The sequence below is a fragment of the Callorhinchus milii genome, unplaced genomic scaffold (genome assembly GCF_018977255.1).
Source record: "Callorhinchus milii isolate IMCB2004 unplaced genomic scaffold, IMCB_Cmil_1.0 Scaffold1, whole genome shotgun sequence".
In the NCBI taxonomy this organism is placed as follows: domain Eukaryota; kingdom Metazoa; phylum Chordata; class Chondrichthyes; order Chimaeriformes; family Callorhinchidae; genus Callorhinchus; species Callorhinchus milii.
This window is the reverse complement of record NW_024704742.1, coordinates 129583523-129655312: the sequence shown is the minus strand read 5'-3', so window position 1 is coordinate 129655312 and position 71790 is coordinate 129583523. Positions and strand designations below refer to the sequence as shown.

The following is a 71790-nucleotide window of genomic DNA, read 5'->3' as shown; positions in this document are numbered from 1 at the left end:
AAGTAACCACTCAAACAAATCAGATTACTTCTACATTCAAGATTTCCCTCTTCCATCCTATTAATAGATTTCTCAGGCCCAATTGTTCCATATCTGGTAAATGATCTCATTAAAACATTAACCTTCTCCTCTTTCTTTTTCAGAACCTGATCGACCTGCTTTGCAATTCCAGCCTTTTCTATTTTATTTAGTTCAGATTTCCGATGTGTGAAGGTTTCCTTTTTATTTCCACCGCTTGAAATTGAAGTGAGTTTAGATTGACATTTGATTTCGGAATGACCCGAATAAAAATAAAGGGAATGCAGAAGAGGACATAGTGGACTATCAAGTTAATTTTTTTAATATTAAAAAAAGAAGGCGTTAGCAAACGGGACCTCGGTTTAATATCTCATCCGAAGGACGGCGCTTCTGACAATGTCCCCCAGGACTGAACTGGAGTGTCAGCCTAGACTATGAGCTCAATGTCCTGATGTGGGGCTTGAACCCATTATTCAATTGTCAGCTGACTTTCCCGTAAGAACATTTATTTTGATCAATCTTATGAAATAAGCATCAATCAATCTATCTAAACCACTTAGTTAAGATGAGCAATGGTTTACTATTGAACATGCGGCATTGTTTTATTCTAGTCACCTCAAGTAGTTGAGTTAGAAATCTCTAAGCATGCTCTCTCTTCCCAGAGGTTTCAAATCAAGATGAGCTCAGTGAAGCTTGGCGTGTAGGAAATTTAGAGAAAAAGGGGGGAAAAAACCTCAAAAAAAGGTTTAGCTGAGTATAGCTTATTCTGAATTCTCTACAATTCTCTGCTTGCTATTTTCAGTGTCACTCAGTTTTATTTGCAGTGACCATACTTCCCAGATTTCACTGCAATCAAGAATAAAGGATCTGTGATGAATTAGCAAATGGAGGGAAGTCATTGGCTTAATTGTGTAGGTTGATGCTACAGTGCAGTGCTGGGGGAGTTCTGTATTGGCAAAGGTGCCGTCCTTCAGATTAAATATTAAACCAAGGCCCCTTTGGCTGAGATGTTAAATCGAGGCCCTACCTGCCGGTTCAGGTGGGTTAAAAGTCTCACCTCCCCCTGCCCCTTCTTGGTGTCTGACCTCAGACTGAATCCCTCCGAGATGTAAAAAGCTTGATATAAAATGCAGGTTGTTGTTGTTGAGTTCAGCAAATAGGTAGTCATATGTACCTTTCAATGTAGTTTTTTGTGTCATGGGGTTTGGTGTTGTCACAAGCTTTGTAAACTTGACCTGAGTTTAGCTTTGTCTTCAGTTGTTTTCAATCAGTCAGATCATTAACCATCTCTCAGCTTCTTAATCCTTATCTAAACACAGTCAACATCCACAAAGCAAGCACACCACAGTTAGTTGAGTTTTATTATCTAACCTGTAAAATGAGAATTCCTACTGAACATAAGAGGAACTATTTCCAGCACAAGGATAGTGCACCAATTCTTTATATAGAATCATAGAATCGTACAGCACAAAAAGAGGCCATTCGGCCCATCGAGTTTGTGCCAGCTCTTTGAAAAGAGCAATGTAATGTCAATCCCACTCCCCAACCCTTTCCCCATAACCCGGCAAACCCGTCCTCCTCAAATACCCGTCCACTGCGTTTTTAAAAGTTGTTATCGAATCGGCCTCCACCACCCTTTCAGGCAATGCGTTCCAGATTCGAACAACTTGCTGTATGAAAAAAATTCTTCTCACCTCCCCTCTGTTTCTTTTAGAGACTATTTTAAATCTGTGACCTCGAGTCACCGACACACCCACCAGTGGAAACAGTTTTTCCCTTTCTAACCTATCAAATCCCTTCATGATTTTGAAGATCTCTATTAGGTCTCCTCATAACCTTCTCTGCTCCAATGAGAATAATCCTAACCTCCCTAGCCTTTCCTCATAATCAAGGTCCCTCATTCCTGGTACCATCCTCGTAAATAATAATAATAATAATAATCCTTGCATTTGATATAGCACTTTTCACGTCGGGAGGACGTCCCAAAGCGCTTCACAGAACACACTGTAAAGTGAATTGACTGTATATTTGTGGGCGAACGCGGCAGACAATTGCGCACAGCAATGTCCCACAAACAGTCGTAGATTGAAAATGACCAATTTATTATTGTTTTTGGTTTTGGAGGGATTATTATTAGGCGTGTGGAGTAAGGAAACTTACTGCCTGGAATTGAACTCAGGTCTCTCGCTTGCAAAGCGAGTGCTCTAACCACTGAGCTACAGGACTCTAAATCTCCTCTGCATCCTTTCCAATGCCTTAACATCCTTCCTATAGTGTGGTGCCCAGAACTGGGCGCAGTATTCTACCTGAGGCCTAACCAGTGTTTTATACAGGTTAATCATAACCTCCTGACTTTTGTACTCTATGCCCCATTTATGAAGCTTAGAATCCCATTTGCCCTTTTTACAGCCTTATCTACCTGTCCTGCCACCTTCAAGGATTCATTTACCTGCACCCCCAGGTACTCTGTTCTTTAACCCCCCTTAAGATTGTATTACCCGCCTATATTGCCTCCCCTCATTTTTTCTACCAAAATGCATTACCTCGCATTTCTCCACATTGAAATTCATCTGCTATGTGTCTGACCATTTTACCATTCTGTCTATGTATTCCTGCAGATGGCCACCGTATCTAACTTTGTGTCGACCGCAAACGTGGAAATCAAATGATGAATAAATCTGGGGGCTGAGTTTTGCAGTAATTTTTAATGGAAGGAAATACTATTAAGAGATCCAGTTCCTGATTCCAATTTGCAAAAAGATAAACTAAATGATAATAATACTAATACTTGAATTTGATATAACATCTTATCACATCTTCGAGACGTCTCAAAGTTCTTCACAGAATATACTGTAAAGTGAATTGACTATATTTTGTGGACTAAATGTGGCAACATATCCTGAGAAGCATTTTGAGATGTCTCAACGACGTGATAAGGCACTATATCAAATGCAAAAAATATTATTATCATTGTATATAAATGCAAGTTTTTTTTGAGCCCTTTTCTGGCATCTTTTGAAGGGCTCTAAATATGACTGGTTCATTCTGAAGGGCATGTGTTCAGGACAGTCTGATTTTGCTTCAAAGCAAAGATGGAGAAATCAAACCATAGTGTTAAGAGTTAGGAGAAAGGGATCAAGGAGCTGTGGAATGTTTGCTCTAGCAGAGTGACGCTGACACAGAAGAGAAACAAATGAAAATCAAAGCTTACGTTTGCTGAAGGACACACATTGCACAGATGTAGCCTTGACGCAATGCGACTTTCAAGAGATACTCGGCAAATAATTACCTCTGAAACTGGAGGGTATCTGCCCAGGTCAAACAAAGCTGTTCACATTCAAACCCCAAACAAGCTTTCACTGTTATCTTTTCACCCACTGCTTATGTATTTAGCCTTTCACATGGCACCAAACTGTCTTTCAACAAGTGTGTGGGACAGGGTGGAATCTGGGTGAATCAGTAGCAGGGAAAGGCCCATGAGCTTAAAGGAATGCAATTTTTTTTATGCTTGAATAAATGATAATTATTCCAAACTACCTCAGAGAAAAACATTGGCTGCCGCGTTTTGCCCACAAAATACACAATCAATTCACTTTACAATATATTCCGTGAAGCGCTTCAAGAAATCTCAACAACGTGATAAGGCGCTACACAACAATAATAATAATCCTTGCCTTTGATATAGCGCCTTATAACGTCTCTGAGACATCTCAAACCGCTTCACAGAATATACTATAAAGTGAATTGACTGTATGTTTTATGGGCAAAACATGGCAGCCAATTGCACACAGCATTGTCCCACAAACACTTGTGGATTGAGATAACAATTTATTATTTTATTTTTTGAAGGAATTATTACCCCCAGAAAAGCGATTTGCCAATTGACTAACAACTGGGTTCCTATTTACTGCTAAGTAAACAGTCGTGTGGAGTAAGGAAACTTGCCCAGAGTTTCACCCTGCCAGGAATCGAACACAGGTCTCTCGCTTGCAAGGCAAGTGCTCTATCCACTGAACTAGAGGATTCATATAGTGCCTTATCAGATCTTTGAGACGTCTCAAAGCGCTTCACAGAATATATTGTAAGTGAATTGACTGTGTATTTTGTGGTTGAAAATATATCAAATACAAGGATTATTATTACTGTAATTATATGTTAGGAAACCCCAGATGTCTGAAAAAACATACAATTCTTAACATGAACCATGAGTTGACTTAATTTAGTTCTGGAGTATCCTAAATTCTGACAAATCACAGGTTGATGAACTAACTTAAACTTGTCAATAATTGGGGTTAGATGGAGATGAAGGGATGTATGAAGGCAGTCTGTCTGCCTTGAGGAGAGTGGTTTAATTGGTTTGTTCAGATGAACATTATATTCGAATGTAAGGTGCAAATCCTTCAATTCCTTAAGCTTCTCATCGGATGCTGTGAATCTTTTATAGAGAAGACCAGGGTCTCTTTAAGGAGGATAAAGACAGTGGGGTGTAAGTTGTCTTCTCCAAAGGGACAATTTGTAGCTCAAACCTGCTTGAAAGAGGACGTTTCCTGCTGCTTCCTCATAATCAGTGAGGGAGGAATTAGAACAAGAGAAGAGTCCTGTCAGAACAAGGCTCCGGGTGTCTTGAGAGGCACTCGAGTGTATCAGTGAAAACACAAGCCTTTTGAAAGCAGGAGTTTGATCCAGTCTCCAGTGAGTAAAGGCTTTAAAATGTTACAGGGAGGAGAACAGCAGTGGAGAGTCCAGAGATTTGTTATGGGTTTCACAAGTGAAGGTTTAACATGGTTCAGCTTTGTAAGTTGATCAGACCTGTTGTCTTCCTTGATTGCATTCAGTAGGCAGATTGGAGACAAGCTGCAATGCAGGGTTTGGGTTAACAAGACAGTTTAAAAACGCTTTTTATCAGCAGTGGCAAGTGCTTGTCAATTTACATAATTCACTGGAGAAATCACTGCATCACATTTGCAACAAAACCACTATTATGAAAACGGTGCAATGTCTCTGCATGTTCTCTCTCCCTGAAGCAGTGATCTACCCTTTAATAAAATAATAATATAACCATGCTTGGATTTAATACAGCAAATTAATATCAATTTAATATCAAGGCATAGAAATATCTCAAAGCGTTTTTAAGGATTTTACTGTAAAGAGTAGTGATTGAATATTGTTGAGGATTCAACAGCCAATTTACACACAGCAATTCAATACAGTACAAATTTATATTTATATGCCTTTCACATTGGGAGGATATCCCAAAGTGTTCAATAATACTGGCTGGGTACCCGAGCTGGGGGTGTTTGCTGAGTGGAGTAGAACGGGGAGGGGAAAGATGATCGATAGCTGAGTCAAAGAGGTCCGTCTGCAAACGGAGCTTGATGAGGTGAGTGATTGAGTGTGAACGAGGTAAGACAGGGAGTCCACCAAATAGCCATGAAGTTAATGACCAATTTTATCTTGGGTATTGATGGCCAAGATCCCGGGAAAAACTCATTTTCGAACAGGGATGGTTAAGATCCACTTTGATGGGCGGACAAAGAGGAATAGATCTGAAAGGTCAGAGTAAGAGATGCGATGTTTCTTAACAGTAAAGGCTAAGTGTAGAAAGAGTGTAATGAACTTAAACACAGCATTCTTAACAATATAATAATAATCTTTGCATTTAATATAGCGCCTTATCACATCATCGAGACGTCTCAAAGCGCTTCACAAAATATATGTGTAAAGTGAATTGACTGTATATTTTGTGGGCAAAAGGTGACAACCAATTGCGATCAGCAGTGTCCACGAACAGTCTTGGATTGAGTGACCAAATATGTTTTTTTGGGGATTATTATCCCCGGAAAAGCGATCTGCCAAATCGAATAACAACCGGGTTCCTACTTACTGCTAGGTAAACAGAGGCTTGTGGAGTAATGAAACTTGCCTAAGGTTTTGCCCCGCTCAGGAATCAAACCCAGGTCCTCTCGATTTTATACCAAAAGTTCTGACCAACCGGGCTTTTGCTCCTTTCAGATAAACAACAACAACAAGATTTCATTTATAGAGCGCCTTTCACTTCGGAAGGACGTCCCAAGGTGCTGGACAGTTGGGTCAGGACCTGAGCAGGGGGGAAATGGTCAGGGTGAGGGGAGGGAAGGGAGGGAGCGAGGAGGGGGTAGAGAGTCGAGAGGGGAGCTGAAGGCACGGTCGAAGAGAAAGATAAAAATCAGGTAAAAAATAATTAGGGGTTGCCGAGGGTCTCATTAGCTTGATGAGATCACATTAAGAACCAACATTCTTCAACACTCAGGAGATAAGATTCAGATCAAACTTAAACGAATCCTTCGTGCAAAATTGGTGGAAAGAATATGGCACCAAGGGAGGTCCATGTCCTTATCTGGAGAAACAGCTTGAAGCAAGATAGGGCTGGAGCCACTAACAAATACACCACGAACAAACCCACACAATTCTCATCTGACATAACCTTTTGACTTAAACTATATTTTTATGTTCTCGGAGTTATTTTTGCCTCACCGCCAATGGAACGGAAGTTTCCTTTGCACCTGTAAGATTGTTCGTTTTTATTTCCGAAGCTGTTTGAGTCACTGGCTCAAGTCAGCAAGTCACCACGAAATTGATAAATTCCTCACTGTAATAAAACAGAACTCCGTGTCTCCTGCTTCTCTGCCAGGAGTCTCCAAGTCTGGCTCCTTTGTTATTTCTGTTTGTGTTGCCACAGTCTCCTCCCCTTTCATACTCCCATGTGATGTGCTGTAACCTAGAGCATTGCGCTTCGACCAAGATATCTGTTAGTTCATGCGTTCACCTACAAAATAGACACTTTGCAGTAAAATCCTGTACGTCGCTTTGAGACGGTCTCCCGACATGAAAGGTGCTATATCGAATGTAAAGTATAGTGATCTTGTGTTATGTAACCAAACACAACAGCCAATTTGCGCACAGCAATGTTTTGCAAACAACCATGAAGTGAATGTTCAATTTTATCTGAGGGATTGTTGGCCAAGACACTGGGAGAAACTGCCTTCTTTTTTTAAATTATGCCTTGGGATCTTTAACGTCCGCCTGAACAGGAAGCTGGGACCTCAGTGAAATGTCTCGTTTGAAGGACGGCACCTTTGACAATGCAGCGCTGTATTGGTGTAACAGCCAGGAAAGTTCAAAGTCCCAACATGAGCCTCGCCCTTTAATCTTCCAGCAGGGAAGTTAGCTAGATAGCTAACAGGAAAGGAGAGAAAGGGGAGAAATTTCGCCAAGCTCTAGATTGACTCTATTTATGCAGCTTTTCAGAGTATCCAGAATTTGTCTAATTCTTAAGTACAGCCTTAATTTATAAGGAAGTTTTGTGTGAATTATTTTAAGAACGACATAAGACTGAGTTGAAAGAACAAATTCAACAATTTTCCAAATTTTGGACGCTCATAAATGTTACATAAATCAAATGTAGCTGACTTTTCTCCTAATGCAGGGCACTTTTAACTCAGTCCAATTTTAGCATCAACTGCTGCCCCCCAAGGCTACAAGCTGTTGGTTTATGAGGCTAAGACCTGCCTCGATTGGTACATTTACCCAATAAACCAGTGGGGAATCTGTTCTCATAGCTCCAGGCAGGCCTTCCTCATAACATAACTCCCTCTGAGAGCTTAGCACACAAGGCTTTGTGTGTTAGCTGAGCACAGTTGGTAGCATTTTTGCCTCTGACTCAGAAAATTGTGGGTTCATACCTTATGTCGGGATTTGGAACCATCACAGCCCTCCACGGTCTTGCTCCCTTCTACCTCTCCGACCTCCTAACCCCATATCAGCCTCTCTGCTCCCTCCGCTCGGTGGACACTGGCCTGCTTCAGGGCCCCACACTTCCCGCCCCATCATTGGTGGTCGGACATTCAGCATCTCTGTCCCCACACTCTGGAACTCTATCCCGCAAGCCCTCTGCTTCACCCCTCTCTTGCCTTCGGCCACCCTCCCACCCCCACCACCCCCTGCCCTCCACCCCTTCTGACCTCAACTCCCAGCTCAGGCCAAAAAACCCTAATTGTCCAGGACCCTGGGACGTCTATCGGACGTGAAGGGCTTTATACAAGTGTAATTTGTTGTTGTTGTCGTCATAGTTGTTGGAACACATTAAGTCTAAGCTGACACTTCAATGCTGCGTTGGGAGTGTATTGCATTATTGGAGGTGCTGTCCTTCAGATGAGATGCTAACTGAGATTCCGTCTGCTTGTTCAGGTAGATGTTAAAGATCTCATGGCACTATTTAAAAAGAGAAGAGAGTTTCTCCCAGGGTCCTGGTCAACAATCACCCAAATAAAATTGGTCATTCACTTTATGGCAATTTGGGGAATATTGTTGTGCACAAGTTGGCTGCTATATTCACCCTCAAACTACAGTATATGCTGTGAAACACTTTGGGACATCCTCACGACATGAAAGGCACTATAATATACCAAATGCAAAGATTATTAGTATTTAACACCAATGCAAATTTATTACTGTTTAAAGTTTCCCTGCTTAGCATAGTGAGGAGTGCAACACATTCAACAACGCCAGTAACAAGTAGCGGAAATCAGTCCCAAGGTGGTTTGGTGGATTCTCACGTTTCAATACTATTAACCTCTTTCTGTGGAGGTCTTGACCTGCTTTACATGGGAGCTCAGTATTTCTGCATCTGATGTTCCTTTAACTCAAACCTCCTGGTCTGGGGGTTGGGGTGAGAGGATGGAAGGTGCCAATCTAAGTGTGAGAAACATTTATCATTTACTTCAGAACTCCTTGGGGAGTCAGTTCCTCATCTTCCAGAGGCAACTTCACAGAAACACAAATGGCTGATGTGTGGCACCCACTCACCAAATTCAGCTTCCTAACACTTTCCTGTCCATAAAGTAGCTCTGTCACTGAATTATCTTTGTTTGAGAGACTCGCCCACTGCGCTGTGGTACATTCAGTGGTCGTTTAAAAATATCCCAGAGGAAAGGCTCTTGTGGTGTTTGTCAAGTGCTTGTTAATCCCTTGTTGATTTTGCAGTATTTGGATTTTCTGCCTTCCTACTGATGAAGGAGACTCTGAGAGAAGAGTTACTTGTTTACTTCACACTGCTTTACTGCCTGTCACAATCAGAATCAAATCACAACGTAAGCCTTTAGGGAGAGAGTAAATCCCACTCCACTCTACACACCAGCTCCAGAACACCGAAATGTCAATACCTTCCAGTGTTTCCTGTTCACATGTAAGGAGTCACCAAGGGTTATCTTTGCATTCTTAACTAACGTTATGGTAATAATAATAATAATAATCCTTGCATTTGATATAGCATCTTATCACATTGTTGAGATGTCTCCAAGTGCTTCACAAATATATTGTAAAGTGGATTGACTGTGTACCTATATATTTCATGGGCGAAACACACAGCCAATTTCGCACTGCAGTGTCCCACATCCAATCGTGGATTGATTGACCAAATTTTTTTTTGAGGTATTATTATCCCTGGAAAGCAATCTGCCAGTTGACTAACAACCGTGTTCCTACTTACTGCTAGGTAAACAGAGACCTGTGCAGTAAGGAAACTTGCTCCGCCCGAGAATTGAATCTGGGTCCCCTTGCTTGCAAGGTGAATGCTCTGACAACTACGCTACGGGACTTTTGATGAAGTGCGTTTATAATTGGAAAACCCATCTTACACAAGGTCTATCAAAAGTTCCCTCCACCAAATTCAAACTAGGATTCCCCCGGAGATTCTCTTCCCTCCCCAGCAATGAGATTGTGATCATTTGTCCCCCACGTAACTCAAGCTCTGATCCTTCCCACCCACCTCCTTCATCTCAAATCACAATCTCCTCCACCCCATTCTGGAACTTGATCTTCGCCCTCCTTCCCCACCCCCCCCGCCACTCCCTGGAATTGAAATCACGATATTCTCTATAACTCAATCACTTAACGGCGGTTTGTGGGTCATTGCTATCTGCAAATTGGCTGCTGCATTTGCCAACTCAATGCACAGTCACTACATTCTAGAGCAGGGGTCTCCAACCAGTCTATCACTGCTCGGGGGCATCTCGCACATGCTCAACAAAACAAGATAAAGGAGCAATATTTGCCGCAGTTTTAACATTAAAGTTTGCATTTTTATTTCCAGATGCATGAAATACTTTGGGCCTCAGGTTTCATTTACAACTGGACAAAATAAGCATACAGTTCTATGGCTCCTTCCTCTTATCTTTTTGATCATGTGTAACAGCACCACCCAGTGGCGATTGCCCGGTTGGAGACCCTTCCTCCACAGTAAATCCTGTGAAGTGTTTTGAAGGTGCAATAAGGCGCATTATCAAATGCCAGTATTATTTTTCTACTTAACCGAACCTCAGATACTTAAATTATTATATTAAACAATACAAGTTACAATTATATAGTCAGGAGGATGTCTCAAAGCACTGAACTGTTGCAATCGCAACCCATGATCTTCACCCTCCTTGGAGGAATTTAAATGTGAGGGCAAGGATCTTGAACTTGATGCACTGAGGGATAGGGAACCAGTGGAGCCAAGCAACGATGGGGGTGATAGGCTCAAGGAGCCTGATATGGGAGAGGATAGTTTGCCACCTGTGTAGGGAAGTTGGCTAATTTAGCCTGAACATAACAACAACTTGCATTTATATAGCGCCCTTCATGTGGGATAGGGTCCTGGAGTGCTTAACAGTGGCGAAGTCTGACCTTGACCTAGGGGGAGAGGGACGGGGGAGGTGACTGTGAGCACGATCAAAAAGAAAGGTATTTATATGGGATTTGAAAGTGGAGCGAGAAGGGCGAAAGCAGAGGAATTGGGGGAGAGAGTTCCAGAGCTTTAGGGTGTAGTGACTGAAAGCACGGCCGCCGATGGTGGAGCTGAGGGGGCGAGTGATGAACAGGAAGCTGGAGCCGGTTGAGCGGAAGCAGGGGATGGTGGAGTGGGGGTTGAACAAGTTGGAAAGGTAGGGAAGTGCAAGGGCATGAAGGAGGTGCAAGGACATGAAAAAGATGTGGCCAACTGTCGCGGCAGCCGGTGGGGGAGGAGAGGAGTGAAAGGTAATGACAGAGCGTACAATAAGGTGAGGAAAAGCTGAGCCGAGTGAGAGTATGGATGTGGGTTCTGAACCACAAATCGAAACAGAACAAAACACCGAGATCCCGCAATGGCTCCACAGGGTGGAGTTTGCAACCCGGAAGGTTGATGCTGTCAGCTCCTCAGGTGGGTGAGAAGTGTTGTCAACATTCAAATGAAAAAAAATTGCATAAAACACACCTCGTGTGGACAAAACAGTCAGTTGAACAAACACATTTTAGTTGTTCTGCAGCCAAATCCTGAGTGAAGGAATGTTGTTTTAATGTAATACAGGTGATGCAGATGATGTGGTTGGAAAACCACCCTATGGTTTCCAGTGGAGATGCGTGTTATATACAATGCAATTTACATTCCTATAGTGTCTTTGATGTCAGGAGGATGTCTCAACATGCTTGATACTGCTGAATGCTCATTCTTGTGTATTGCCCCTTCAAGCTCTCTTCCTGCATTTATTTGCTAATCATGTTTATTTCGCCTCCAGCTGGTAGCAAACATGAATTCCAAAACAGGAGCTACCACCTTCAAATAAGGAGTGTCACTTGGATAACAAATCAGAGGTAAAATTGAAGGATTAGTGCCAATAACAACAATAACAACTTGCATTTATATAGCGTCCCAGAGCGCTTGACGATGGCAGAGCACGGAGCCGAGCGGGGGAAGGTGACCGCTGGCAAGGTCGAAGTGTGAAATTGAGTTCAAGCATTTGTCAGAAACCACAACAAGGATATCATTAAAACTTTTTATTAGCAATTATAAAACAAACATAGCATAAGCATTACACCCGACGCATTATCGTTACTTAAATGATATACTTAAATGATATCACTTAAATGTGCTTAAATGATTACTAAAGCACTATCTTAACGAGATACACTCAATACTAAAATTCTAAACATAAAGGAAAAACACTATGTGATATATGAGATGTGCCTAAATCATATCTAACTGTTTTGTATGTATGTTGGGTCCGTGTTTTAGTAAGTAGGAGAGATACTACCGAGCAGGCAGAAAGGTTCGAGGTGACGAGGTTCTCAGGCTGGCACAGGAGGTAACCACCGTCTCTGGCTTGCTTCTGGCTACAAACATCTCTGGATCGTCTTGGTATGTTGTCTCTTTGGGGTCCGCTCCGGCGAGAGCTGGACTTATCTCTTTGCAGTCTACTCCATAAAGGTTCATCCCCTTCCTCTCCTCAAAGGCTCGTAACTACTCTTTTTTCGCCAGCCATCTATGTTCTAACTCCTCTCTTCTCATGACTTCTTTCCCTATCCTTGGACTTTTCCCAGGCATTCTTTCCCTATCTTCAAGTTGTTTCTCTTTGTACCAGCTAATGGTATCTTCTGCAAAAGAACAATACTCCTCATATTCCATCTTATCCAGCCCGACCAGACCGCCTGACTCCAGATCCCTGAAGTTTCAGTAATTCATTGTCCTTCTTTCTGACTCTGTCCATGTCACCTACTGACTTTAAGCTTTCTCTCATTTTTTAATTGCTGATTTTGTATACCTGCTCACACAGATGGCCTCCCATCCATTCTCCTGGTCCTATTATCCCAGGTTCCTATCTCTCCTGCTCATAGGTCATATTCCAGTGTGTGTTGGTGCCTCATGGCAGTTTTTATTTTTTGATTCATTCTACTTAATTCATCTATTCACCACATGATCAATACTAATGATTCTTATTTTATAATTTCAACTATTTACAGAAGAGGAACCATGAAGGCGCGATCTAAAGATGGGGAAGGTAGGGACAAGGCGAAGGGACAGAGGAAGTGCTCCGGAGTTTCGGGACGTAGTGGCTGCAAGCCCAACGGCCACTGATGGTGGAATGGAGGACATGAGGGACATGCAGAAGTCTGGAGCCAGTCGAGTGGAAGCAGTGGGTAGTAGGTTGGGGAGTAAGCAGGTCGGAGAGGTAGGGAGGTGTCAGGGCGTGAAGGGATTTGAAAACAATTGTGAAGATCTTGAAATTCATCCATTCGGCGATAGGGAGCCAATGGAGCCTGACTAGCACTGGTGTGATGGAGGTACGTAGTTTAAAATGGGTGAGTATGCGGGTGACGGAGTTTTGGATCAGGTGGATTTTGTGCATTGTGGAGCTGGGGAGACCGTTGAGGAGGGCATTTAACTAGTTGAGGCGGGGGGTGAGCTCAAAGTCCTGATGTGGGGCTTGAACCCACAGCTTCTGACTCAAGCGAGAGTTCTACCAACTGAGCCAAGATAACTAACGCTGTATGTCTGTCTCCCAGCTAACACTGTTGTCTCAGTTGAGACAGGAATCAGTCCTGGGACCTTCTTGATCTGTATGACTCAGTTATACACTGGGTAGTGGCTTTGCTAACTGAGCCATCAGAAGATCTTTTCATTTGTTTGAAAAGCTTCAATTGTTTGCAATGTTTGTACAATAAATATTCTTGTACAATAGATATGCATACTATTGCTAATTTTGTTTGAACGCTACAAACAATCTCAAGCCCTGTATCCATTACAACACCATACATACACCACCCACTGGGGGGCAGGGGATTTTTCCCACTTATCTCTTATTAACCCTACAAGCCAAAGTCCTAAATGGTTTGTCCAGAGAAGGACCACCCTTCCCAAGTTGGACAAACCAAGCTGGTTTTCGAGACAGTGCTTTCAATGGCAATCGATGTGGTGTCAATCCTGTTAAAATCCAGCAGTGCCCCACCGCTTGCTCTTGCCAGCCTGTGTCTAATCGTCTCCAGAATTAAGTAAGCAGGGTGCGTCCCTCCAGGGAGAGTGAGCATTTCCATTCCGGACACAGGTGTCTCCACACGTGGACTCTCAGTCACTTCTGTGCTGTGTAATTCTACGATCCACGCCACGTTTGTGTTCACAAATACAAGGTTTCAGCCTGGCTCAGTTGGTAGCTCTTTCAAGCGGTGTGGGACCCGGGCCAGGGTGAAGGGCGCCATATAAATGTACGTTGTTGTTGAAGTTGAATCAGACGACCGTGGGTTTAAGCCTCGCGTCGCGACTCGGGACTGACGCTCTAGGCTGACACTCCAGTTATCAGTTCGCTACCCGGCTCCTGCTCCAGCGCAGCCGGATACGTGTGTCTTTACCGGTGCAAGAAGTCAACGCAAAGACTTTTTTTATCATTTTGCCATTGCTTACACGACTGACGGTCAATCATGTCCCTGCCCTGTTGGAAACCACGTGGTGGCCGAGCGCATGCGCAATTTGTGGCGTTCAGCCGCTGATGTCCATTGCGCATGCGGCCTATCCCTACCCTCACCGCCCCCCCCCCCACTCACTCACTCACCCGCCCGCCCTGCAGCGTTCAGGCACTGCGCGTGCGCTACACATTCGCCTCCACGTCTCTCCGTTACACCTACGATACTGCGCGCGGGGCCGTCTGCGCAGGCGCTTTCCACCCACATCACCACTCCCCCCCCCTACCCTCCCCTCCCCTCGCGCGTGCGCACCCCGGGGGCAATGCGCTCGCGCGGCTGCAGGCGCAGAAGCGTTTGAAAAGAAACGGGCGAGCGCTCGAGCGGGGCTTTCAGAGCCTCCTGGACGGCGTCGGGGCGGCAGCGCACGGGAGGGTTGCGCTCACTCACTCACGTTAGTCAGTCAGTCAAAGGGGAAATGGGGGAGCGGAAAGCCCCGCACGCCGGGCTCATGGAAAAATATTCCGGGGTGTCCGCGGGGGAGGGAGTGCCGGAGTACGGCTGGAGGATCTGTCTGGGGCACCTGTTCACCGAGAAGAGGAAACCTTTCGAGGCGAGAGACGTGTCTCTGTCGCATATGATCGACCACTTGGGCCTGGGAATAAGGTGCCTGACTGAAAGCTCTCTCTCTCTCATCTCTCTCTATCATTCTCTATCTCCCTCTCTCACTCTCTGTATCTCCCATTCTCTATCTCTCTCTCTCATTCTCTATCTCTCTCATTCTCTATCTCTCTCTCATTCTCTATCTCTCTCTCATTCTCTATCTCCCTCTCTCATTCTCTGTATCTCTCATTCTCTGTATCTCTCATTCTCTGTATCTCTCATTCTCTATCTCTCTCTCATTCTCTATCTCTCTCTCTCATTCTCTATCTCTCTCATTCTCTGTATCTCTCTCTCTCACTCTCTATCTCTCTCTCTCTCATTCTCTCTCTCTCTCATTCTCTCTCTCTGTCGCCTCGCTCCTCCTCAGCTTTGCATTCGCCCTATGCTTTAGGGAAAAGAGGTGTCACTTTCTTTTGCAGAGCCGCTCAGTCTCTCTCCCTCCCTCCCTCCGCTGCAGTCTGCACCATGTCGGCTCTTTGCAGCCAGATTTCTTCCAATGATCAGCTGTGCAAACATGATCCCTCGTCTCCAGCAACTCACTCTTTCCCCCCACCCCAGGCACCGAGTTGCAAACTAAAATGCAGAAGGCACCCAGCAGGTTAAACTACAGCAGATTGCAGACAGGTGTGATGCATTTGAAGACAAATAATACTAATGTTCAGTTCATTTTGATGTTGTGCCTGATCACGCTACTTGAACTTCATGCAGCACTTCCCACGATTTGCTACTGTTCACTGTAGTGACTGTAGGTGGAATGTGCACTGTTCCACAATCGGCCACGAAGTGGATGACCTGTTACAGTATACACCAATCATCCTTACATTTGATATAATACCTTGTCATGGCAGGAGGATGTCTCAAAGTGCTTCAAAGGATATACTGTAATTAAGATGTAGTGACTGTATTTTTCGTGCGTAAACAAAGCAGACAATTTGTGCACTGCCGTGTCCCATGAAACAAATGACCAATTTTATTTGGGGGATGTTAGACATGACACTTAGAGACTGCCTTCTCTTTTTGAATAGTGCCACAGCATCTTGTGACTGAACTGGCAGACAGGGATTCGGTTAACGTATCTAAAGGAAAGCAGCTAGGACAATGCAGCGCACCTCAACAAAAACAAAATTACATTTGTATAGCACCTTTCACGTTGTGAGGACGTCCCAAAGCGCTGGACAATCAGACTTTCGGATCTCCAGCACTGCATTGGAATATCAGCTCCAAGTCCTGTTGTGGAGCTTGTGCCTGACTTGGTGGTGAGAGTGCTATCAACAGACTGACATCTGGGGGAATTGTTAGCCTGATACAGGGAGAAATTCGCTTCTGTACGATAGTTCATTGGATAGTTTGCAGGATTGTCCCTGGTTATTATTTCTCTTAAGTGTCTGGGGTCAACCTGGCCAATAATCTCCCATATAAAATTAGTCATTAATTTCATACCTGTTTTGGAGACATCGATGAGTCCAAATTGGTAGCTGCTTTTGCTGACAAAATACAGTCACAACACATTACAATCCGTGAAGTGCTCTGAGTTGATCTGATGTGAAAGGATGCTATCAAATGCAAGGGTTATTGTTATTTTAAACCACTTGTGCTCCTGCTGCCTCTGACTAATTAGGCACTGGGGACTTTTAAGTTGATTTTATTCCAGGCAATATAATAATAATAATCCTTGCATTTGATATAGCGCCTTATCACGTCTTCGAGAAGTCTCAAAGCGCTTCACAGAATATACTGTAAAGTGAATTGACTGTATATTTTGTGGGTGAATTGCGGCAGCCAATTGTGCACAGCAGTGTCCCACAAACAGTCTTGGATTGAAGTGACCAATTTATTATTATTTTTTGATGGAATTATTATCCCTGGAAAAGCAATCCACCAATTGACTATCAGCCAGGTTCTTACTTACTGCTAGGTAAACAGACATGTGGAGTAAGGAAACTTGCCCAACATTTTGCCCTGCAAATCCAAGCAATGTCTCTCGCTTGCGAGGTAAGTGTTTTAACCACTGAGCTATAGCTCCAGTGAGCTAAGCAACTAATCAATCAGAGCAGCCAATATATTACACAACAGATTACATTCATATTGTGCTTTCCACGTCTAGAGGAAGTCCAAAACACTTTATATGTTTGACTTTGAGCCCAGACTGGGGGAGTGGCCTTGCTCCTCCTAACACCCTACCAATCTAGCCACTCCCTCCGTTCGGTGACGTCCTCCTGACGTGAAAGGCGCTCTATAAATGGAATCTTGTTGTTGTTGTTGTTGTTGGTGAGCTCCGGCCTGCTTCACGTCCCCTGCCTTGGCTGCCCCACCATTGGCAGGCAGGCCTTCAGCTCCTCTGCCCCTACCCTCTGGAACTCCCAACCCACAGTCCCTCCGCCTCGCCCCATCCCTTGCCTGCTTCAAGACCATTCTCAAGACCCTCCTCTTCGACCGTGCCTTCAGTCACCCTCCTACCCCTACTGTCCACCCCTCCTGATCCCAACCACCAGCTTGGGTGCGGATCTCTTGACTATCCAGCGCTTTGGGACGTCCTCCTGATGTTACAGGCAAATGTAATTTGTTGTTGAATGCACTGAAAATGATTATGCCTGAGTCAGTTATTTCCTCCTTGAATTCAGTGATTTGCTGTTATCAGTGTAAATTTGCTACATACATTGGTAACATCATACTCCAGCTTTCAACCTTTCCTTCACCAAGTTTAGTGACATTCTCAAAAAAAGGGGCTTGACTGAATATTGTATTGATTGTTCCATTTTAAAGGCTGGACCTGAATTTTCAGAAACCGATGCATGCTCTTGCCATCTGCTGACTACTGTATCTTCAATCAGGTTTACAACTGAATAATGAAGTTGTGCTGATAACATTCTATTGTGTGCAGCCAGGAGACGTGAAACTCAGAACTACAGTATTGAACATTACAGCACAGAAGGCCATTTGGCCTATTGTGCCTGTGCTATCTTTGAAAGCAATCCATTCAGTTCCATTTTCCAGTTTTTTTTCTCTCTCCCCATTCCCTGTGACCTCCTCTCTTACTGAAGATTCTATTCTCGATTTTCATAGGATTGTACTGGACCAGACCTTGTGGCTCCGTTCTTAGTCCCTTATCTATTGGTATTCTTGGCATTCTTCTTATCTCAATAAAATCCTTCCTTGCTGCAACTGCCTACAATAAGCTATTTTTTTGCTGTAATACCAAATTTTACTTCACAGCTCTGAAATCTACAAAGACACTATAAAAGACTTGAAAACTGCTTCTATATCTGGGACTGCATGCTCTCCTCTTTGTGTTGAAACGTTATCTTCTGCTCCAACCCTCCCCGTTTTCCCAACCTCAAGACTAGACATCCTTACTTCCCTCATCCTTGTCCTCTTAATCTGCAGGTTGATTCTTTGATTTGTGTTGCCAATTTATTTCTCCTTTCAATCTTGGTGGTCTGATTTTTTTATATATCTGACTAATTGGTAGGAATGACACTTAAAACCAGGATGTATCTGTTTGGGGCATACAATTGCAGGCCGGTTTGCACTACAGCTTGCCAATCAAACAATTGGCTTTGGTGATAAATCATTTGACCTCTGTTATGTGTAGGAGGGAAGAAAAGGGAGGATGATTGAGTGGTTGCCTCTAATAGGAAGTAATAAATGAATTCCATTTTAAATAAGACCCTTTTTTAGTTTTAATTCTGTTTTTTTGTACAGGTATTTAAAATGGTGGTACAGAAAAACACGAATAGAGAAGAAGGCACCTTTTATCGACTCCTTTAATTCTATTCCATTGAGACAGATTTATGGTAAGTGCAAACTGGTTTAAGGCTTTCTTTCCAACTGATTGATAAAAGATTTTAGTTCAGGTCTGTTCTATTAAATCTGCCCGAAGGCTTTCTATTCTGATTCCAGTACATTTATACTGTGCAACTTAGATTCTCGTATCGTCAACGACATATGTTTGGAAGCAGTTTGTGAATGGTCTGATTAAATTTTGAGAAAATAAAAATCTAAACTTTCCCTCCTGTAATAAAATAAATGACAATTCTAGATGTAATACACAGTGTAATGTATTTAAACTGCATTTAGAGCAATAGTATATTTGCGAGGAGGTGTTGTGCAGAAATAACCAGACCTTGACTCTGTCTCTCACAGGAGCTCCACTAGGTGGATTTGGAGGAGGCACCATTACAAGAGGGTGGCGAGGAGAATTCTGCAGATGGCAGCTGAGTCCGGGAATGTACACATATAACACGGTGTATGAGAACCAGGTAGGTTTCCTTTTACTCTATTCAATTAAGATCATGAGTGAAGTTTAAAGGGTCACCATTAGCTGGTAAATTTTATAATACTGAGCCTGTAGATGGGATTTTTTTTGTGTACCGTAACTACTGAGTATCAGGAATTAGTGGCCGATGTAACAAATGTAAATTTGTACAATTGAAACACCATTTCAGTATTGGTTTCAATGCATTCCCCCACAAATGTACGGTCAATTCACTTTACAGCATATTTTGTGAAGCGCTTTGAGACAGAAAACGTGAAAAGCTTTCTATCAAATGCAAGGATTATTATTATTTCCCATTGGCGTTATTGCCTGCCCCTTTTATTTTTGCTCTGTCTCTGCTGCCTTTTCACTAGTCTAAGCTATGTGTGCATGCAAGTAGGCAGGATGTATTTCTGAGTTTAGGAACTGGATCTCATTCATCTTATCTCGCTTCCTCCCTTACATCCTTCAAGACTGGTCTCAAGGCCGTTCTCTTTGACCGTGCCTTTGGTCTCCCTCCCACCTCTTTGCCTTCCCTCACCCCTCCACCACCTCCCCCATGCTCGGGCCCCAGCATCTGACTGTTCAGCGCTTTGGGACGTCCTCCTTACGTTAAAGGCACTCTATAAATTTAATTTTGTTGTTGTTGTTGGACATCAGTTTATTGGATCATAGCAGATCTTTCAATCCCTTTCTCTGCTTTTTAACCATATCACTTAATACCCTTACTTCCAAGTACCAGCTCCTTTTTGAACCTCCCTTTTAAGGTGGACATTAAAGATTCCATGGTCCTATTCAAAGTGAAGGGTGGGACTAAAGCAACAGAATTTCTTCTAATACGTGTTCAATAATCATCCAGATTAATCATTCTTCACTTCATGGCTTGTGGAACCTTTCTTTGTTAAGCGCTCTAAGATGCTACCCTGGAGGGTGCTATGAAAATGCAAGTTGTTGTTGTGTTGTGCAAAGTATCTGCTCTGTTGTGCAAAGTAAGCACTCTGAGATGCCGTCTGGCATGAAGGGAGCTATATAAATGCAAGTTGTTTGGTGGTGGTGGTTTGTCTACAAAAAAATTACTGCAGAATTATTGTAAAATGCTTTGAGATGTTTCAATGCATAAAGGCTATAAAAATGAAAGTTTTGTTGCAGTCCCTTTTAAAAGTTGGGAGGATCTTTTTGACATAAGGTATATTCTCCATCCGTTTGAGCTGACCCTCTTGCATGCGATGGAGAGGTATCAAATCAGTATGCTCTCAATCTGTGGCTGTTAACCCAAATCCTCTTTCCCAAGCGATCCTGAGTGATTCCGTACAATTTGCGAACTGCTCTGAAGGTACGAGTGCAGGGTTAAAATCTGACAGGGTTAAAATCTGACAGGGTTAAAATACTTAGTGCCCCCAAAGAGCGATTCCACCATGAGGGCCCTTGAGACATCCTGGCTGCAACATCTGGCTTGAACAAAATATTTGAGGTATTTGAAGGGAGCTATTTTGTCTGTCTAAATCTGTCTGATAGCTGTTTAAAATTTGGCATTCCTCAAATTGTCCAATTGTTGTTCCCTCAGATTATCTGCCAAATTGCTGGGAATATCACTAATTAATTCAGCTGGGAGACAACAATCAAATGCTGTTTCATGCAGTTTATACAATGAATAGCAGAGCCATATAGATTGGCATTCTCAGAACAAAATTCAATAATGTGGAAAATAGGTTTGAAAGAGCAAAATTTTCTTGTTCCCAATGACTTTGATGGTTGTACTGTGCTCTTGAGCCAATCGAGGAAATCCGCTCAGCTGCCACTACTCTCCCGACTTCCACCCCCCCCCACACTCCGACCACTACCCATCCCTCCTTTCACACCTTTGAACCTGTCACCCCCTCTATCATCACCACCATTTCACTTTACAGTGTGTTCTGTGAAGCGCTTTGGGACGTTCTCCCAACGTGAAAAGCGCTATATCAAATGCAAGGATTATTATTATTATTATATCCTCCATGAAGCCCACCACCTGCTCCCTGGATCCCATCCCCACCCCTCTCCTTAAATCCCAGCTTCACCTCCTTGCCCCACTACTTGCCGACATCATCAACCTTTCTCTATCACCTGGCACTGTTCCTAACCCCCTCAAAACAGCCACTATCACCCCCACCTTGAAGAAATCTTCCCTGACCCAACACAGCTATTCAGCTACCGGCCCATCTCGAACCTCCCTTTTCTGTCCAAGGTCCTTGAGAGAGCCATTGCCTCCCAGCTTCGCTCTTTCCTCTCCTCCGACTCCCCCCATGAGCCCCTCCAATCGGGCAGCACGGAAACTGCTCTGGTCAAGGTCACTAATGACATCCTGACCATGTGTGACCAGGGCTCCTCTGCCTCCTCGTCCTCCTTGACCTCTCCGCCGCTTTTGACACTGTGGATCATTCAATCCTCCTCCACCTCCTCTCCTCTCACCTCAACCTCCAAGGTTCTGTCCTTGACTGGTTGGTTCAGGTCCTACCTTTCACATCATCTTCACTTTGTCTCAGCCAATGGCTTCTCCTCCAGCCCCTGCACCGGCTCATGCGGCGTTCCTCAGGCTCTGTCCTCGGTCCCCTCCTCTTCACCCTCTACTTGCTCCCCCTTGGTGACATTATCCGCAGACATGTGGTAAATTTCTACATGTATGCGCATGACACCCAACTCTATCTCTCTGCCTCCACCTGCAACTCCAGGACTTTGCCTCGCTTCCTCCCTTGCCTCCTTCAAGGCCGGTCTCAAGACCCTCCTCTTCGGTCGTCCTCCCACCTCTATTTGTCTTCCCTCACCCCTACCCCACCCCTCCCCCATGCTCAGGTCCTGACCCCTGACTGTCCAGCGCCTTGGGACGTCCTCCCGATGTGAAAGGTGCTCTATAAATGTCGTTTTTGAGACTAGAATATTGCTTTGGTTTGGAGGTAGTTTTGTGAGACTGGTAATGAACAGTTTATGATAATGAATCTGGTAACTTGTGACAGTGATTGTTCTACTGCGGACCTGCAGGGGATTATTACATTGTGTGTTTTGGTTTGTAAAAATTCAGTGACCCAGAGATCAGTGTAGCTCATTACTAATCCACTTAAATCTGAGTTAACTTTTGCTGTTTGAGCCTTTTCACTCTATACTAATCTGACCTCTGAGATAGTTGCTCCTTTTTCTGAAGCTGCCTCTGGAAGCCTGCATAATCTGGCAGACATCAGAGCCTGGATGAGTGAAACTTCCTGCAGCTGAATATGGACAAGATGGGAGCCATACTTGGCTCGTTTTCACAACGTTTTCACTCCTGCGGATCTGAACTCTTCAACCTCCCTGGGCTCTCCCTCACACTCACTGAACCAGTGTACAATCTAGGAATCCGGTTCGACCCCCAGCCCTCCTTCCTCCACCATATCCAGTCCCTGACCAGGACTGCCTTCTTCCACCTCCGCCACATTGCCCACCTCCGACTGTACCTTACCTCAAATGAAGCCAAAATTCTCGTTAATGCATTTGTCACCTCCCGCCTGGATTACTCAAACGCACTCCTCGACAATCTCCCCAGCTCCACTATTCAAACGTTCCAGCTGATTCAGAAACCTGCCACCCACATATTTACCTGGACCAAACTCCGTACCCATATTTCATCAGTTCTGGCCAGACTCCACTGGCTCCCCATCTCCAAATATATTAACTTCAAGATCCTCACATTCATGTTCAAATCCCTTAACTCTCTGGCACCTCCCTACCTGTCCGACCTCCTCACTCCCCAATCCACCACTCCGCACCTTCGCTTGATTAGCACCGGCCTCCTGCTCGCACCCTCTGCCCCACCATTGGAGGTTTCAGCCACTACCCCCCGAAACTCTGGAACACTCCTTCAATCCCTCGGCCTTGCCCCCCTCTCCCCTTTTTCAAGTCCCGCCTGAAAACCTTCGTCTTCGACTGTGCTTACAGCCACCTCCCCCCACGCCCCGGCTCGGAGTCAGGCGGCCAGTGTTAAGAGCTCTGAGACATTACCCTGCATGGAGGGTGCTACGTAAGTGCACGTTGTTGTGACAATTCAAATGCTGGTTAGCAAAATGGTGGTTTACCTCAGCCTGGCTCAATCTTGCCTCTGAATCGGAAGACAGAATATTCATGCAGGATCAATTTTACACAGTGCAGCATAACTGGTTTACATTTTTCCCACCCAGTCTTGTTTTTCTGCATACTGAAGTGTCATATTCTGTTGACCTGATTTGTGACTGGTGTTTAACCCCACTTCAGGAATTTGAGCTCAGTCTAGTCTGACAATCCAATACAGTGCTAGGGGGGATCACTGCAATGTCTGAGATACTGTGCTTTAGATGAGAAGTGGAACAGCTATCTGCTAAGTTCACAAGTACATAATGCTGTAGAAAGATTCTTAGTTGCTTTAATTCAACAGCACTTCCAATACACATACTGCAAACTTACTTCAAACATCCGAGGAAGCTAGACCTTCAAATGAGGGAGAGGGGAATAGAAGAAATGGGAGGGAGTAAGGAATGGGTGAAGACTTGTGTTGTGTTTAAATCCCGGCATGGCCGAGTGGCCTGTTTCTGTGCTGTAGATTCTTTGTAAACCTTCACCACCTTAGTCAGGCTTATATAAATTGTGAAGTGTTTTGATGACATGATAAAAGTGTAATATCAAATGCAACAATTATTTAAATGAATTGGGATTAGCATTTTGATGCACTGAATACATTGCTTTCAGTTAATATTAATGTTATTTCAATTTTTGGCTACTATCCTGGGAGGTGTGCCCTTTTTAGAATAGTGTTGTGGGATCTTTATAAGGTGATTTTTTGGTCAGCTGTAAGTGGTAATGCATGCATTCAAACCAACTGAGGTTCAAGTATGCGTGGCACCTGTGCATCTAAATGGCGGTAAATGTATTGGTATGCTGCAGTCACCGACAAGTGTCACTCCACTTTACAGTATAACCTGTAAATTGCTTTGAGATGTCCTGATGTGAAAGATGTGATACCCAATGTTAAGTATTATTATAATAACTGCTTTTTAATGTTGAGGTTGGCTAGAAGGCTTCCTCTGTATTTGCTGTGTAGAAGAAGGTAGGGTCAATGAAGAGCAACTATGGTCAAGAAACCAGAAAGCAGAGCACTTTAATACTCGAGTGATTGGTGCTGTTTTCACCTACTAATGCCCTTTTCTACCTTTATTGGTAGCAACAGGGAGATAAATGAGGGTGGCTTGTCTGATAGGTTTTAAGCCATTTCTTTCCCCAAGGCAAGGCTGAGATTGGAAATGGGAATAGCTGATCTTTGCTCCATTGCTTTGCAACAACCTCAAGATCACTTTTTTTTAATAATGTAGCACTGTCAGTGATTTTAAACTCTATGTTTACATGATGTACATAATATGATGGATGGTGACATTTGACCTGTGTTTTACAGTTTACTGTCTGCATAAGAAAAAATGGACAGACTATGTATCAACAAGTACTTTCCGCTGAGAGGCCTAACAAGCTTCAGAGTTGGAATTGGGGCTACTGTGGAGAGTATGCCTTTTACCATGCCCTGTATCCACGTGCCTGGACAGTTTACACCCTTCCTGGACAGAACGTGACTCTGACATGTAGGCAGATCAGTCCAATTCTTCCACATGACTATAAGGTTAGTACAGTACTGCATTGTCTGTGTACAAAAGATACAATTAAGATGTCAGTGTTAATGATTCTTCCACACAACTTTTTTTTCACAAAAGGGCTGGCTTTCCTGAATGTTTTTCTCCCAAATTTGCGTTGAAACAAATTCACCAAAATGGATTCACACACCAAGAAGTGTTAAATGGGGCATTGTGGATTACAATGGGTGTGAATTGAAATTTATGTATTTACTCAGCGTTTTATGCTTGGCTGAGTACATGCTCCTCTCATGTTTTCCGCAATACATCTCTAGTTTTTATTCTGAAGCGTACTGTAGTTTATTGGTTACTTTTTAATTAGCAGAACGTTTTTTTCAAAGAAAAGCTAAGCTATTTCAATATTGTGCTTCCCATTTATCAAATAAAATTGTTCTCAGAACGGAAAGTTAGGGAAAACACCATAAGTTTTAGGTTTTCACTGAGCAGGCTAACAAAATTAGAATGAGTTTTAACATTTGCCTTACAGGACACCAGTCTGCCAGTTGGAGTTTTTGTGTGGGATATTGACAACCAAAATGATGAAGACCTGGAGGTTTCAATAATGTTTACTCTGAGGAATGGTACTGGAACCAAGGATGACCAGCTAGGGGGACATTGGAATGAACCTTATGATTTGGTAAAAGAGGGAGAGTGCGTATCAGGGGTGCTATTACATCACTGCACCCCTGTAAATCCATATACAATGGCCATTTCAGTAAGACAACAGGTGAGTGAAGTACGCAATGTTGCTCTTCTACAGTGCAACTTTATATTCAGCCCAGATACATTATACAGATTGTAGGTTTTCATCTAAATGGACATTTTCAGCACAGGAGCCATTTTGGTCCATCAAGTCTTCAATGCTGTTACCTGTTTTTCTTAGTCTCTTGTTGTTGATCTTATTTTACAACTTGTTCATATCCCTTATGAATACAATTTTACTGGTTGGGTGCTTTCGCTGTTCCCTTTTGAATTACTCTATTAATCTAGACTTAATAGCCATTTGTGATAATTCATTCCACACTCTAACTAGCCTCTGAGTGAAGAAATTCTTAACCTCCCTTTAAATCAAACAATCCTCAGGCAGGAGGATTTTTAACTTCCATTTCTTGGCCACTAAACATAGTCTTGCTGTTTATTGTATCATGATCATGACCATCTGTTTCATGTCTCCTCTGCTCCAGTGGGAAAAAGCCCCAATTTAGCTATTTTCCTGTCCTGTAAAAAAAAGTGCAAATTCATGTAAGTACTGAAGTCATGTGGCAGGAATAATTCGAAAGTTAAACATCTCTGCACTACACACACACAAGTCTGTGTTTCTTCAGTGGAGAAGTCTAAGTATTGTTTGGTATATTTAAAATGGAGGGGCTGTAATATGTTAGTGAATTATTAGGTCTTTCTCACAACTAACCCAGTCAAACTACACCACTCGTGCAATATGCAAGTAGCCACTTCAGAATAAAATTAAGAACTCTTGGTGAATTGTGTTTTTGTCTGTGCTGATTTGGCTCTTTTTCTCAGCTAAATTGTTTCCTCTGTCTGCTTTGTCCATTGTAATTGATATAAATTGCAATCGTTGTGGAGACCTCTAGCATATTAGTTAGAGCATTTACATTGCATGTGAAAGAACCTGGATTCGGGCAGGGTGAAATGTTAGGCAAATTTCCTTACTCCACACACCTGTTTACCTAGCAGTAAGTAGAAGCCCGGTTGTTATTCGATTGGCAGTTTGCTTTTCTGGGGGCAATTATCCCTTTTTTTAAAAAATATGGTTGTTTGTGGGATATTGCTGTGAGCAATTAGCTGTTGCATTTCGCCCATAAAATATATTCACTTTACAGTGTATTCTATGAAGCACTTTGAGACGTCTCAAAGATGTGATAAGGTACTTTATCAAATGCAAGATGTGATAAGGTGCTTCATAAAATTTTATTATATAAATAACTGCACTGATTTTTGTTTTAAAACTGAGTATTATATTTAAAGCTAAATTTGAAAATTGAATTGAATTTGGTCTTGTCAGCTGATTTTGCTCCTTTTTGATGCCCAAATTTGGTTATTATGGCTCCAAAATGCCATGTCTCAAAAAGAGAGTGAAATTCAGTCAACTTTCTGTGGGGAGGACTTAGTAATCTGAGAAATAATAATAATTCTTGCATTTGATATTACGCCATATCAAGTCTTTGAGATGTCTCAAAGTGCTTCATAGAATACACTGTAAAGTGAATGGACTATATATTTTGTGGGTGAAATGTGGCAACCAATTACGCACAGCAATGTCCCACAAACAGTCTTGGATTGAAGTCACATAGGACCGAGTCACAAAGATCCAAGCCCCCAGTATTCCAGGGAAATGGTTGGCGATTGGCCAGTGTATCCTATCAATAATAGGAATATTAATCATAATCATAATTAATAATCGTAATCTTTACACTTGATACAGTGCCTTCCACTTCAGGACAATGTCTCAAAATACTTCACAGGAGTTACTGTAAGATACATTAGCTATTTTATAGATCAAAAAATTCCAAATCATATTCTGATTTCTGCTGCCTTCCTTCCTCTTTTGACAAAGGTTGTTTCCATAGAACTAACATTACTTATTTTCCTAAAACAGCCAGGTGTATTAATTAGCCACACAACTGCATTTAATCCATGTAGCGAGGGACATGAAATATGGAGGGATTTAATTAGAGATGGAAACTTGGACTCACCAGCAGGTATGTTGATACAAAATTGTACAATATTTTATATGCCTTTAGATTCAGGCTGCATGGTTCAGTTCAAATTGCATAGAACTTACAGATACTTTCAATGTGGATCTTGCCAATTTGGATGGCACGGGTTGCTGAAAAGAGTAGATTTTAATAATTCTTCCATGTGATATTTTATTGAATGACTTAGAGCACTTAATATGATTTTTGAATAAAGCAGAATGACTATTTGTAGATAAATGTAGCAGCCAATTTAAGCCACGGTAATAACCCCACAAACAGACATGAAGTGAATAAGTTAGAATTGGTCATTCACACTAAAGTGACTACTTATAATGAGACTGCATTTCTATTGAAAACCCAAGGCTTTATTTTATTATACAGTACAGTCGTGTTACTGTAATTTTATTCCGGCTGTCATTTACATAAATTAGTGGTTATTTGCCTCCTTCAAGACCTGTCTCAAGACCTTCCTCTTCGACCGTGCCTTCGATCACCCTCCTTCCCCCTCCACCATCCCAGATCCTGATCCCCAGCTCGGGTCCAAAACACTGATTGTCCAGTGCCTTGGGACATCCTCCCTCTGTGAAAGGGGTTCTACAAATGTCATTTTGTTGTTTGTTGTATGCACAAACTCATTCAAAATGTAATTGAGCAGATGACCATACATTGAGACTGCTCTTGTTTTGGTACATCTAGGAAGTAGTAAACCTACAGAGCATGGACAGGTGACTGCGGCTGCCATTGCAGGTACCTGCAAAGTTCCTGCAAGGGGACACAACCACATGGAATTCTGTCTTGCTTGGGACATGCCAAAAATCTATTTTGGGGCAAAGGAAAAGGAGCATTCAAGGTAAGGGTAAAACTAAATACAAACAACGTTTCTCTTGCCTTAATTACTAGATGTTGAAGATGTAGCATTGGTCAAAAACATCATTCGATCACCAAGTTACTTCCACAGCCTCTGCATAATTTGTTCTACGTTCACTTTCCCCAAATATAATCTCCAGATAAAGGATTATAATATTAGACCCCAAATGGTGTATATTTCAGACGCTAATTAAACAGCTTTGGGTTTCCAGTATTTTCTTTTTCCATTATATATTTTCTCTTTCACACTCTTGTTCACTTGTAAGTATGCTTTCAAATTGAAGTTATTTTGGTGAACACCCACAGTAGTTTCTTCCAATTATTTTGGATTGATAGAGCGCTTTTCACATCTTCGAGACGTTTCAAAGTGCTTCACAGGATATACCGTAAAGTGAATTGACTGTATATTCGTGGGTGAAACGCAGCAACCAATTGCGCACAGCAGTGTCCCAAAACAGTCATAGATTGATTGACCAAATTTTTTTTTTTTTTCTTGAGGGTTTATTATCAGGCGTGTGGAATAAGGAAACTTACCAAGGTTTTGCCCTGCCGGGAATCGAACCCAGGTCTCTCACTTGCGAGTGCTCTAACCACTGAGCTACAGGACTCCACATCTTCCCACTTGAGATGTTGAATTCTTATCGTCCTGACATGAAAGGCTCTGTACAAATGTGTTTTTGAAAGTCTTGTACAACTATTTTACCCTTAGCTTCAATTACATCAAATCGAACAAAGTAATATAAAGATAATAATAAATCCTTGCATTTGATGTAGTGCCTTTCACATCAGGAGGATATCTGAAAACTAAATTGAATGGCTCATGTGAATGGGGCATGTGGAGTCCTGTAGCTCAGTGGTTAGAGCACTCGCTTTGCAAGCGAGAGACCTGAGTTCAATTCCAGGCAGGGCGAAACCTTGGGCAAGTTTCCTTACTCCACACAGAGCCTAATAATAATCCCTCCAAAAACCCAAAACAATAATAAATTGGTCATTTTCAATCTACGACTGTTTGTGGGACATTGCTGTGCACAATTGGCTGCCGCGTTCGCCCACAAATATACAGTCAATTCACTTTACAGTGTGTTCTGTGAAGCGCTTTGGGATGTCCTCCCGACGTGAAAAGCACTATATCAAATGCAAGGATTATTATTATTCATTATTTATTACTTCAAGGAAATTCTATTTTCACTTCTCCCTTTTACGTGTTACTTTTCTGAATGCTACCTCGCTATACCTCTAAAGGAGGAGTTAATAGCAGTTGCTGACTTATTGCTTTGCCTATTTTCTCATTTCTATTGATGTTGTCCGCAGGTTTTTCCCCATGAATGCAACTTTGCCATTAATTTCAATGTACTGTCACTTAAAATACCTGATTTGTAATAATACTTATGTAACTCTGATTGTTTCCACTACACATAAATCTCTATTCCTAATGTTTGTTACTTCACTAGAAAATTGCCAAGCTCTATTCATCCCTTTTTGCTTTGAATATTGCTTCTAATTTTTAAAAAACTGTTATTCCCTTTCTTGTAATTTAATTTTGAGAATAGTCTGTACTCTGCTACACTACGTTAAGGAGGCTATATAAATATGTACTTCAGTATTCTGATCTTGAACTTTTTTGTGTGCTGTTCATTTTTCTGCATTTGTTAATTATGTTATTTTCTGATAGGGAACTATTTGTCAGAAGATAGTAAATATAAGCTTATCAATTTCTCAATCGTGAATTGCAGAATTTGTCAAACCTAAATAATGCAGTATCAGATTGTAGATCGCTACTAAAAGCCTGAAGCATTTTATCAATGTATAGACTTGGTAATGTTTTTCACAGGATAGTAATTGATTCCGGTTGCTAATGTACATTGCATTTTGCTATTTTAAAAAAACACAGGTGGTACACTCGCTATTTTGGAGCTAATGGAAAGGCTTGTCCTGGTCTCAGTCACTATTCTCTAACACATTACAAGGAATGGGAACAAAAGATTAATGATTGGCAACGTCCGATTTTAGAAAATGGGTAAATATTGCAACATTCTGCAGAGGTTCAATTTGACGGTACTGCACCTTTGTACTATGAACTTCTTTACTGCTATGCCTCCCAGATATTTTTTTGTCTAGTCATTGATGTGTTGGTGGATTCTTATCAAATATTTGATTTGGTTTACTCCTTGTGAAGGAATTTAATTATTAATATTCCACCGGCATGTTTGTAACTAATCCAAGGCAAGTTAATCTTGAATCTTTCATGCTGTTTATTTCTAAAAAAAAGTTATAGTTGTGGTACCATTTAATACTTTTTCTTTTGAGGTCCTGTAACTTAATGTGGACATGTTTGGGTGGGATAATGTTTAAATATGGAGTGCTCTCTACAATGGAGCCAACTCTGAAAAATGTGGAAACAAAACGCACAATACTGCAGATGCTGGAAATCTGAAACAAAAACAGAAGTCGCTGGGAACCCTCAGCAGATCAGGCAGCATCTATGGAGAAAGGAAAGTGAGTCAACGTTTCAGGTCCTCGACCTTTTGTCAGAACTGGGGCATGCTGGGAGGCTTTCAAGGGCTAACGGGGGGGGGAGGCAGGGCAAGGAAGACAAAGGAGAAAACGGGGTAGATGACGGGATGATGGGTTACAGAGGTGTTAATGATGTAAAACAAAGGGGGATTGCAACAAAACGGGGGAATAGGAGTGTTAATAATGCAAAACAAAGATCGGGGGAAAGGGAGGGAAAGATATGCTTAGTGGTTGGATCACTCTAGAAGTGCCGAAAATGGCAGAGAATTATTTGTTGGGTGTTGAGGCTGGTGGGGTGGAAGGGAGGACTAGGGGGACCCTATCATGGTTCTGAGAAGAGGGGGAAGGGTGTGAGGCCAGAGGTGTAGGAAATGGGGCGGTCAAGGGCCCTGCCTACCACAGTGGATGGGAATCCTTGGTCGAGGCAAAAGAAGACATTTCAGCTGTTCTGATGTGAAAGGTGGCATCATCAGAGCACATGTGGCGGAGATGGAAGAACTGGGAAAACGGAAAGGAGTCTTTACAGGAGGTGGGGTGGGAGGAAGTGTAGTCCAGGTAACTGGGAGTTGGGGGCTTGTATTATCTGCCTTCCCTCCTCCGTAACATCTCCCGACTCCGCCACTACCTCACCCCTCAGGCCGCTGAAACTCTTGTTCATGCCTTAAACACCTCCAGGCTCGACTATGCAAACCCCCTGCTTGTCGGCATTCCCAATTCCTCTCTCCACAGGCTTCAGATAATCCAGAACTCTGCAGCCCGTGGCTTTCCCGCACCAAACTCTGTGACCCCCATCTCCCCCACTCTCGCCTGACTCCATTGGCTCCCTATCCTTCAGAGGATCCAGTTCAAGTTCCTGGTCCACACATGCAAAGCCCTCCATGGCCTCGCCCCACCCTATCTCTGCGACCTCCTAATCCCCTACCAACCCGCCCGTTCCCTCCGCTCAGCCGACTCTGGCCTGCTTCACGTACCCTGACCCACCCACCCCACCATTGGTGGGAGAGCCTTCAGCCACTCTGCCCCCAACCTCTGGAATTCCATCCCCCAGTCACTCCGCCTTTAATAATAATCCTTGCATTTGATATAGCGCTTTTCACGTCGGAAGGATGTCCCAAAGCCTGCCTTAAGACCCTCCTCTTCGACCTGCCATCGGCCACCTCCCTTACCCCCCCCAACCCCAGCTCGGGTCTGAAATGCTGTACTCTGTTCAGCACCTTGGGACGTCCTTCCGACGTGAAAGGCGCTATACAAATGTAATCTTGTTGTAAAAGATGTCTGTTGATAATCTATGCTCCTCGATGGAAATGGTGAAATCAAGGAAGGGAAAAGTTGGAGATGGACCATGTGAATGTTATGGAGGGGTGGAAGGTGGAAGCGAAATTGATGAATTTTTTTAGCTCACTGCGTGAGCAGGAAGCAGCCCCAACACAGTCATCAATGTATGTGAGGAATAGGTCAGGGAGTGGACCTGAGTAGGTCTGGAAGAAAGAGTGTTCCAGATGGCCAACAAGCCATGCGGGTTCCCATAGCAACACCTTTTACTTGGAGGTAGTGGTTGGAGTTGAAGGTGAAGTTGTTCAATGTCAGAACAAGTTCAGCCAGGCGGAGGAGGGTGGTGGTGGATGGAGATTGGTTAGGCCGCTGTTCGAGGTGGAAGCGAGGGCCTGTAGGCCATCCTTGTTGGGGATGGAGGTGCAGAGGGACTGAAAAATGTGGAGGCTGACTCTGGAGTTGATATTTTTATAAATGTGATTCATACAAACCCTGGAAATTGGATCTACATGGAAGAAGGCTACAAAAGATGTAGGACAAATATCAAGCTCGTGGTTGGTGAAAGAATAAACTATGCTGCCTGTGTTTAAGCCAGAACCACAGCAACTAAAAATGATTTGAAGTATTTGTTCTGTTATCTTCTGGAAACACAAGACTGCACAGGCCATTCTGACAGTCAATATTGAAGCTCAGATTTACCCATTCCGATTGTCATTCATTAACTTTCTTTGTAAATTTCAATAGAAATGAATGCATTTAATTGTTTTTAGTGTATTATAAATGATTGAGTTTATCTTGAAGAAAAACAGAATTCGTAAGTAAAGGTATGGATTTCTAGGGTGAAGTGCTTCTAACTGCAGTAAAATTTCCTTGAATGTAATCAAAAATTTGTTTATTTTTTGCTAAAGCAAGATATACAAGAGTCTAATACTGACCAGTTTTATTAAAGCAAGATTATAAACTTTGTTAAAGAATACTATTCTGAAATGATATTCTGCATGTGACCTGATCACTTGTTTGCCTATTTTTAGTCTTGGTCCTGAAGGTCAAATCAGTTTGATCATGTTGTAATTGTGAGCTATATCATTCACACCTTTCTGTTGCTATTCATTTTGCAGGAAATTGCCTGACTGGTACAAATCCGCACTATTTAATGAGCTTTACTTTCTATCTGATGGAGGGACAATTTGGCTTGAAGTGCCTGATGACACTGATATAACCAGTGGTTTGAGCAATGAGCAGGATGGACTTCCTCCTCTACCTAAAGTGCTGAAGGATTATGGGCGATTTGGATATTTGGAAGGTATGCTTCTGTGATGTGGCATTCTGTCAAGTGAGAGGAATGCTGCATATTAAATCCAAGTATTCCAGATCGTCCCTATGAATCATTAATCTGAGTTTCTGTCAGCCTTGTAATTCAGGTGGACTTTAAAAGATCACTTGACATTATTTGAAAGAGTATTTTCAGGCTCTTCTGATTAAATAACTTCCCCCTTTTGCATTGCAAAATAAATCATACTCAAATGGCTACTCATCTTGTTGTTTGTGGGATATTGTTGCACATATCAAATGCAAGGATTATTATTATTATTATTTAATTTCATATTAGTGTGGAGGCCTGTAGCTCAGTGGCTCGAGCACTCGCCTCGCAAGCGAGAGACCTTGGTTCGATTCCCGGCAGGGCGAAACGTTGGGCAAGTTTCCTTACTCCACACCCCTCTTTTTACCAAGCGGTAAACCTCTGTTTACCTTAGATGATTGGCGGATCGCTTTTCCAGGGATAGTAATTCCTTCATAAAAATAAATTGATCACTCATCCACGATTGTTTGTGGAACGCTGCTGTGTGCAATTCACTGCCGTATTTCGCCCACAAAATATACAGTCAATTCACTTTATAGTCTATTCTGTGAAGAGCTTTGAGATGTCTCAAAGATGAGATAAGGCACTATATCATATACAAGGATTATTATTATTAAGCACTTCAAGGTGTTGCACTATGCACTAAATTGCTATGCCCATGTTGAAGTAATCTCATTTATATAGGGTGTTCTGTTTGAAAGCTGATACTTGTATTCTAAGTATGATGAACTCAATTGATAATAATAATCCTTGCATTTGATATAGCGCTTTTCACGTCGGGAGGACGTCCCAAAGCGCTTCACAGAACACACTGTAAAGTGAATTGACTATATTTGTGGGCGAACGAAGCAGCCAATTGCGCACAGCAATGTCCCACAAACAGTCGTAGATTAAAAATGACCAATTTATTATTGTTTTTGGTTTTTGGAGGGATTATTATTAGGCGTGTGGAGTAAGGAAACTTGCCCAAGGTTTCGCCCTGCCTGGAATTGAACTCAGGTCTCTCGCTTGCAAAGCGAGTGCTCTAACCACTGAGCTACAGGCCTCCACATTCTGATATACAAGATGCTAGTATTATATTATAATAAAGCATTTTAAAGATATGGTTGATAATTTTAATCTATTATTAAAGTTGACCATATAAAGGATACGGATTAAATATCTCTTCCTGTGTATGTTTTTTTTCTCATTTTTATTGAAGTACAACTTGGAGGAAGCTAGGAAACTGACTGGGTGTGTCCTTTGGAACAATTTAATAAAACTGAGCATGGTTTCCTTCCACAAGTGAGAACATGTTTACCTATATGCTGCATAATGCACGCTGCAAAGCGTTCAATTTATTTTGGACACATCTCCATCATTGAGATTTTGTCCCGGTATTCCTGGCTTATTTATTGTCATTCCCCTGCCCCATTTGAATTCACCCTAAATTTACAATAATTGGATACTCACTTCATTGTTTATGGGACTTTGCTAACGCAAATTTAACAACTGCATTTTGCTATATAACATTCACTTAATTTCTAATTTTTTTTATTTTTGTAAATTTTTGATTTCGCTAAGTATTAAATGCAGGTTTTTTTTCTAATTGCAGGACAGGAGTACCGTATGTACAATACCTACGATGTTCATTTTTATGCATCATTTGCACTAATCATGCTGTGGCCTAAACTGGAGCTTAGTCTGCAATATGATATTGGTAAGTGGTTTTACTCATCAGCACCAGATGGTCAGATTGCCTCTTCAGTTCCTCTATTTCCTACAAGATTCAAACCTCAAGGGTGGATGCACTGATTCAGAGACCTTCAAAAATATTCAAACAACTATTGCATTTTAACTGCTGCAGTCTTTCTTTTGAGATAATTAAGTGAATAATTTGGAGGGCCAACGCGGCAGCCAATTGTGCACAGCATATACATTTATACCTGTAAATGTTTGTTTTTAATCTTTTCATGTGTGATTTTCTGTTGTCTTGCAATTTCAGAACCTAGTCTACGATTTTTATGCATCTCAGGATGTGTGTGATGCTGGCAGAGCCAGCAGTTATTGCCTATCTGGCAATGTGTCAGCCTGGTTATAGCACTCTCGTAACTAATTGTACTGCAACTTGCATCTTTCTGTCTAACATCAGATAACTCGGGCAAAAATTGAAATTGGAGCCTTCCTGGTCTGGCACAGCTGCTCACAGAAGAAAGAAGCTGAGAGATTCACAAAGCCGCTGTTAATGATATTTGGTTTATTTTTGTTTTTCAGCTGCGGCTGTAATAAAGGAGGATAGCACACAGCGCATCCATCTAATGAACGGGAGAAGGGCAAAGGTGAACACGCCAAATGTAGTCCCACATGATATAGGAGATCCAGGTGAGGCTTTGTAACTAATTTCCCACACATTTACACAAATATTCTTTGGAAGTATATGTAAAACATTTGCATACTTTCCTAGTTGTAAAAATGCACCAAGCTGTTTGGTTGCCAATTCTTTCTCCTACATCTTGCAGTAGTCTAACCAGACAGTGGTATTGGGCATCCCAGATGCTGGAATAAAATACACATGTACATTTTTGAGAAAATATATTTAATATGTTCACAAATCTTGCAAGAAAGCTTGACCAAGCATCATTGTGCTTTGATTATATTTTTAATAGATGACGAGCCCTGGGAGCGAGTAAATGCTTATTTGATTCATGATACAGCGGACTGGAAGGATCTCAACTTGAAATTTGTTTTACAAGTGTACAGAGATTACCATCTAACTGAGGATAGCACTTATCTTCGACATATGTGGTCTGTCTGCCAGGTAAGTAGTTGTCAGAAAAGTTTTTATAAGTTGATGGAGAAAAAAACTGAACCGTTGTTGTCTTTCCCCATGGTCAGTAGGGTTTTGCAATTACATTACATTTTATACATAGAAATTTACAGCACAGAAGAAGGCTAATCGGCCCATAATCTGTGATTGCTCTTTTTTTCCCCACTCTCCGCTGCCATGTTAGTGTAAATCCTTCCCCACAGCCATATTAATTCTCCAGCAAAGAGAATGGCCGCAGGCCTGCTCCGGTGTAGTCCATCCATCCTGTACAGAACACACAATTCCCAGAACTGATCCCAATGTCCCAATAATCTGATCCCTTCCATCCTACATCATACTTCCTGCCATATCTGTATTACTCTGCTGACTTGTGCTAGTCACAGGGAGTCATCCTGACATTACAACCTGCAAGGTTCTTTGCCTCAATCTATCTCCTAATTCCCTAAACTCTGCAGGACCTGAAACCTACTCTTTCCAATGTCATTGATTACTGGCTTCTCTCTCTCTCTCTTTCCCAAATCTTCTGCACCCACTTTATGTTCCTTACCCTGACACCTGGGAGGTAAGACATTAATCAGGACTTGCGGTTGCTGCTACAGAAATTCCCATTGTCTCCCGTGACTGGAATTCCTGATCACTCTCCCTCAAGTTCATTCTGCTTTAGACCTGTGCAGATTCACTAGAAATCTGCCTTTAGGATGACTGCAGCGCAAGTCTAAAGAGATATCTGGGCTTTTTGGAGGAAGCGTAAATGCCTGGAAACTCCCAACCTCTTGAGTGTGCAACCATTTGTGCATTCTAAATTTGTGCTGGTGGGAGGCATGCTCTCCAGTTGTAGAAACACTTTCTGTATGATAAGATTAGGCTGGGAAAAATGACACGCTATTTTCAGATCCGTGGCATTCATTTTGCTTCTATTAATTGAGCGACTGTTGGTTTTAGGCTGTGATGGAGTCGGAGCTGAAGTTTGATACTGATGGAGATGGTCTTATAGAAAACTCTGGCTACGCAGACCAGACGTATGATGGCTGGACTGTAACAGGACCCAGGTAGAAATTAGTTTCATATACCTGTCCTTTACTTAAGTGAACTTATTTCCCCTTTTTCCATCTGAGAGGCTTAAATGGGCAAACTCTGCTCCCAGGTCACCTACTTTGTGTACAGTAGGTCTATTATTAAAAATTTATAAAATTTGAACTTGACTGTTCCAGGAAGAACAAAGATTTCTATAACTCTGAAGAATACACCTTTTGAATCTGTAAAGTAATCCTGTTTGTTAATACTTTAGTGTTTTTTTTTGCCTTGCTTACTTTGGAAAGCTGTTTAACACTTGTGTTGTTGCAGTGCCTACTGTGGAGGGCTATGGTTAGCCTCTGTATGTGTTATGTGCAAGATGGCTGAGATCTTGAAAAAGGATGCAGAATACAAAAAATACAAAGATCTGCTAAAGAGGGGAAAGGAATCTTACGAGAGGATATTGTGGAATGGTACATCTTTCCTCTTATTATTGTGCAGAATACTTAATTCTAACAAAAACTTGCCAGTTACTGGTTCTTCATTAACTTGTTGGATAGAATGCAAGTAGCTGAATACTGCTTTTTTTAGGGTGGTGACGGCAAAGAAATGTACTGACAAAAACTTGAGTCGTGTTCTGTAAATGTTACAGTGTATATTAGGCCATGAGACTGTGGTTTCTGTTATCTGATTGTCATCTGAGACTTCATTTGCAGCACAAATCTGCCCCTCAACAGACTGGCTCAGTTGGTAGCACTCTTGTCTCTGAGTCAAAATGTTGTGGGTTCAAGCCCTATTTCAGGTCTTGGAATTCACACAGTCTAAGTTAGCACTCCAATGCAGTGCTGCTGGTGTGCTGCATTCTTGGAGGTACCGTCCATCGGATGAGACGTTAAACCCCATGAGGCCCTATCTGCTTGTTCAGGTGGAAGTTAAAGATCCTGTGACACAATTTGAAAAGAGAAGGGGGTTTCTCCTGGTGTTCTGACCAACAATCCCCCAAATAAAATAGTTCATTCATTTCATGGACTAGAGAATTCTGTCTGGTAACTGAATTTTTAAGTAGAGGATCTAAATGCTTCCAATATTTCAGGTAAATACTACAATTACGATGGCAGTAAGAAGCGCTACTCAAACAGTGTGATGTCTGACCAGTGTGCTGGACAGTGGTTTGTGCGAGCATGTGGCCTGGGAGAAGGTGAATATGAGGTAAAATAGTTTCTTTTTTTAAAAGATTCTGGATATGCTTGAGTAATGATTACATTTAGTGGTGTTCCCAGAACTCACAGAGAGGTAGTCATTACTGCTATTTTTTTCCCTCTTCCCCCACCCCCTCCACCCCAAAAAAAAGCCTTACTGATGCACGCTGGGGATTCAGTTCCATAAGTTTCAGCCACCCTCTAGAAGAGGACTGCATGATTCCTTCGTCCAGAACTACTGAAGCCAATTGTACGAAATATAACTTTGTCATAAGGCAGGTGCCCCACGGACCTTTTCCCAGCCCTGGGGGACGGTTCACAGGGCATCTGCCTTGTGCCAAACCACTAGTCAGAAGGATTTGAGTAGTGCTTCTTACTCTGTCATAATTGTAGAATTTATCCAACAACAACAAAATTACATTTGTATAGCGCCTTTCATGTCGGGAGGACATCCCAAGGCGCTGGACAGACAGAGTTATGGTCCCGAGCTGAGGGTTGGGGTGGGGGAGGGCATGGGGGGAAGCAGGAAGATCGAAAGCATGGTTGAAGAGGAGGGTCTTGAGGTTGGTCTTGAAGATGGTGAGGGAGGGGGTGAGACAGAGAGACTGTGGGATGGAGTTCCAGAGGGTGGGTGCAGAGTGGCGGAAGGCCCACCTGCCGATAGTGGGGCGAGCAAGGTTGGGGACGTGAAGGAGGTCAGAGCCTGCTGAGCGGAGGGAGCAAACAGGGTGGTAGGGGGTTAGGAGGTCGGAGAGATAGGGGGGAGCAAGACCATGGAGGGCTTTGAAGGTGAGGACCAGGATCCTCTGTGTGATGGGAAACCAGTTGAGTTGGGCAAGGATGTGGATGATAGGGTCAAGAAGCCCAGTACGGGAGAGGACACGGGCTGCAGAGTTCTGGATCACCTGCAGCCTGTGGAGGGAGGATTTGGGGAAGCCGACAAACTTTGAGTTTGCATAGTCGAGCCTCGATGTAATGAAAGCGTATATGAGGGTTTTGGCGTCCTGCGGTGTGAGATAGTGTTGGAGCCGGGCAACGCTGCAGAGGTGGGGGAAGGCAGAGCGGGTCATGGCGCAGATGTGGGGTAGAAAGGATAGTTGAGGGTCAAACAAGACCCCAAGGTTCCGGACTGACTTAGCAAAGTGGAATGTGACTCCCTGGATGGTGATGCTGTCAGCGCCTGAGGTGAGGAGGCGCTGATAGGAGCCAATCAGGAGGGCCTCGGTCTTGTTGATGTTCAACTGAAGAAAGTTAGCTCTCATCCAGGACTTGATGTCTGACAGACATTCAGCCAGGACAGCAATGGTCCTGGAGTCGAGGGTGGAGGCAGAAAGGTAAAGTTGGGTGTCAACCGCATATATGTGGATGTTGACTTCATGTCTGCGGATGATGTCACCAGCGCCGTTGAGGTGAGAAGAGAGGCAGTGGATGGGATAGAGTGGTCGACGGTGTCGAAAACAGCAGAGAGGTCAAGGAGGACGAGGAGGCAGAGGGAGCCCTGGTTGCAGATGGACAGAATGCCATTTGTTACTTAACCAGGGCGATTTCTGTGCTGTGGGTGGATTGGAGGGGTTCGAGAAAGGAGTGGCGGGAGAGGAAGGAGTGAAGCTGAGAAGCAACAACTCGTTCCAGGACCTGGGAGAGGAAGGGGAGGTTGGAGATGGGGCGGTAGTTAGGGAATAGAGAGAGGTCTAAGTTGGCTTGAGTGCACTAGCTGGCTTTCAGCATGTTTCAAATGGCCAACGTTCTGGGATATCAGATCACTGCTGTTGACTCAGAACACGTCCTTTTTTTAAATACATAGGAAGCCGGTTGGTTTTCTGCAAGCATGTGCAGTGTGAGGACTGGTGACCACTCTTGATGTAACTCTGATATAGGGCTGGTTGGAATATTATGGAATCCAAACCGCCATAGTAAGTTTGGAAACTAATAAGTTATTGTTTTGGGCTGTGGGACACCATCATAACAGGCATTGAGTAGTTTATGAAGTAATTCCCCGCTAAGAATGTTATCGTGAACCAATTTACTGGCCAGTTTGCATTCCCTGAAGAATTAAGAGCAATTTGGCGGCCACCTCCTCCAGAGGAATAGTGAGGAAGAATTAAAAAATCTGGAAGACCATGAATTATTCATCATTGAACTATTTCTATCCTTTAATATTTGTAGGTATTTCCAAATGCCAATATTGTATGTGCCTTAAAGACCATCTTTGACTTGAATGTCATGAGTTTTGCTAATGGAACTATGGGAGCAGTAAATGGAATGAGACCTGATGGAACCGTAGACACATCCAGTGTCCAGTCAGATGAGGTTTGGACTGGAGTCGTCTATAGTCTGGCAGCCACAATGATTCAAGAGGTGAGTTGATTTGAAATCTTGATGGCAGCGAGGGCCAATCTATAATTTGTGCTCTGAGTGGAATATTTAACCAGAAAACCTATAGTTTGCTTGATTCTGCCTATTCATATATCAGGAATTCACAGCCGATGTGACCAATTGCACTTGATTCATGTTTAAGAATTAAATATTTAAAACTTGTTTCGAACAATGGGGACCGATGACAACCTCCCTGGTATAACAAATTTATATTTGTACAGCGCCTTTCACGTCAGGAGGATATCCTAAAGTGTAAATACTGAGCTCTAATCCTGCATTTCTTCTGAAACTTTGCCTACAAAACAGTCACTACACTTAAGAACACAAGAATTTGCTCGTCGAAAGAAGGCCCATCCGGTTTGCCCTCAACCATCCTCGCTTGACATCTTGTATCCCAAACTATATACTGCATCCTGAGATATTACCCTCTAGCAGAAATCAATCTAATTTATTCTTTAAACAAATGACAATTTCTGCTAAAAAGTTGTTCTGCTCAACAGCTAAAAATAATTGTAATTTTTTTCGCAAAACTTGATTTCACAAGTCGGGTGACGAGTTGAATTGAGAAAACAGATGATTTTTCATTGAAGCTTTTCATTGCAGTAAAGCTCTCCAGTGCACTTATTCAAAACCTTACTCAATCTAAAAGCCACTAACTGCTTCACTGTTCCCAGAGCCACTTTATCAGCTGAACGAACACATGTTTTATTGTGAACCCTTTACAGGACACAAGTGTAGAAAAGAGCAGCCAATTGAAGTGCAGTAAATTAGATAAGTTGTATTTGTTGGGACCATACATTTAATATCACTTATACAACCTATGATTACACCAAACTTACATAGAATATAACCTCTTGAATGGGACGTGGGCAGATAGGATTTGTAAATAGCACCTCACAAGATTTGCTTTACAGTGAATCTTATGAAATGCTTTGAGAGGTCTTTCTGGGATAGGTGCTATATCAAATGCATGGTGGATAGAAAATTAGAAGGAAGAATAACTAGAATTCTGCCGAAATCTTGTCCGTCCAAATCTGAATGTCAGGAATCAGAAAAAAATTGAGCAGCAATTGGCTGCTGTGTTTTCCCACAAAATAGTCAATTCACTTTACAGTATATGTATTCTGTGAAGTGTTTATAGACATCTCGAAGACATGATTAGGTGCTATATCAAAGATTATAGCAAGGATTATTATATTATAAAAGTACTTTCTAGTTCAGGAATTAAAACAAAACAGTGCAAAGACATGAGGTTCAAAATCAGATTAACAATCAGATAAACTTATAATCTTTTTTAAAAAAAATATTCTTTATTTTATATACAGTATTTATATACAGTATGTATTTATAAAAGCTGATTTCAACAGTGCATTGTTCTAATTTGGGGGAGGGAAACTGCATGATTTATTTCACTGTGCAGTGATATTAGTTTAAAGATTTATGATCTTCACCAGAGAGTTTGTAAATAGCAAACCTGGATCTCCACTTGACACCAGAAGCCTCACTTGATTGCAATCTGAGAGCTGAAATGAACCTGTGTGCAAGAGAGATTTGCTGTTTACAAATCCAGTCTGTTTCTGCACATGTTATTTGTAAGTAATATGAAGCAATCAATATTTTTGGTTCTTTCTTTGTAAATGACTTATTTTGGGGGTTTCATAGGGACTTGTTGATGAAGCATTCAAGACTGCAGAGGGCACCTACAGGACTGTGTGGGAACGCCTTGGCATGGCTTTTCAGACACCTGAAGCTTACTGTGAAAAAAACATCTATCGTTCATTGGCATATATGAGACCTTTGAGCATATGGAGCATGCAACTTGCACTGGATAAAATGAAAGCCAAACCGGACTTCTGAATAATTGAGGATGAGATTGTAATTGCCATTTTGATGGGTTTGTCTGAGGATCTTGTGTTTTTTTTTCCTCTACCCCATCTAATCCCCACACTGCAAGGTGGGCTGTTTCCAAATTTATACTTCATTGTTTCTGTCAGATTTATTAAAATGTTAATTCATTTTACATTTGTATTCAAATTGGTCTAAAATGCAAGATAGCACTTTATGGGGAGGGGAGAGCATATGGGAAAATTTATGCTCTTTAAATACAAATGTTTTATTTATACTTGAAAATTACAGTGAAGTATGTGGTTAATGGAACCGTTGAATTACAGTACACGTTGTAGCACTGAAATTTTGGATTTTGAAATACAAAGTGAACATTTGAGCTTAAATTAATCGGGCAATCTCAGACATTTACAGCACTGTTAATTTACTCTATAGACACACGTCCAGGTAATTAATTAGTTTTGGACAGTGCTAGAAAATTGCAGCTTTTCATTAATATAGTCCTGGGGTAGGTGGGAATATTTTGGATTCTTTAAAGTAAAATTGGTTATCTCTGGTCCTCATAATCTCAACATTACTGTTACAGATAGGTTGTATACTTAATTAATTCAGAATTTTTAATTTGTCACAGTTCATAAAAGGGATTTACTTTATCATGCCTTCACTAAGTATGAACACAAACTGAGCTAAACACAACTACATTTCCAACTATAATTTTCTATTTGATCAATATGCTGCTTGATGCACATATAATGTAATTTTACAAATTGTGTGTGGGTGATTTAAATATAGCTTCTTTAACTCTAATTGAATTTCTTTGGTTTTAAGGTTTTTTTTAAGTTTAAATGGGGTAAGTCATGCTTTGTATGATCAGATATGCTTAATCCCTTGGTGTTTATCTATGCTTTCTAGCTCCAATTCAAATTATTTACTCTCAGGTGATTGTTTTGTTAATTAATCCCATTTGTGTTTTTGTACACATATGTATAAGTGAATATAGTACATGTTTTTGTAAATTTGTGGACCAAGTTTTACAATGTTTAAGTGTAAAATTATTATGTAGCTTCACTTTCATGTTTTCAAACCTTTAAAGATGCACCTGACAGTTATTTTATTTCTAAGCTGATTGATCACTGGTTTTAGGGATGGGGAGGTGGGGAGAGAAAGAGAGATGTGAGGAAGATGCTGAATTACCTAGTAGTGACCTCCTGTCTCTGAATCCATTTATAAAAGGTTTATCCACAGATCCCAGTAGCTACTGTTTTGTGATTCTGAGGCCTATAGCCTTTGCATTCTCTCTTTACAGTGGGCATTTACTCTTGAGATTTGCTAACTGCTCATATTTAAAGAAATACCTTAATCACCATTTTAGTTTTACTTGACACTGAAAATGCCGTATAATAGTGTAAAACTTAATGTTTAACTATGAGATGCACACTGCAAAATCACAGTAGTTTGTTTGCAGGATCTGTAAAATCATATTTATGCTGTAAAATGGTAAATATTTTGCATTCTGGACACTTTTCTGATTTTAATGTAGAATTTGTTGTTTAATGCATGCTAATTGACAGTTGTAAGATTTTTGTGGTTAAAATTTTGCTGCAATTGTGAATAGTGAAAATTTTGAAATTGTTTTGTGGAAAGAAATAAAAGGAAATAAAATACAGCTGAAACTGACTAATGATTCATATTTAAGGACAATTCCTGTTTTGGGTAATTCAATTGGTACTCCTGTGCCCAATTGGCTGGTGCGTTTTGCCCCTCAAATATAGCCACTATACTTTCCAGTATATTCTGTGAAGCGCTTTGAGACATCTCAATGACATGATAAGGCACATATAAAAATTCAAGGATTATTATTTTATTTCACACCTCAGGCGCTGGCAGCATTAGCATCCACGGCTGCACACTCAACCTCACTAAGCCAGTCAGAAATCTGTGTGTCTTGTTTGACACTGAATTGTCCTTTCTCCCCCACGTCTACCCCATGACTGGCACTGCCTACCACCACCTCCACAACATTGCCAGACTCCGCCACTGCCTCACCCCTCAGGCTGCCGAAACCCTCACCCACGGATTCGTCACATCAAGGCTCAATTATGGAAATTCCTTCCTCATCGGCCTTCCCAACTCTTCCCTTCACAAGCTGCAGATCATCCAAAACTGCAGCTCGTGTACTCTCATGCACCAGGCTCCGTGACTCTATCACCCCCACCCTCACCCGACTCCACTGGCTCCCCATCCCCTGGAGGATCGAGTTCAAGATCCTCGTCTTCGCTTTCAAGGCCATCCATGGCCTTGCCTCCTCCTACCTCTCTGACCTGCTGACTCCCTACCAACCTGCCCGCTCTCTCCGTTCATCGGGCTCCAACCTGCTCCACGTCTCCCGCTCAACCCTCCCTACCATCGATGGCCGGGCTTTCAGTCTCTCTGCCCCCACTCTCTGGAACTCCATCCCACAGTCCCTTGGCCTCGTTTCCTCCCTTGCCTCCTTCAAGGCCGGTCTTCTCTTCGATCGTCCCTTTGGTCACCCTCCCACCACTCTGTCTCCCCTCCCCCATACTCGGGCCCAAATACCTGACTGTTCAGCACTTTGGGATGTCCACCCGACATGAAAGGCGCTCTATAAATGTAATTTTGTTGTATTATTCTTACATTAATTCTCCCTGCTGAATTAAGTGTGCTTGTAATGCCTGGATGGTGCATGTGTATGCGCTGGCAAAAGATGGGCGGGAAAAACGATATTTTTATTTTGCTTATTACTTTGGGACATCTTCCTAACCTGAAAGGTGCTTTATAAATGTAATTTTATTTATTGTATTAAATAAATTAATCCTGACCCCCAGTGACCAGAGCCACTGCCCCCTCAAACCCACCATAGGATCACAATCTGCAACCTTTTCAGTGAGTTGGTAAGCACTGTTGTCTTTGCAGTAAATGAGTACAAGGTCATCGTTGAGCTGTTCAATTTATAATCTGTAGGGCTGACACTCCAGTGCTGGGGTGTATTTATAATAATAATAATCCTTGCATTTGAAATAGCGCTTTTCACATCTTCTCGACGTCTCAAAGCGCTTCACAGAACACACTGTAAAGTGAATTGACTGTATATTTGTGGGCGAACGCGGCAGCCAATTGCGCACAGCAATGTCCCACAAACAGTCGTCGATTGAAAAAGACCAATTTATTATTGTTTTGGGTTTCGGAGTGGATTATTATTAGGGCTCTGTGTGGAGTAAGGAAAGTGGGTCTGAATTCATTGGATTCGGAGTTGAGGAGTGAGGAAAACCGGCAAATTGGGCGTCGGGAGATCACTGTCACTGTGAAGTGTAGTGACTGTGCTCTGTGCGAATGGGGTCCCACAGCAACAGCAGCGTGTAGCACACTGAGCACGTGGTCATCGTCGTCGGGGGTGGGGGGGGTGTACGTCGCCACGCTGTCTTACCGAGAGGACGGGGTTACGTGGTGACGTTGGTCCACAAGGGGCAGGTGTAAGGGCGGCGTGGCTACGTGATGACGCAGATCCATGAGGGCAGGTGTAAGGGCGGCGTGGCTACGTGATGACGCAGATCCATGAGGGCAGGTGTAAGCGGCGGCGTGGCTACGTGATGACGCGGATCCATGAGGGCAGGTGTAAGTGGCGGCGTGGCTACGTGATGACGCGAATCCATGAGGGCAGGTGTAAGCGGCGGCGTGGCTACGTGATGACGTTAGACCACGAGGGGAGTATGCGGCGGCGTGATGACGTTGCTGCGGCGCCCCGACCTGGAGTGTTGTGCGCTCCCCACATGGACAACGCGTTTCCTCACTCGCTGTTCCCCGGGTTTTACAACTCCGGTCCCTCGAGCGGCGCCGACGCCGAGGCCGCGACAGTCCTCCAGGCGTTCGGGGACTGGGGCTCCCACGAGCAGATCCAACCGCTCCACCCGCCCGCCGGGGAGCGGCAGCAGCAGCAGCAGGTGAGGGGAGAGACTCCGCCGCACTCACAGCGGCGGCCCGACCGGCGGCTCACATCCACACGGCACGGGGTGCGGGGTGTGGGGTCGGGGTGAGCGAGGGCACAGGGTGTGGGGTGAGCGAGGGCACAGGGTGTGGGGTGAGCGAGGGCACAGGGTCGGGGTGTGGGGTGAGCGAGGGCACAGGGTCGGGGTGAGCGAGGGCACAGGGTGTGGGGTGAGCGAGGGCACAGGGTCGGGGTGAGCGAGGGTGCGGGGTGTGGGGTGAGCGAGGGCACAGGGTCGGGGTGAGCGAGGGCACAGGGTCGGGGTGTGGGGTCGGGGTGAGCGAGGGCACAGGGTGTGGGGTGAGCGAGGGCACAGGGTCGGGGTGAGCGAGGGCACGGGGTCGGGGTGAGCGAGGGCACAGGGTGAGGGGTGAGCGAGGGCACAGGGTGAGGGGTGAGCGAGGGCACAGGGTGAGGGGTGAGCGAGGGCACGGGGTGTGGGGTGAGCGAGGGCACGGGGTGTGGGGTGAGCGAGGGCACGGGGTGAGCGAGGGCACGGGGTCGGGGTGAGCGAGGGCACAGGGTGTGGGGTGAGCGAGGGCACGGGGTCGGGGTGAGCGAGGGCACGGGGTCGGGGTGAGCGAGGGCACAGGGCGCGGGGTGAGCGAGGGCACAGGGTCGGGGTGAGCGAGGGCACAGGGTGTGGGGTGAGCGAGGGCACGGGGTCGGGGTGAGCGAGGGCACGGGGTCGGGGTGAGCGAGGGCACAGGGCGCGGGGTGAGCGAGGGCGCGGGGTGTGGGGTGAGCGAGGGCACAGGGTGAGCGAGGGCGCGGGGTCGGGGTGAGCGAGGGCACGGGGTCGGGGTGAGCGAGGGCGCGGGGTGTGGGGTGAGCGAGGGCACAGGGTGAGCGAGGGCGCGGGGTCGGGGTGAGCGAGGGCACGGGGTCGGGGTGAGCGAGGGCACAGGGTGTGGGGTGAGCGAGGGCACAGGGTCGGGGTGAGCGAGGGCACAGGGTGAGGGGTGAGCGAGGGCACAGGGTGTGGGGTGAGCGAGGGCACGGGGTCGGGGTGAGCGAGGGCACAGGGTGTGGGGTGAGCGAGGGCACAGGGTCGGGGTGAGCGAGGGCACAGGGTCGGGGTGAGCGAGCGCACAGGGCGCGGGGTGAGCGGGGGTGTGGGGTGAGCGAGGGCACAGGGTGAGCGAGGGCGGGGGTCGGGGTGAGCGAGGGCACAGGGTCGGGGTGAGCGAGGGCACAGGGTCGGGGTGAGCGAGGGCACAGGGTCGGGGTGAGCGAGGGCACAGGGTGTGGGGTGAGCGAGGGCACAGGGTGTGGGGTGAGCGAGGGCACGGGGTGAGCGAGGGCACGGGGTCGGGGTGAGCGAGGGCACAGGGTCGGGGTGAGCGAGGGTGCAGGGTCGGGGTGAGCGAGGGTGCGGGGTCGGGGTGAGCGAGGGTGCGGGGTCGGGGTGAGCGAGGGCACGTGGTGTGGGGTGAGCGAGGGTGCGGGGTGAGCGAGGGCACGTGGTGTGGGGTGAGCGAGGGCACGGGGTCTGGGGTGAGCGAGGGCACAGGGTCGGGGTGAGCGAGGGCACAGGGTGAGGGGTGAGCGAGGGCACAGGGTGAGGGGTGAGCGAGGGCACAGGGTGTGGGGTGAGCGAGGGCACGGGGTCGGGGTGAGCGAGGGCACAGGGTGTGGGGTGAGCGAGGGCACAGGGTGTGGGGTGAGCGAGGGCACGGGGTCGGGGTGAGCGAGGGCACAGGGTGTGGGGTGAGCGAGGGCGCGGGGTCGGGGTGAGCGAGGGCACGGGGTCGGGGTGAGCGAGGGCACAGGGTGAGGGGTGAGCGAGGGCACAGGGTCGGGGTGAGCGAGGGCACAGGGTCGGGGTGAGCGAGGGCACAGGGTCGGGGTGAGCGAGGGCACGGGGTCGGGGTGAGCGAGGGCGCAGGGTCGGGGTGAGCGAGGGCACAGGGTCGGGGTGAGCGAGGGCACGGGGTCGGGGTGAGCGAGGGCACAGGGTGCGGGGTGAGCGAGGGTGCAGGGTCGGGGTGAGCGAGGGTGCAGGGTCGGGGGGTGAGCGAGGGCACGGGGTCGGGGTGAGCGAGGGTGCGGGGGTGCAGGGTGAAGCGGAGTGAGTTACGTTATTTAAATACAAGTTGTTTTGCGAACCACTAACAATCTCTGCTTTACATTCGGCAACAACAGCAGAATCACATTGATATACCGCTGCCCGGGGCCTGTTGAATCAATAGGTTTGACTGTTTTGTTCACACTGGAGCCAATTGCATCAAATGCAAGGATTATTATTATTATTATAATTGTCCTTTGCAGGCAGGAGAGCGGAAATGGGTAGCCCTGAGAAGCCTGGCTCGGGAGAGTTGGGATCCGCTGGAGCCAGTGGCTGTTCCGCTACTTCCTCCAAACGCAGGTAATGCAACGTTTGTCCACACAACAACAACAACAACAACAACAACAAGATTACATTTGTATCGCGCCTTTCACGTCGGGAGGACGTCCCAAGGCACCGGCACAACACAAACTCCTACAGTTCCCCAATGCACATTCTGGGTTACCCAAGCTATGGCTGGCTTTGCCAACCTGGACTTACTATCCAGGTAGTGCTCTGAGTTGCTGCCCGTGTGAAGGTGCTCTGCAAATGCAAGTCGTCGTAATACGTTCCAGAAACAGGCAAGCAGATTGCATCCTTCCTGACGGGGAGAGTGCGCACACCATTTCCAGACGGGAAGTTTCCAGGCTTAGTATGCGTGGAGTCCCGTAGCTCAGTGGTTAGAGCACTCGCCTCACGAGCGAGAGACCTGGATTCCATCCTGGAGCAGGGCGAAATGTTGGGCACGTTTCCTTACTCCACATGCCTGTGTTTACCGAGCAGTAAGTAGGAACCCGGCTTTGAGTTGATTGGTGGATCACTTTTCCTGGAGTAATAATTTCTTTAAAAAAAATAATAAATTGATCACTCAATCAACGACTGTTTGTGGGACACTGCTGTTGGTAATTGGCTGCTGCGTTTCGCCCACATAATATGCAGTCAAATCACTTTACAATATAATCTGTGAAGCTCTTTGAGACGTCTCAAAAGACATGATAAGGCGTGACATCAAATGCAAGGATTATTATTGTGTGTATATGTGAAGCTCTTGCCTAGTTTGGATACTCGTGATGTCGTTCACTCGGCTGACAAAATAAAAGTTGTCTTTGTTATGCTTTCCTCTGAAAACTAATTCATTTGGTTAAGACCCTTCTTGTTTTAAAACCTAGTATTTGTGAGCATATACAGTTTTTTGTTACCTGTAATATTGTTCTCAAGCGTGAGTGATTGTTTTTTTTTATCCCTCCCAATTTTAAGTCTGCAAGTTTCAACCTGCATCCCTGGAAGACCTCTCTTATGTCGGGAATGTAATGAAAAGCCGGGAAAACAACGAGCTTGCAATGCGTGCACTGAACTTCCCAGAGCAGGTGTGTTTTCTGAAATGTCTTAGTTTTTCTAAAACTTATTACAGCCTGAAAGAAAACTTGTGATGGTATTTGAGTGTAGGGACATGCTATGTTTCATAATGAGAAACTGCAATGAGCCACATCAATACGGTCGACCACGCTATCCTCCTCCACCTCTTGTCCTCCCACCTCAACCTTCAAGGCCCTGTCCTTGAGTGATTTAGGTCGTACCTCTCCCACCGTCTTCACTTTGTTTCCACGAATGGTTTTTCCTCCGGCCCCCGCACTGTCTCGTGCGGTGTCCCTTAGGGCTCTGTCCTCGGTCCCCTCCTCTTCACCCTCTATATGCTCCCCCTCGGTGACTTCATCCGCAGACATGGGGTTAACTTTCACATGTATGCGGATGACACCCAACTCTACCTTTCCTTCTCTACTCTCAACTCCACGACCACCGATGTCCTGACAGCTGCCTGTCCGACATCGAGTCCTGGACGAGAGACAACTTTCTTCAGCTCAACGTGCGCAAAACTGAGGCCCTCCTGATTGGCTCACGTCAGCGCCTCCGCACCTCAGGCGCTGACACCATCAGCATCCAAGGCTGCACTCTCCACCTCTCAAAGCCATCAGGAACCTCGGGGTTCTGTTCGATCCTGAGTTGTCCTTTCTCCCCCATATCCGTACCACAACTGACACCGCCTTCCATCACCTCCGGAATATCGCCAGACTATGGCACTACCTCACCCCTCACGCTGCTGAAACTCTGGTCCACGCCTTTGTCACCTCAAGGCTGGACTATGGGAACTCTCTCCTCGTCGGCCTTCCCGGCACCTCCCTCCACAAGCTGCAGGTCATTCAGAACTCTGCAGCTCGTGTACTGTCCCGCACCAGGCTTCGCGACCACATCACTCCCACCCTCGCTCGCCTCCACTGGCTCCCCATCCCCCAGAGGATCGAATTCAAGATCCTCATCCTCACCTACAAGGCCATTCACGGCCTTGCTCCCTCCTACCTCTCCGACCTACTATCCCCCGACCTACATGCCCGTACCCTCCGTTCCTCTGGCTCCGGTCTGCTCCACATCCCCCGCCCCAACCGCCCTACCATCGGTGTGTGGGCCTTCAGCCTCTCAGCCCCGAGGCTCTGGAACTCTATCCCCCAGTGCCTTCGCCGCCTCCTCCCTTTCCTCCTTCAAGGACGGTCTCAAGACCTTTGTCTTTGACCGTGCCTTCAGCTCCCCTCTCGACTCTCTACCCCCTCCTCACTCCCTTCCCTCCCCTCACCATTTCCCCCCTGCTCGGATCCTGACCCAACTGTACAGCGCCTTGGGACGTCCTCCCGACGTGAAAGGCGCTCTATAAATGGAATCTTGTTGTTGTTGTTGTATCAAACCCCATCCTTTTTTGATTTACTTATGTCTGTACACTGTATCATAATAATAATTTATTATTTGTTGCATTTGATGTAGAGCCTATCACATTGAAAGTATGTCTTAAAGCACTTCATAGGATTTACTGTAAAGGGTAGTAACTGTACTTTGTATGGAATGGAGCAACCAATTTGCAATACCTACATCCCAGGCAATTACGCATCCAGGTAATTTTATGCATAATACGTTTTGTTACGGGAAACTATATAATATTGCATAATATGGCCAAAGCAGTCACTGAATGCCTGCAATACCTGTGAGTTCAGAATGCAGACTGGTTGGTGTTCCTTTATTTCAATCTTGGATGTTAAAAAAGTGTTTCCATTTAAATTCTTAACATGTAGTTTTGCACAATTTTCATTTTTTGCTGACATAATTTTTTTCTCTGCACAGAATGATATCAAGGCCTTAGAGAGGGTACAGAGGAGATTTTCCAAAATTGTATCAGGGATGAGGGACTTTCGTTATGTGGCAAGACTAGAGAAGCCGGGAATGTTCTTAGAGCAGAGAAGGTTAAGGGGAGATTTAATAGAGATGTTCAAATTTATGAGGGGTTTTGATAGAGTAGATCGGAAGAAACTGGCAGGTGGGTCAGTAACCAGGTCACGTAGATTTAAGATAATTAGTAAAAGAACCAGAGGGGAGATGAGACGTTTTTTTAACACGTTGTTGTTACTCTCTGGATTCCACTGACTGAAAGGATGGTGGAAACAACTTTCAAAAGAGAGTTAGATAGGTACTTGAAAAGAAAACATTTGCAAGGATATGGGGAAAGAGCGGGGGAGTTGGACTGATTGGGTAACTCTTCCAAAGAAGGCACAGGCACGACAGGCTGAATGGCCTCCTTCTGTGCTGCAATATTCTATGATAATTCCGTGGGATGTACATCAAATGCAAGGATTCTTATTATTATTAAGTTTGTTTTGTGATCATTGGTTTTCTAGTTTAGATTTATGCAGATGCAATCCTTCGTGGAGTCCTGTAGCTCAGTGGTTAGAGCACTCGCTTTGCAAGTGAGAGACCTGAGTTCAATTCCAGGCAGAGGGCGAAACCTTGGGCAAGTTTCCTTACTCCACACAGAGCCTAATAATAATCCCTCCAAAACCAAAAACAATAATAAATTGGTCATTTTCAATCTACAACTGTTTGTGGGACATTGCTGTGAGCAATTGGCTGCCGCGTTCGCCCACAAATATACAGTCAATTCACTTTACAGTGTCTTTTCTGTGAAGCGCTTTGGGACGTCCTCCCGACGTGAAAAGCGCTATATCAAAATGCAAGGATTATTCTAATTTGTGTGACTGGGGAGGAGAGAATCAGAAAAAACATGAAATAGGAAAGCTTTGAAAACCATTTAGATTCACCTTGTTTGGTTCTGTACATGTGCTACAATAACTAGATAGATATCTGGGATTAATTTTTATTTTGTTCATGCTAAGTTTGGTTTTCTCTTCCCCCTTTTTGAAGATGGCTTACTTCTTTATTGAACACCGTGACGATGCCTTCAGGTCAATGGGTAAACTTTTGGAAGAGAGCTTTTATTTCGGAGACTGCATTCTCAGGGTGAGATTGTGTTTATTTTCCCCTCGTGTTACATTAAAGTGTAAGCCTGGCTCAGTTGGTAGTTCCCTCACCTTTGCTTCAAGCACTTGTTTTGAGTTCACACTCTAGGCCAGTGGTGGCCAACAAAATAAATGTTTCTTGAGTGAATATTTTTTGATTTATGGCATAAATCTATGATATTTTATTATTTTGTTGGCTCTCACTCCAATACAGTAGGGGTGCTGTATTGTTAGCATTGCCAAAGCTTCAGGTGAGACACTTAACTGGGTTCCTTGTTTGGGTGGATGTTAAAGATCCCGTGTGGCACTATTCGATAAGAGAAAGGAGTTTTATCCGGTGTCCCGGCCAACAATTCTCCAGATAAAATTGTATGCTCATCTCATGGCTGTTTGGGGACACTTACGCAAATTGGCTGTCCCTTTTGGGTGGAAAACACAGTAGCTACACTTTACAAGTACTTTGAAACATTCTCAATGTTATAGATACCGTATCACATTGCAAGGATTGTTTTTCAAAACTGACAGTATATAGCGCTACGTAAATAGATAAGTTTTTTTTAAAAAAAGGTTGTGATGTGTCAATAATAATAATAGTCTTTACATTTTGTATAGCGCCTTATGTCGTTGAGACGTCTCAGCGCTTCACAGAAGATATTGTAAAGTGGATTGACTGTGTATTTTGTGGGCGAAATGCAGCAGCAAATTGCTGTGTCAAGTTGATATAAGAACTTGAACGTAAAAGAGTAACCATTACAGGTAGAGATGATGATTATTCAGACTTTTATTGAGTGTATTGAAGTTCTCAATGCATCGTTTCCCCCATGCATCAGAGAGAAGGGAGTTCCAAAGGGCGAGGTGAAGTTACTGAAAACTCAGCTCTCTAATTACGCTGCACATCCATGTCGAGAACTAACTTTAAATGTGGAAATGTGATTTAAAATAAGTTTAATACGTTGACTTGTTCTTTCTTGAAGGGAAGAGCCAGGGATAAGACAATAAGTGTAAATTTCCTGACAACGTTCACAGAAAGAGTGAAACAGAGGCAGTAAGTAGCCATGCATTTGTTTTGTTTTTTGGGGGGTGATGTATTATTTTGCTACCTTCAGAAAAGTTTCCTCACTTTGAAAAATTCTTTCCTCCGATGTTACTGCTACAAAAAACATAAATACTCATGAATTGTATGAAAGTCTAACTGCAATTTTTGAATAAATACCGTGATGCCAAATTGACTATAAATCGACTGCTGTAATTTATGTCCGTGTAAATTACTATTTTTAAAAAAAAATATTTTGGATTAAGTGGGTTTGCAACTACCTTATGTTGCCTTACATCCTCTTGAACACCAGAGGTGCAAATAAACACATTTGGTGTTATTTTGCCCAAAAAATACACAGTCAATCCATTTTAGAATATATTCTGTGAAGAGCTTAGCTTTGAGACGTCTCAACGACATAAGGTGCTATATCAAATGCAAGGATTATTATTATTAATATACATGCAAACATGCAGCATGTTTCAAGTCAACTTAAATCCACCACCATGCCTATAAGCGCTCACAAGATTGAAGCAATGTTTCATTGATGTGCCAGACAAGTTGTAAGCAACAGACAGTGTATTGGATTACTGTGTGTTCCTCTCTCAGAGCTAATTCAGAAACGGAGAGAGAGAGACATGAACCTGGAAACATCATCTCCAAAGTAGAATGCACAAATGCCTGATGATATATCGCTGTGATAGTAGCAAAACGTAAAGAACTACATTTCACGTGTAGTATTGTAGTGTTAAGCGAACTGTCCTCTTGGCAGAAACTATAATAAATAGTAATAGGTATAGCACCTTTAATGTCAAGAGGACATCTCAAAGCGTTTCACAGGATTTTACTGTAAAGTGTAGCAACTGTATATTTCGTAGGCGGGAACGGCAGCCAATTTGAGCACAGCAGTGTCCCATAGACAGTTATGAAGTGAATGATCAATTCTATCTGGGCAATTGTTGGTTGGTCAGGACACCGGGAGAAACTCTTTTTAAATATAACCATTCGATCTCTTTACCATTCGCCTGAGGCACAATAACCATCTCATCAGAAGTACGGCACCTCTAACAATGCAGAGCACCCACAGAACTGCACTGAAGTGTCAGCTTAAATTATTAATTCTGTCAGGGCCCAACGGAAGTATGGAAAACTCCATTGCACTGAGTTATATGTTAATGTATGTTCACTGATTTTTACAGATGCCCAATATCTAATAACACTCCCCGAGCAAGACTTTCAAGTCATTTGTTCGGTGAGTCCATGTTTGATATTCCACCAACTTTACTGGCAGAAAACGTTCACGAAGAAATGAACTTCCAAAGAAACCAACTTCTGTTCAATCACTCTGCCACTGGTGGTGCTCTCGTGTACTGGCCGTTTTCTGAAGGATCCAGCTGTGAAGAAGGGTGCCTGATGTATCCCAGCACCGACTTGATGAGCTCCCTCAGTATCCTTTTGGATGGATGCTCCCCATCCATAAAAGTGGCTATCTGAAAATTTCCAGTTGCATGTCGTACTTTCTGAATTTCCCCAAGCGGTTGTCTAAACCGTTTCTTTCAAAGACAGATTAGATAGCTTTCTTTTAGGAAATAACATTATGGGATATAGTACATAGGTAGTTTGGGACATTTGTGCATGCAACCGCCAGGAAGGTGAACTAGATAGACCTTGATCTTTTTTCATCTAGCATTTCTTTTGTGTTTCTTTGGTTGTTCTCTAAGTGGATATACAAATCATATTCTGTTCTGTTGTCAGAAATCTTTTTTTAAAAAAAAGATAGCCTGCAAATACTTGCTCTCTATATGTACGCTGTCCTCTCTTCCCAACCCCCACCACCAGCGAAAAAAAATTATACTCTGAAAAAATTTAAATAAGCCCAAGTTTTTTCAGATTTTTAGCTTTTCATTGGTCGTGGAAGCAGTCTTTTGAGGGTGGTCTTGACCCCAGAATAATAATAACTCTTACATTTGACGTAGTGCCTTTCACGTCAGGAGGAAGTTTCACAAAGCGTTTTTCAGGATACCCTATAAAGTGGAGTCACAGTGTGTTTTGTCGGAAAAGTAATATAAATTGCAAAACAAGCTTCATCCATCCAAAAATGACAATGTATATTGTAAAATACACAAAAATGTAAGGAAGATTTTTNCCTAGGTATAAAAAACGGTAAGAAAAGGTAGAAATAGGGAAAATAAAGTAAAAGTAGCACTACCCATATTGTTTAGCAGAAAATTTGTTGAAGCTCCTTAACCAATTGACACCAGACTTCCGCAAGATCAAATTAGATTTTGATGATGATGAAGTGCCAAAGTTAAATGCAAAGTTTAATAAGCCAGCCTCCGTCAGCTTGAATGGTAGGATCAATCAAATCGCCTGCAGTGAGGTGGACCAGGAAGGTACATGTCGGTGAAAATTGTTTTATTGCTTGTTGTTTAGAATGTTACGTTTTCTTCCCCTGAAAGTGGTGACGTGCCTGGCTAAGGCAAAGAAGCCTTGTTATATTCTCCTAGCTTGTGATATTTCCTCCACTCTGGAACTCTGTCCCGCAATCTCTCTGCCTCACCCTCTCTCTTGCCTCCTTCAAGTTCTGTCTAAAGACCTTTGGCTTCGACCGTGCCTTCGGCCACCCATCTACCCCCCTGGCCTTCACCCCACCTGACCCCAACTCCCAGCTCGGGTCCAAAAACCCCTGACTGTCCAACTGTCCAGCACCCTGGGACGTCTTTCCAAAGTGAAGGGCGCTATACAAATGTAATTTATTGTTTTTTTTGACTCTAGCACCCCCTCCCTCCCCCTCCAACATCTGTCTTCCAGGCAGGCTTACAAACTTATCTCTTCAACCGCACCTGTGTCTCCCCTTTTCTCTTTTCGGTGTCCAGTCTGATCACTGTGTAGTTCTCTGGATGCGTTATCCCACGTTAAGGGCGCAATATAAATACAAGTTGTTATCATGGAGTCAGTGGGTGTTCTGCAAGGGTTAATGTGTAACCAGCAGTAGTTTCTCAGCGATATTCAGAATATATTATATTCATGTGTACGTTTGTTTTAATTGTATTAGTTAAACAGTAAACAAAGTTATGGTTAAAAAAAGTAAAGATACATTAATAACGCCTGTCATTTTTAAGTTATTTCCAAATCTGATTGAGTCTCCATGAAAGGCTTGAGGTATGACCGCATCTCACCAACAGTGCCGAAGTTAATAAATTAATATAAAATTAAAAATAATAAATGAATTTATCTGTTTTGGTAAATTTGAGTAAGGTTGGGAATATTGCCTGGACACTGGGGCAAGCAATTAGCTCTTCTATGAAATAGTGCAATAAACCTTTCCATAATAAAAAAAGACATTTTTGCACATCATTAAAATGTGCTCTGAATTTTAACCTTTGTGTTGACTTCATTCTCCACAAGCTGCTTTGAGTGGCTAAAAACTCATATGGCTATTTCTCCCATTTTACTTTCCCGACTGCAGTGTTTGTAGGTGTTCGGTCGGACTATTGTTGTGGAGCATGGAAACTGTCCAAGAGCATGAAACCTTCTCCTCTCCAGGTAGTTCAAGTGGAGAATGTAGCTACCTGTGTGAATGTTAGGTAAGAACTAGGTGCTTTTTTATTGAATTATTTTTTCACAAGCCAGGTGTCGGACAACTGCGGAAACCCATTACCATGCATAAGAGTATCTCAACCAGAAGCAGTTTCATATTTGTATGTCATCTACAATAGACGTTTTCTAGAGTCTGGAATAGACTCCCTCACTCTCTAATGCTGCTTACCTAATTCCAGAGACATTAGGCACAGATTGGCAAGAGCTAAGGTTTGGACGCCCCAGAGTGTGTGTTGTACTGATGGAGTTTAACATGGCTTGTCATTTTTAGAGCACTGCTGTTTGTCCAGCTAGGATCATCTTATTGGTCGAGGCTCTGGCCTGCCGGGTTAACAGGAACTGAGTGGGAAGAATCCACCCCCGCCCAAAATTTGTAAATGTTAAAACAAATTTTTCTCCCTTTAAGTAATTTTTATTCCGTTTTACTTCTACTGAGAAATGGTTCCGAGGGCATCAGGTGCCTGCCTTCTGTGTTTTATTTGTTTGTGAGATGTGTGGGGAAGGGGGAGAAGTGCTATAGCGGAGGGAGAGAAGGAGGGGAGGAATCCCAGCCAGGACTGATCCTGGGAATACCTTATCCTGAGAAAAAAGGCCATCTCAAGACCTATCTTTATGACCAATTGCACTTTTGGTCATCTTTCCCCTCCCCATCCACCTGGGGCTCCCATTTGCAGCTCGGGTGCCAAGCCAGTATTGTTGAGTGCCTTGGGAGGTCCTCTCAGCGTGAAAGACATTACACAAATATAAATTGTTGTTATCGAATCTTCACTCAAGTCTGGAGCTTGCTGTCCCATTGGAGCTAACTTCTTATTCTCTGCTTTTATCTGTCCCGGTGATGAAAATAAATAGCGATTTGTACGTAAGGCAGAGTAAGGGAATCTAGCACTCGTAGGAATTCTAACACTGCCCTCTGCTTCAGTCCTCACCTTCCAGGAGAGTTGGTGATTGCCAGCGAGTGTGGAACTGCTTACCTCTGGAATGTAGACAAAGGGTGAGTCAAATATTGGAATACACTGAAATACTTTTGAGTGCGTGGATTAAAACTAAATGTTATGTTTGCTTCACCCGGCTTCTATAAGTAAACCAAACCTTTCCGTTGAATACACACTGAAGCTCTCTCCCATTCTTTGCTTGTCTAGTGACTGAACAAATCTTTTCACTAAACATGGTTTATTTTACCAATAACATATTCATGCTACCCAGTTAATCAACCTATCAGATTACTTCAAAACAATAAGGTTAATGATACAGTAATAATAAACAACAAATTGGCAGTTGAGAGACTGTCAGTTACATTAGATTGATTTTTTTTCTTTCCCCATTTATTCTGTGAATAATACAACAGTTAACATTTATGTGACACCTTTCATGACAGGAGCATATCTTACACAGCTGACTGGAATGCTGATCTTGGTGAGAGCTTGTTGGGGGAGAGGAAAGGTAGCCAAAAGTGCATTCGAAATTATGGATCTTAAAACAAGGAAGGTGGGGGCAAGGAAGAGGACTCCAAGGTGGAGTTCCAGAGAACGGGTACCGAATGCCTTGAAAGCTCACCCACCGATGGTAGGGCAGATTGGATGGAAGACACGAAGCAGCTCAGTGTTTGCTGAGTGCCATCGTTCTTCGAGGGGAGTTAACGGGACAGAACGCTATCCCACACCAAATGCACTTTGTCCATTGGCTCTATGACTCGACATTGGCACCCCCGTCTACTTTTGCTTAAGACCTGAACCAAAACAAAGCTGCTGAGCCTAAACTGGGTCAGTAGATAAATATTTTATAATGTTCCTCATTGGAACACACAAGAAACACAATTACAAAGCAAAATTCCACCATCTGTCGAATAGGTAAATTTGCCTCTGCAATAGACTCTTAATCCCTATTCCGCTATGACCTTTTTAGAGGTGTCGTGTGGTGAGTTGTTGTATCCGTGTGGTGAGTTGACTACCATGTTTATCTATAAATACAGTCACTACACTTCACAATAAAATCCGTTTGAAGTACTGAGAGACATCTCGATGGTGTGATAAGGCTTGATACCAAATGCAAGTATTATTATGAATCTTCCCCTTTCAGGGGATAACATAGAGTAGATATATAATCCTACAACACAGCAGCAGACCATCAGAAGGGGGAGGTGAACATAGGTGCAGTCAAAGAAGCAAGTCTTAAGGTGGATTTTAAAGAAAGGAAAAGTGGGAGTTGGACGGAGGGAATGAGGCAGAGAGTTCCAGAGATTGTGGGCTTTGTTTCTGACCAGTGCATTGCTGTGTGGGTCTTTATGTTTGGAAGGACTGCCAATTGATGCGCTGCTTTGTTTCCGTCCTCTCTTTATCTTGCCAAGTTACTTTATGTTATTTCAGGCTTCAGAGGATTCGAAAGGAAACCGAGAATCTCAACTTCAATGCCCAACTGCCTTGGAGATGGTGTGATTTCACAGCTCACCCACGGGTGTATTTATACGCTGACAGAACCGGCCTTGATCTGACTGACGTGAGGGTGAGGATTAAAGCGGGCACTTTTAGATGTTCCTGGATTACATACCGCATTCGCTCATCAACCTCGCATTATGCAGCATTCTAACGGGATTAACCTTCCGCAGACAATTAGTTGCATGCAGCACAAACATACCAACTGTTTGAGATGTCTTAAAGCATTTCGCAGGATCTCCAGTAGAGGACATTAACATATATTTTGTTGGGAAAGAAAAATGTAACCAGTTCTGATCAGTCGGAGGGACCTCTACTGGAAGGTGCTGGGTTAGGACAAAATCAATCTGAGGGTGCCTATGGAACTGTAGCACAAAAGGTTTGTGCCTGTAGGAGATAAGGGAAAATTTAAGAGAAACTCATTATATGTTATATCTCATTAGATCTAAACGCTCTGAGATGCTGCCCCTGAAATGAGCTATGTAAATGCACGTTATTGTTGTTGTTGTCACCTCTCGTCACAAAAAAGTGCTATACAAGTGCAATTTATTTTATTCTACATATGGAGTGCTCTGTAAAGTGCTAGCTGATGCACAACTGAGTTACACAAATGCAGAGCCTGACAACAACAACAACAACAACAAGATTCCATTTATAAAGCGCCTTTCACATCAGGAGGACGTCCCAAGGCGCTGCACAGTTGGGTCATGACCCGAGCAGGGGGGAAATGGTCAGGGTGAGGGGAGGGAAAGGAGGGAGCGAGGAGGGGGGAAATGGTCAGGGTGAGGGGAGGGAAGGGAGGGAGGGGGAAATGGTCAGGGTGAGGGGAGGGAAGGGAGGGAGCGAGGAGGGGGAAGAGAGTCGAGAGGGGAGCTGAAGGCTCGGTCAAAGAGAAAGGTCTTGAGACCGGCCTTGAAGGAGGAAAGGGAGGAGGCGGCGAAGGCACTGGGGGATAGAGTTCCAGAGCCTCGGGGCTGAGAGGCTGAAGGCCCGACCACCGATGGTAGGGCGGTTGGGGCAGGGGACGTGGAGCAGACCGGAGCCGGAGGAACGGAGGGTACGGGCAGGTAAGTAGGGGGATAGTAGGTCGGAGAGGTAGGGGGGAGCGAGGCCGTGAATGGCCTTGTAGGTGAGGATGAGGATCTTGAAATCAATCCTCTGGGGGATGGGGAGCCAGTGGAGGCGAGCGAGGGTGGGAGTGATGTGGTCGCGAAGCCTGGTGCGGGACAGTACACGAGCTGCAGAGTTCTGAATGACCTGCAGCTTGTGGAGGGAGGTGCCGGGAAGGCCGGCGAGGAGGGAGTTCCCATAGTCCAGCCTTGAGGTGACAAAGGCGTGAACCAGGGTTTCAGCAGCGTGAGGGGTGAGGTAGTGCCGTAGTCTGGCGATATTCCGGAGGTGATGGAAGGCGGTGCCAGTTGTGGTGCGGATGTGAGGGAGAAAGGACAGCTCAGGGTCGAACTCCAGGGAGGGGGAGGAAGTGACCGAAGGCAAGGTTGAAGAGGAAGGAGCGGGCAAGGCAGAGGGATTGATAGAGAGATACAATAACCATTACTTGCATTTAAAGAGCACCCATAATGTTGGAGAACTGAACAACAGCAGAATTTGACAACAAGCCAGGGAGAGAGAGCAAAGGTGACCGTAGGCAAGGTTAAAGAGGAAGGCAAGGGCTTCAGGTTCCTATGGAATATATATTTATATTTACGTAGCACCTTTCATGTCAGAAGAACGTGAGTTGTTATTTCGTTGATTTCAAACTTGTTGAATATCTTTGCAGGCTGGCGAGTCCTGTAACCAGACGCTGTTTAAGATGGGAGCTACTGCGTCCTGCCAGCGAGGGGAACGAGTGATACTTCCTAAACACCTACAGGATGTGCATCCATTTCATTACCTCATCACCACCCAGGTCTGTGGCTATAACTCCACCTACAAAGTGAGGCATCAAATGCATCAATTATTAACTGTTTAATAGCTTGACCTTTAAGAAGTAACAAAACTCTGCTTTCCACATTGTTTGGTTAAAACTCCTCTTTCACCCCCAGGTTTATTTCATTGTGTACCAACTAATCCAATACATCCAATGAGAACTTTGGTGTAGAAATCATTTGTTGAGACCATACTTAAGAGTACTGTGTACAGTTCTGGTCGCCATAGTACAAAAAGGTTATTGGAGAAATCAAGACGATGCAGAGGAAGGCAACCAAAATGATTGAGGGAATGGAAGGACTGGACTTTGAGGAGTGACTAAGTAAATTGAGCATGTTCACGCTGGACAAAAGAAGATTGAGAGGCAGCATGATTGCTGTCTTTAAGAATCTAAAGGGCTAGACAATATAGATCAAAACAGGCTGTTTCAACTTATCCAGAATAGTAGAACCAGAGGACACAGCCTGCGATTGAAGGGGGTAAATTCAGAACAAATCTATTTCATTGAGCGAATATTGAACCTGTGTAATAGGCTCCCTAGGGAGATGATTGAAGCAGGAAGTGTTGATTCTTTCAAACAAAGATTAGATAGTTTCCTTTTAGGAAATAACATTATGGGATGTAGTACATAAGTAGTTTGGGACTTTTGTACTTGAGACTGCCAGGAACTAGATGAACCTTGGTCTTTTTTCGTCTAGTTTTTCTTATGTTCTTACGTAGAACACAGTAAGGAAATGACTTTCCTTAATGATGATATAATGCGCGGAATTTGGATGTTATACGCCCCTCACATTGGTGTAATCTGGCCATCTGCTCAAGCACTTCCAAATGCATTAAAGCATCATCTCCTCGTTTCAATTTTAGTCTTTCTATTATCTCTTTTAACTCTTTGTGGTGTAGCATCGAGTGGAGATTTCCTCTTCACCTGACAGATCATCACTAGATGTACTAACATCGTTAGACTCCTTAACCTCTCGTAATCTTTGACTTCTTGTAATGCTGCGTGTATCAACCCTGGCTACTGGCAGATTCCCAATCTTCTTTCCCCATGTTTCTCTGTCTCGTATTTCCTCGTATGGCTTTCTTAGACATATCCTGGAGTCCTGTAGCTTAGTAGTTAAAGCACTCTTCTCGCAAGTGATAGACCTTGGTTCTATTCCCGGCAGGGCAAAACCTTAGGCAAGTTTCCTTACTCCACACACCTGTTTACCTAGTAGGAACCTAGTTATTAGTCGATTGGTGGTCCTCTTTTCCGGGAGTAATAATGGCTTAAAATCAAATAATAATGATAATTTGGTCACTCAATCCACAACTGCTTGTGGGACACTGCTGCGTGCAATTGGTTACCGCATTTCGGCCACAAAATATACAGTCAATTCATTTTACAGTATATTCTGTGAAGCGCTTTGAGACGTCTTGAAGACGTGATCAGGCGCTATATCAAATGCAAGGATTATTATATACCTAACTGTTCGCAGCCTGTTTATCACGTGCTTACACTTATAATGTATCATTTATCATTTGTGGAGTCCTGTAGCTCTGGTTAGAGCACTCGCCTTGCAAGCGAGACACCTGGGTTCAGTTCCAGGCAGGGCGAAACCTTGGGCAAGTTTCCTTACTCCACACACCTAATAATAATCCCTCCAAAACAATAATAAATTAGTCATTTTCAATCCATGACTGTTTGTGGGACACTGCTGTGCACAATTGGCTGCCGCGTTTCACCCACAAATATACGGTCAATTCACTTTACAACATCTTCTGTGAAGCCCTTTGAGAAGTTTAGAAGATGTGAAGAGTGCTATATCAAATGCAAGGGTTATTATTATCATTATTATCATGCGCTACTGTGGGTCCTCGCTTTATGTTTGTCATTTGCTGAGACTGATGCGTACACTGTTTTTTAAATCCTCGGCGTGTTTCTGTAAAATTTTGTTATATTTTTCTAGTTGTTTACACATCCTAGTTAGTACTTTGCATCGTTCTTTTGCTTCTGAGCAGCACTCGCTGAACGAACATAGCTACACAGACTTTCAACACTTTAGCTTCAGATTCTAGCTGTTCGCTTTTCTCTCCTGCACTCCTCAACCTTATCACTTCACAACAGTCTCTCTTGACTTCACTTGTTTTCAGTTTTCTGACAAGCACTGGACTTTCTTGCCCAGGGTCTACTTCATAACCCATAGTGCCTGTATAATTGCAGTCCTTTCTCCTTTCCTGATCTAGCTTCTCTTGAAGCAATTCTTTGTACTCCTTTACAGTGCTCCCATGACTCATCACAAACTTTCACTCTGGCACATATAATCAACTCTTGTTATTAGTTCTTCCATTCTGCCTATCCTGGTCGGGTCCTGTAACTGGCCTCAGACTCCCCAACACCCAAAACCAAACTATGACAGGTTACCTTGGCCACCTTTCACTGCCTGACAGCGTTTAGGTTGCGGTTGTTTCTTACTGTCTTCTCTCGACAGCAGTTGACAGAGAGACCTTTTTAGGTACGAACTTCTTAACAGTTGTTAAAATTATCCCATTTGGGGTGTCAAGCTGTAAGGAAACTTTACTATGATGAAATAATGCGCACAATTTGGATGTTAAACAATTGTTTCCTTGATTATAGTTCCAAGGTCAATGACTATACAAAGAACAAAGACCCATTACCTGAACATGGGATACTGGGAGGTATTGATCAGTATTGATCCCTGGGATTGGAACAGGCAGTGGAGGAGTCATCCAGTCTGCGTCTCATTGATCTTGACTGAACTCTCTTTTTATACCTGATTGATTATTGGTTATTGTGAAGCGCAGACCAATAGAATAACGCACACATCCTTTGGTTAAAGCTCCTAGTCCCAATACTGTGAGGCACGTTTACCAGTACTGTTTAGACTGCAGATGATGCAGTCCTGGTCAACTAAAGTCAAGGCCAAGATATATTTCTGCATTTCTGCAGCAGTTAGTATTTTATTTTAATGCCAATGTATTTTAAACATGTTAAAATAAATATTGCTCTTCTTCCTTGTATCGATCGCATTGTGGAGAATATTTTCTTATATTTTAACATGAAAATTAGTGATGACCTTTATTTGGTATGGTGCCTTTTACATCAGGATGTCTCTAAATCTTCACAGGATTTACTGTAGAGTAAAATGACTGTGTTTTGTAAATGAAATTTAGTGTTCCATTGATTTTATCAATTGATTGTAAATTTTAATTGAATCGCAGTTCAGTTCTGAATTGGACTGAGCATTTACTTTCTATGGATACATATATTATAGGTATATATTATGGTATATAGTTTTCTAAAAAAAAGTCAACCAAAACTGCAGACTTTAATACACTCGTACTGTGATTGTAAAATCCTGAAAAGATTTTCAATAGCATCATACAACACTGACTTGATTGGTCTTTCCCTGACAGAACACAAAATGATTAATTTTATTTTTCCAATGTAGTATTCTGCCTACATCATAGATGAACGATTCCCTATTGTCCCCGTTCTGAAGTGGAGGCACATGATGGGGTCGCCTCCAATGTTCGCCCAAGTTGTGAGCGGGGCATCGAGGAACGAAACTCACAAGATTGTCCTGGGGACGCAGCGCACTCAGGAAGCACTGCTTCTGCAGTATTCAGGTGACTTGTTACTATGTGATGATAATAATAATTCTCACATCTGGTATAGTACCTTATCACATTGGAAGATATTCGCTCACAAAATATACATCCACTTCACTTTAATGTATATTCTGTGAAGTGTTTTGATACGTCTCAAAAGACCTGATAAGGCGCTATATCAAATGCAAGGATTATTATAAGGACGTCTCAAAGCACTTCATAGGAATTACTGTGAAACAGTTACTGTGTATTTATCGGCAAACATGGCAGCATAATTGCACACAACAGTGTCCCACAAACAGCCATGATACGAATAACCAATTTTATTTGGGGGACTGTTGGCCAACACACCGGGGAAAAACTCCTTTCTCTTTTCAAATAGTGCTGTGGGATTTTTAACATCTACCTGAACAGGCAGATGGGAGCTTGGTTTAACATCTCATTCAAAGTTTGGCACTTCTGACAATGCAGTGCACCCCCAGCATGGCATTGGAGTGCCAGCTTAATAATGATTACTGGTAAACTGTTCTGTAATGTGAATAAGGTGATAGTGACCCACAAGGTAAATATGGGAACGGAGAAGAGAATAGAATGTATTGTAACAGAGGGACCAGTCCTGATCAATTATGTGATCGACATATCAATAATAAATGAATAATCTTTAAATAATTAATCTTAACACCTAACTCTTTGACTGCTTTTAGTCATCTTCCTTTTACCCATCCCCAGCTTGGGTGCCAAGCTGGTATTGTTATGTGCCTTTGGATGTCCTCCAGAACAGAGTGTGCACTCTCTCCAGTGGAATGCATCCTGTTTACCTAATCCCAGAGAATTTAGGTATAGGTTGTGAAGAGCCAAGGCTTGGGAACCCGAGTGTGCGCATTGGGAAAGGGTTGTAAACTACCGGGGATTAATCAGCTAACTCAGTGCAGAGCACGAGTAAGCTTCCTTACAGGCAGCTGCTCATTCAGCTAGGAGCATCCTAGTAATCAGGGCTTTCTCAGTTGCATGGTAAAGCCAGATACCAAATTATTTTTCTGACAGGAGGTACACGGCTTCCCTGCCAGTCCTTTGGTCCACCACAGAAACTCTCCAGCAATTACGATATGTTGAAGCAGCTTCCGGTCAAGTTATTTCTGAGGCAAGAAGCAGTCATTACTGAGAGACTTCACTCTCCGGGGGCAGGTGAGTTGTGTTTGACCACTAGCAAATGCGCTGTCAGTCTTCAGCTAAATCACCAGTACTTGGATGTTGGAAGTGATTCATATAATTCAAAAAGCATGAACAATGCTTCCATGAGCAGTGTGATGCCAGGTATGACAGGTTTTTTTAATTGTCTTATCTATTATTCTCTAAAACTGAATGAACAAAAGCCATCAAGTTTTCCTAATACGTTATCATCCGGGAAGTATTTCCTGAAGCTTTGCTCGCAGCAAGGTGTGAACGAGCCTAGTTCGTTTACAGTGTTCTGGCGTTGGCGTCTTGTTTGACCCTCAACTATCATTTCTACCCCATATCCATGCCATGACCCGCTCTGCCTTCCCCCACCTCCGCAACGTTCGTGACCCTATCATCACTGGCTTCCCATTACACAGAGGATACAGTTCAAGATCCTGGTCCTCATCATCAAAGCCCTCCATGGCTTTGCTCCCCCCTACCTCTGTGACCTCCTAACCCCCTACCATCCTGCCCGCTCCCTCTGCTCAATGGGCTTTGGCCTGCTTCACGGCCCCCACCTGGCCTGACCCACCATTGGCGGGTGGGCTTTCAGCTACTCTGCCCCCACCCTCTGGAATTCCATTCCGCAGTCCCTCCACCTCACCCCCTCCCTTGCCTCCTTCAAGACCCATCTCAAGACCCTCTTCATCGACTGTGCCTTCAATCACTCTCCTTCCCCCGCCCCCGTCCTCCACCCTACCCAATCCCAACCCCCAGCTTGGGTCCGAAACACTGATTGTCCAGCGCCTTGGGAAATCCTCTCGATGTGAAAGGTGCTATACAAATGTAATTTTGTTGTTGTTGTTTTGCTGCCGTCGAATGCTGCGTCCATTTGGGCATTTGTTCCTTGTGAAGAGGTGCTTCACCAGCCCTAGATGGTGCTGTGGTGGTAGATCAGCAAGGTTCCCCTGCTGTCCAGGGAATTCCCCAAAGCTCTGGGAGCCTGTGGAAGTGGTTGTTTGGTGTCTCCAATACACTCCCTCCCCTCATGCCGAGAGTGTTATAAGCAGTTGAATACGTCTTACCTGGTCAAACCCACGGCAGATTAATTTGCTACCTTGGCAATTTTCCTTCCCCATTTCCCCCATTGTTTGGTGTACGACTGTAGTTTGCTCTTTTTTCCGTGCATTTGATATAGTGCCTTTCACTTCAGGAGCACATCTCAAAGTGTTTCATGGGATGTACCCTTTTTTTAAAAAATTATTTCTCAGACCAACTTTTGTTTTTGAAGAAATGCAATTTAAATGTACAATTGTGATACACGTGTTTTACAGTGAATTTTTTGTTATTGCCCTGCAGGTATTGCAGCATTTTATCATCGTCGCGGGAGAAATTCACTTTCTGTGATTCAGCTGTCTGCAGCGGGAGATCTCTTTTACCAAACTCTCGTTCCTCGGAAGAATGGTTGCGATGACGGAAATCCAACGAAGGAGAGGGTCGGAAATGACAGTGAACCTATTAGTCCTACTCTGAACAATGGGGTACTCTCAGAGGATCCTTCTGGGCACGGAGATCCAGAAGAGGTTGGAGGAGGGGAGGGCAAAAGATCAGAGGGAGCCTCCCCGCCACTCAGAGCAGACAAAGAAGGAACTCCAACACTGAGCAGCCAGAGTACCAGAAAACCACCACTCAGTCGTGCTGCTCTTGTCACATGTCGCAGGTGGCTGAAGTCATTTGTAAACAAGCAGAAAGAACTTAATACAAACTCTAAAGTGCTGCCCAAACACTGTTTCATAAACGTCAAGCATAAGTTTTCCTGCAAAAACAGCGATGAATCGGGCGACGCATACAAGGAGGTGAGGGATAGAATTAAAAGTGTTATGGAGAAGAGAGAGATCCTTTCCCACAGCACGTTCCCAATATTGGACCCGGTTAGCGTTCCAGACCCTGTTGATCCCTCAGTTTGGAAAGATGATCTGAGCGACAGGCTCACAGCAGCTTGGGAGGAGAAGTGGAGCGAATGGTGGTCAGAGAAGCTTGGCATGAACCACGATAAGAGAATTAAAGTGCTACAGGCGAAAAGAAAGAATGAAAAATCAGCTCGAGCGAGACACAGAAGGGGGCTGTCAGGCAGCTTCACCTCATCGGTGTCTGAGTTTTCCGACTTCACTGACGCCTCAATCTGGAGCAGAACCTCGACAGAGAATCTCAAGGAGAGCGATTATCTGTCCGACACAGAAAGTCACACCCTTCTCAATAGGTCCACTACAGTGAGCCGAGCAAACGGAAGTATTGTCCTTGAGCAAGAAGAGGAGGTGCAGACCAGTGCGCCCGAAGCAGAAGGAAGCCAGAAATCCGTATTGGACCCAGGGCCCTCCCTAGAAATTCAGTTGAGATCCATGCCCAGGGAACGGAAAGGAATTCTACAGAAATACATGGATGCCTTGGAAGACAATCCACCTCAACCCGAGCAGGACGATGAAATGAGCTACTTTTTACCAATAGCAACCTCTTCCCAAATCCCATTGATGTCTACTCCACACGTAAATACCAATTGTGAAGCATTCGGGCCCCTGCCCTCTGGCAGCCAGCCCCTGCCCTCTGGCAGCCAGCCCCTGCCCTCTGGCAGCCAGCCCCTGCCCTCTGGCAGCCAGCCCCTGCCCTCTGGCAGCCAGCCCCTGTCCTCTGGCAGCCAGCCCCTGTCCTCTGGCAGCCAGCCCCTGCCCTCTGGCAGCCAGCCCCTGCCCTCTGGCAGCCAGCCCCTGCCCTCTGGCCGCCAGCCCCTGCCCTCTCGCCGCCAGCCCCTGCCCTCTCGCCGCCAGCCCCTGCCCTCTCGCCGCCAGCCCCTGCCCTCTCGCCGCCAGCCCCTGCCCTCTCGCCGCCAGCCCCTGCCCTCTGGCCGCCAGCCCCTGCCCTCTGGCAGCCAGCCCCTGCCCTCTGGCAGCCTGCCCTCTGGCAGCCAGCCCTCTGGCAGCCTGCCCTCTGGCAGCCAGCCCTCTGGCAGCCAGCCCTCTGGCAGCCAGCCCTCTGGCAGCCAGCCCTCTGGCAGCCAGCCCTCTGGCAGCCAGCCCCTGCCCTCTGGCAGCCAGCCCCTGCCCTCTCGCAGCCAGCCCCTGCCCTCTCGCAGCCAGCCCCTGCCCTCTCGCAGCCAGCCCCTGCCCTCTCGCAGCCAGCCCCTGCCCTCTCGCAGCCAGCCCCTGCCCTCTCGCAGCCAGCCCCTGCCCTCTCGCAGCCAGCCCCTGCCCTCTCGCAGCCAGCCCCTGCCCTCTCAGAAACACCCACTAGCCTCTCACAGCCAGACTTTGCCCTCGCTGAGCCAGTCACTGCTCTCTCCGAGCCAGCCCTCGTCCTCGCTGAGCCAGTCACTGCTCTCCCCCAGCCAGCCTTTGCCCTCTCAGAATCAGGCCTTGGCCTCTCAGAACCAGTCCCTGTTCTCTCAGAGCCAGTCTTTGCCATCTCTAAGCCAATCCGTGCTGTCTCTGAGCCAGTCTGTGCTCTCTCAACCAAAAAAGAAAAGAGCCAGAATGGGTTTTTAAAGAGATTGATTCCCTCCGATCGTGCCTTTGGTCACCTTCCACCCCTCCCATCCCTGCCACCCACCTTCTCCGATCCCAAACCCCTCCTCAGATTCAAATCCCTGACTGTCCAGTGCTTGGGACATCCTCCCAATGTGAAGCGCACAATACAAATGTAATTTTGTATTTGTATATGAGCTGGACACTTTGCAGGACAATTTGTCCCATTCTACCTAACATTGCTTCAGTCAGCACTGAGTTGCTTTTTGCTGGACATTCGGGCTTTACTTCCAGGTATGTCAGTGGCCTTTCGTCTGACTATTGAGTTTGAGCCAGAATAATGTTTTTAGCATTTTTGTTCAATTTATTGCTTTGGAAAATTGCATTTGTTATAGAAATGTGAAGTGTAGGAAATACCTGGAGATACCTTCCACACCCAATTCCATTTTATATCAGAGTTGGTTGCCCTGTGCGACAAATATTGTTTTTTTTAAAAATTAAAATCCTTTTAGCCTTGTTTATGCTTTGCTTGTTTCTGGGGTGTCCAGGGATGTGTTCTGAATTGTTAAACTAAGTTTGAAATTAAAACAACAACAAAATTACACTTGTATAGTGCCTTTCATATCAAGAGGAACGTCCCAAGGTGCTGGACAATCAGTGTTTTGGACCCGAACTGGAGGTTGTGATTGGGGAGGGTGGAGGGCAATGGTGGAAGGAGGGTGACCGAAAGCACAGTCGAAGAGGAGGGTCTTGAGATGGGTCTTGAAGGAAGGTCTTGAAGGCTCTTAAAAACAGGAATAATAATAATTCCTTGCATTTGCCTTGGAATGTTGCATTTGTTATAAAAATGCGATGTATGAAAAATATTTGGAGGTGCCTTTCTTCGCCCCCTCCCCTTCATTATGTATCAGACAACTGATTGCTACAAACTGTTTTCTATATTTTTCTGGGAAAAGACATCAGCCGATCAAGACAGTGTCCAACAAGAGAAAGCTGGGTTGAAGTTTTGAATAAGACACATCAGAATTCCCACGATCCAGTACTTTGCCATGTCAATTGTGTATGAATATCATATTGTTCAGCTGTGCAAGTTTAGCTGGTTAAACTCCAGCAGTACCACTAGTTTATATAGTTTGGGGTACCCAGGTATTGGCTCCTGGCATCCTGGCCTATGGCTGTGTCCCTCTAGAGCAGCAATGAAAGGCGCTATAACAAATGTAATTTGTTGTTCTTGTCTTCAACTGGTCAATCGCGTTAGGTGGCATCTCACACATCCTCAATAAAAACAAGAGGGAAGGAGCAATATTTATTGCAGTTTAAACATTAGTTTATATTTTTATTTTG

At 44.1% G+C, this 71790-nt stretch overlaps 2 protein-coding genes across 2 annotated transcripts; both read left to right on the top strand.

Annotated features, from left to right (window-relative positions):
* The first annotated feature begins 14575 nt into the window (after positions 1-14575).
* Positions 14576-44001, top strand: gba2 (glucosidase, beta (bile acid) 2). Its single transcript, XM_042335578.1, has 17 exons — positions 14576-14910; positions 18610-18701; positions 19051-19166; positions 24591-24809; positions 25307-25546; positions 27437-27539; positions 28233-28386; positions 30295-30420; positions 33308-33492; positions 35144-35248; positions 35803-35910; positions 36195-36346; positions 37298-37404; positions 37700-37842; positions 38463-38578; positions 40735-40926; positions 42607-44001. The coding sequence occupies exons 1-17, from the start codon at positions 14723-14725 to the stop codon at positions 42799-42801; spliced, it is 2541 nt and encodes an 846-aa protein (XP_042191512.1). The 5' UTR covers positions 14576-14722; the 3' UTR covers positions 42802-44001.
* Positions 44002-46349: 2348 nt separating this feature from the next.
* taf1c (TATA-box binding protein associated factor, RNA polymerase I subunit C) lies at positions 46350-70467 on the top strand. Its single transcript, XM_042331910.1, has 14 exons — positions 46350-46748; positions 49064-49160; positions 50097-50206; positions 53079-53174; positions 54148-54218; positions 55406-55653; positions 56468-56599; positions 57676-57793; positions 58726-58797; positions 60170-60305; positions 62013-62141; positions 65614-65791; positions 66818-66958; positions 68291-70467. Exons 1-14 carry the CDS (start codon positions 46350-46352, stop codon positions 70465-70467), a joined length of 4104 nt encoding a protein of 1367 aa, XP_042187844.1.
* The last annotated feature ends 1323 nt before the right edge of the window (positions 70468-71790 follow it).

Bases quoted from the DNA above. Each gene is read 5' to 3' on its own strand.
- gba2 (XM_042335578.1), top strand. From the start codon at position 14,723: ATGGGGGAGCGGAAAGCCCCGCACGCCGGGCTCATGGAAAAATATTCC. The intron at 25,547-27,436 runs GTGAGTGAAGTA...TTCCTAAAACAG, and splicing joins CCATTTCAGTAAGACAACAG to CCAGGTGTATTAATTAGCCA. The intron at 38,579-40,734 runs GTAAAATAGTTT...TAATATTTGTAG, and splicing joins TGGGAGAAGGTGAATATGAG to GTATTTCCAAATGCCAATAT.
- taf1c (XM_042331910.1), top strand. From the start codon at position 46,350: ATGACGCAGATCCATGAGGGCAGGTGTAAGCGGCGGCGTGGCTACGTG. The intron at 55,654-56,467 runs GTATCCTTTTGG...AATTGACACCAG, and splicing joins CGACTTGATGAGCTCCCTCA to ACTTCCGCAAGATCAAATTA. The intron at 65,792-66,817 runs GTGACTTGTTAC...TTTTTCTGACAG, and splicing joins ACTGCTTCTGCAGTATTCAG to GAGGTACACGGCTTCCCTGC.